Source organism: Mobula birostris, chromosome 30 (assembly GCF_030028105.1).
Source record: "Mobula birostris isolate sMobBir1 chromosome 30, sMobBir1.hap1, whole genome shotgun sequence".
Lineage (NCBI taxonomy): Eukaryota > Metazoa > Chordata > Chondrichthyes > Myliobatiformes > Myliobatidae > Mobula > Mobula birostris.
The window spans coordinates 35,715,390-35,787,478 of record NC_092399.1 but is presented as its reverse complement, the minus strand read 5'-3'; positions in this window follow the sequence as shown (position 1 = coordinate 35,787,478).

Here is a 72,089-nt window from a genome sequence, read left to right as displayed (position 1 = left end):
CCTGAAATGTTTGACACCTCTTATATCACTCAGGTATTCAAGACAAAAAAGTTGATTTCTCAAAGCATACAGTGCTTTATCATTGAATGAAGTATACATTTCAATTTTACTCAAAGGTACTGACTGAAAACCTTATGCAAACATGTGAATATAACTCCCCAAATGATCCTGGGATATTTGACACCTCTTATATCACTCAGGTATACAAGGCAAAAAAGTTGATTTCTCAGTGAAAGCCGTGCTTTGGAACTAAAAGTATATTCTTCAATTTTACTCTAAAGTACTGAATGCAAACCTTATGGAAACATCTTAATATCATTCCGCACATGATCTTCAGATGTTTGACACCTGTTATATCACTCAGGAGTTCAAGAGAAAAAAGTTGATTTCTCAAAGCATACAGTGCTTTAGCATTGAATGAAGTGCACATTTCAATTTTACTCAAAGGTACTGACTGCAAACCTTATGCAAACATCTGAATATAACTCCCCACATGATCCTGGGATGTTTGAACCCTATTATATCACTCAGGTATTCAAGACAAAAAAGTTGATATCTCAGTGAATGCAGTGCTTTGGCACTAAAAGTATATACTTCTATTTTTCTCTGAAGTACTGAATGCAAACCTTATGGAAACATTTTACTATAACTCCAAACATTATCCTCAGATGTTCGAATCCTGTTATATCACTCTGGCATACAAGACAAAAAAGTTGATTTCTCAGTGCATCCAGTGCATTAGCATTGAATGAAGTATACATTTCAATTTTACTCAAAGGTACTGACTGGAAACCTTATGCAAACATCTGAATATCACTCCCCACATGATCCTGGGATATTTGACACCTATTATATCATCAGGTATTCAAGACAAAGAAGTTGATTTCTCAGTGAAAGCAGTGCTTCGGAAGTAATAGAATATACTTCAATTTTACTCTATAGTACTGAATGCAAACCTTATGGAAACATGTTAATATGATTCCCCACATGAACCTGAGTTGTTTGACTCCTATTATATCACTGAGGTATTCAAGACAAAAAAGTTGCTTTCTCAAAGCATACAGTGCTTTAGCATTGAATGAAGTATACATTTCAATTTTACTCAACGGTACTGACTGCAAACCTTATGGAAACATCTGAATATAACTCTCCACATGATCCTGGGATGTTTAAAACCTGTTATATCACTCAGGTATTCAAGACAAAAAAGTGGATTTGTCAGTGAATGCATTGCTTTGGCATAAAAAGTATATACTTCAATTTTACTCTAAAGTACTGAATGCAAACCTTATGCAAACATCTTATTATAACTCCCCACATGATCCTGAGATGTTTGACACCTGTTATATCACTCAGGAATTCAAGACAAAAAAGTTGATTTCTCAAACCATACAGTGCTTTAGTATTGAATGAAGTACACATTTCAATTTTACTCAAAGTTACTGACTGCAAGCCTTATGGAAACATCTGAAAATATATCTCCCCACATGATCCTGGGATGTATTACACCTGTTATATCACTCCGGTATTCAAGACAAAAAAGTTGATTTCTCAAAGCATACAGTCGTTTAGCATTGAATGAAGTATACATTTCAATTTTACTCAACGGTACTGACTGCAAACCTTATGGAAACATCTGAAAATAACTCCCCAGATGATCGTGGGATGTTTGAAACCTATTATATCACTCAGGTATTCAAGTCAAAAAAGTTGATTTCTCAGTGAATGCAGTGCTTTGGCACTAAAAGTATACCCACTCAGGTATACAAGACAAGAAAGTTGATTTCTCAGCGCATCCAGTGTTTTAGCATTGAATGAAGTATACATTTCAATTTAACTCAAAGGTACTGACTGGAAACCTTATGCAAACATCTGCATATAACTCCCCACACGATGCTGGGATGTTTGAAACCTATTATATCACTAAGGTATTCAAGACAAAAAAGTTGATCTCAGTGAATGCAGTGCTTTGGCACTAAAAGCACGTACTTCCATTTTACTCTGAAGTACTGAATGCAAACCTTATGGAAACATTTTTCTGCAACTCCCCACATGATCCTGACTTGTTTGACACCTGTTATATCACTGAGGTATTCAAGACAAAAAAGTTGATTTCTCAAAGCATACAGTGCTTTAGCATTGAATGAAGCATACATTTCAATTTTAGTCAATGGTACTGACTGCAAACCTTATGCAAACATTTTAATATCACTCCCCACATGATCCTGAGATGTTTGACACCTGTTATATCACTCAGGTATTCAAGACAAAAAAGATCATTTCTCAGTGAATGCAGTGGTTTGGAACCAAAAGTATATACTTCAATTGTCATCTAAAGTACTGAATGCAAACCTTATGGAAACATCTTAATATAACTCCCCACATGATCCTGAGATGCTTGACACCTGTTATATCACTCAGGTATTCAAGACAAAAAAGTTGATTTCTCAAAGCATACAGTCGTTTAGCATTGAATGAAGTATACATTGCAATTTTACTCAAAGGTACTTACTGCAAACGTTATGGAAACATCTTAATAGAACTCCCCACATGATCCTGAGATGTTTCGCACCTGTTATATAACTCAGGTATTCAAGATAAAAAGTTGATTTCTCAGTGAATGCAGGCTTTGCACTAAAAGTATATACTTCCAATTTACTCTAAAGTACTGAATGTAAACCTTATGCAAACATCTTAATATAACTCCCCACATGATCTTGAGATGTTTGACACCGGTTATATCACTTAGGTGTTCATGACAAAAAAGTTCATTTCTCAAAGCATACTGTGCTTTAGCATTGAATGAAGTAAACATTTCAATTTTACTCAAAGGTACTGACTGCAAACCTTATGCAAACATGTGAATATAACTCCCCATATGATCCTGAGATGTTTGACACCTGGTATATCACTCAGGAATTCAAGACAAAAAAGTTGATTTCTCAAAGCATACAGTCGTTTAGCATTGAATGAAGTATACATTGCAATTTTACTCAAAGGCACTTTCTGCAAACGCTATGGAAACATCTTAATAGAACTCCCCACATGATCCTGAGATGTTTCGCACCTGTTATATCACTCAGGTATTCAAGACAAAAAGTTGATTTCTCAGTGAATGCAGGCTTTGCACTAAAAGTATATACTTCCAATTTACTCTAAAGTACTGAATGCAAACCATATGTAAACATCTTAATATAACTCCCCACATGATCTTGAGATGTTTGACACCGGTTATATCACTCAGGTGTTCAAGACTAAAAAGTTCATTTCTCAAAGCATACAGTCCTTTAGCATTGAATGAAGTATACATTTCAATTTTACTCAAAGGTACTTACTGCAAACATTATGGAAACATTTTAATAGAACTCCCCACATGATCCTGAAATGTTTGACACCTCTTATATCACTCAGGTATTCAAGACAAAAAAGTTGATTTCTCAAAGCATACAGTGCTTTATCATTGAATGAAGTATACATTTCAATTTTACTCAAAGGTACTGACTGAAAACCTTATGCAAACATGTGAATATAACTCCCCAAATGATCCTGGGATATTTGACACCTCTTATATCACTCAGGTATACAAGGCAAAAAAGTTGATTTCTCAGTGAAAGCCGTGCTTTGGAACTAAAAGTATATTCTTCAATTTTACTCTAAAGTACTGAATGCAAACCTTATGGAAACATCTTAATATCATTCCGCACATGATCTTCAGATGTTTGACACCTGTTATATCACTCAGGAGTTCAAGAGAAAAAAGTTGATTTCTCAAAGCTTACAGTGCTTTAGCATTGAATGAAGTGCACATTTCAATTTTACTCAAAGGTACTGACTGCAAACCTTATGCAAACATCTGAATATAACTCCCCACATGATCCTGGGATGTTTGAACCCTATTATATCACTCAGGTATTCAAGACAAAAAAGTTGATATCTCAGTGAATGCAGTGCTTTGGCACTAAAAGTATATACTTCTATTTTTCTCTGAAGTACTGAATGCAAACCTTATGGAAACATTTTACTATAACTCCAAACATTATCCTCAGATGTTCGAATCCTGTTATATCACTCTGGCATACAAGACAAAAAAGTTGATTTCTCAGTGCATCCAGTGCATTAGCATTGAATGAAGTATACATTTCAATTTTACTCAAAGGTACTGACTGGAAACCTTATGCAAACATCTGAATATCACTCCCCACATGATCCTGGGATATTTGACACCTATTATATCATCAGGTATTCAAGACAAAGAAGTTGATTTCTCAGTGAAAACAGTGCTTCGGAAGTAATAGAATATACTTCAATTTTACTCTATAGTACTGAATGCAAACCTTATGGAAACATGTTAATATGATTCCCCACATGAACCTGAGTTGTTTGACTCCTATTATATCACTGAGGTATTCAAGACAAAAAAGTTGCTTTCTCAAAGCATACAGTGCTTTAGCATTGAATGAAGTATACATTTCAATTTTACTCAACGGTACTGACTGCAAACCTTATGGAAACATCTGAATATAACTCTCCACATGATCCTGGGATGTTTAAAACCTGTTATATCACTCAGGTATTCAAGACAAAAAAGTGGATTTGTCAGTGAATGCATTGCTTTGGCATAAAAAGTATATACTTCAATTTTACTCTAAAGTACTGAATGCAAACCTTATGCAAACATCTTATTATAACTCCCCACATGATCCTGAGATGTTTGACACCTGTTATATCACTCAGGAATTCAAGACAAAAAAGTTGATTTCTCAAACCATACAGTGCTTTAGTATTGAATGAAGTACACATTTCAATTTTACTCAAAGTTACTGACTGCAAGCCTTATGGAAACATCTGAAAATATATCTCCCCACATGAACCTGGGATGTATTACACCTGTTATATCACTCCGGTATTCAAGACAAAAAAGTTGATTTCTCAAAGCATACAGTCGTTTAGCATTGAATGAAGTATACATTTCAATTTTACTCAACGGTACTGACTGCAAACCTTATGGAAACATCTGAAAATAACTCCCCAGATGATCGTGGGATGTTTGAAACCTATTATATCACTCAGGTATTCAAGTCAAAAAAGTTGATTTCTCAGTGAATGCAGTGCTTTGGCACTAAAAGTATACCCACTCAGGTATACAAGACAAGAAAGTTGATTTCTCAGCGCATCCAGTGTTTTAGCATTGAATGAAGTATACATTTCAATTTAACTCAAAGGTACTGACTGGAAACCTTATGCAAACATCTGCATATAACTCCCCACACGATGCTGGGATGTTTGAAACCTATTATATCACTAAGGTATTCAAGACAAAAAAGTTGATCTCAGTGAATGCAGTGCTTTGGCACTAAAAGCACGTACTTCCATTTTACTCTGAAGTACTGAATGCAAACCTTATGGAAACATTTTTCTGCAACTCCCCACATGATCCTGACTTGTTTGACACCTGTTATATCACTGAGGTATTCAAGACAAAAAAGTTGATTTCTCAAAGCATACAGTGCTTTAGCATTGAATGAAGCATACATTTCAATTTTAGTCAATGGTACTGACTGCAAACCTTATGCAAACATTTTAATATCACTCCCCACATGATCCTGAGATGTTTGACACCTGTTATATCACTCAGGTATTCAAGACAAAAAAGATCATTTCTCAGTGAATGCAGTGGTTTGGAACCAAAAGTATATACTTCAATTGTCATCTAAAGTACTGAATGCAAACCTTATGGAAACATCTTAATATAACTCCCCACATGATCCTGAGATGCTTGACACCTGTTATATCACTCAGGTATTCTAGACAAAAAAGTTGATTTCTCAGTGCACACTTTGCTTTAGCATTGAAAGAAGTATACATTTCAATTTTACTTAAAGGTACTGACTGCAAACCGTATGGAAACATCTGAATTTATCTCCCCACATGATCTTGGGATCTTTGAAACCTGTATATCACTCAGGTATTCAAGACAAAAAAGTTGATTTCTCAGTGAATGCAGGCTTTGTACTAAAAGTATATACTTCCAATTTACTCTAAAGTACTGAATGTAAACCTTATGCAAACATCTTAATATAACTCCCCACATGATCTTGAGATGTTTGACACCGGTTATATCACTCAGGTGTTCAAGACAAAAAAGTTCATTTCTCAAAGCATACAGTCCTTTAGCATTGAATGAAGTATACATTTCAATTTTACTCAAAGGTACTTACTGCAAACATTATGGAAACATTTTAATAGAACTCCCCACATGATCCTGAAATGTTTGACACCTCTTATATCACTCAGGCATGCAAGGCAAAAAAGTTGATTTCTCAGTGAAAGCCGTGCTTTGGAACTAAAAGTATATACTTCAATTTTACTCTAAAGTACTGAATGCAAACCTTATGGAAACATCATAATATCATTCCCCACATGATCCTGATATGTTTGACACCTGTTATATCACTCAGGAGTTCAAGAGAAAAAAGTTGATTTCTCAAAGCATACAGTGCTTTAGCATTGAATGAAGTATGCATTTCAATTTTACTCAAAGGTACTTACTGCAAACACTATGGAAACATCTTAATAGAACTCCCCACATAATCCTGAGATGATTGACACCTGTTATATCACTCAGGTATTCAAAACAAAAAAGTTATTTCCTCAGTGAATGCAGTGGTTTGGACTAAAAGTATATACTTTAATTTTAATCTAAAGTACTCAATGCAAACCTTGTGGAAGCATCTTAATACAACTCCCCACATGATCATCGGATGTTTGTAACCTGTATATCTCTAGGGTATTCAAGACAAAAAAGTTGATTTCTCAGTGAATGCAGGCTTTGCACTAGAAGTATATACTTCCATTTTACTCTAAAGCACTGAATGCATACCTTATGGAAACATTTTACTGTAATTCCCCACATGATCCTGAGTTGTTTGACACCTGTTATATCACTCAGGTATTCAAGACAAAAAAGTTGATTTCTCAAAGCATACAGTCGTTTAGCATTGAATGAAGTATGCATTGCAATTTTACTCAAAGGTACTTACTGCAAACGTTATGGAAACATCTTAATAGAACTCCCCACATGATCCTGAGATGTTTCGCACCTGTTATATCACTCAGGTATTCAAGATAAAATGTTGATTTCTCAGTGAATGCAGGCTTTGCACTAAAAGTATATACTTCCAATTTACTCTAAAGTACTGAATGTAAACCTTATGCAAACATCTTAATATAACTCCCCACATGATCTTGAGATGTTTGACACCTCTTATATCACTCAGGTATTCAAGACAAAAAAGTTGATTTCTCAAAGCATGCAGTGCTTTAGCATTGAATGAAGTATACATTTCAATTTTACTCAAAGGTACTTACTGCAAGCATTATGGAAACATTTTAATAGAACTCCCCACATGATCCTGAAATGTTTGACACCTCTTATATCACTCAGGTATTCAAGACAAAAAAGTTGATTTCTCAAAGCATACAGTGCTTTAGCATTGAATGAAGTATACATTTCAATTTTACTCAAAGGTACTGACTGCAAACCTTATGCAAACATGTGAATATAGCTCCCCACAGGATCCTGGGATATTTGACACCTCTTATATCACTCAGGTATACAAGGCAAAAAAGTTGATTTCTCAGTGAAAGCCGTGCTTTGGAACTAAAAGTACATTCTTCAATTTTACTCTAAAGTACTGAATGCAAACCTTATGGAAACATCTTAATATCATTCCCCACATGATCTTGAGATGTTTGACACCTGTTATAACACTCAAGAGTTCAAGAGAAAAAAGTTGATTTCTCAAAGCTTAGAGTGCTTTAGCATTGAATGAAGTGCACATTTCAATTTTACTCAAAGGTACTGACTGCAAACCTTATGCAAACATCTGAATATAACTCCCCACATGATCCTGGGACGTTTGAAACCTATTATATCACTCAGGTATTCAAGACAAAAAAGTTGATATCTCAGTGAAGGCAGTGCTTTGGCACTAAAAGAATATACTTCCATTTTACTCTGAAGTACTGAATGCAAACCTTATGGAAACATTTTACTATAACTCCCCACATGATCCTCAGATGTTCGAATCCTGTTATATCACTCAGGCATACAAGACAAAAAATTTGATTTCTCAGTGCATCCAGTGCTTTAGCATTGAATGAAGTATACATTTCAATTTTACTCAAAGGTACTGACTGCAAACCTTATGGAAACATCTGAATATATCTCCCCACATGATCCTGGGATGTTTGAAACCTGTTATATCACTCAGGTGTTCAAGACAAAAAAGTTGATTTCTCTGTGAATGCATTACTTTGGGAGAAAAAGTATATACTTTAATTTTAGTCTAAGGTATTGAATGCGAACCTTATGGAAACATCTTAATAGAACTCCCCACATCATCCTGAGATGTATGACACCTGTTATATCACTCAGGAATTCATACCAATAAAGTTGATTTCTCAAAGCATACTGTCATTTAGCATTGAATGAAGTATACATTTCAATTTTACTCAAAGGTACTTACTGCAAACACTATGGAAACATCTTAATTGAACTCCCCACATGATCCTGAGATGTTTGGCACCTGTTATATCACTCAGGTATTCAAAACAAAAAAGTTATTTTCTCAGTGAATGCAGTGCTTTGCACTAAAAGTATATACTTTAATTTTAATCTAAAGTACTCAAAGCAAACCTTGTGGAAACATCTTAATACAACTCCCCACATGATCCTGGGATGTTTGAAACCTGTTATATCACTCAGGTGTTCAAGACAAAAAAGTTGATTTCTCTGTGAATGCATTACTTTGGGAGAAAAAGTATATACTTTAATTTTAGTCTAAGGTATTGAATGCGAACCTTATGGAAACATCTTAATAGAACTCCCCACATCATCCTGAGATGTATGACACCTGTTATATCACTCAGGAATTCATACCAATAAAGTTGATTTCTCAAAGCATACTGTCATTTAGCATTGAATGAAGTATACATTTCAATTTTACTCAAAGGTACTTACTGCAAACACTATGGAAACATCTTAATTGAACTCCCCACATGATCCTGAGATGTTTCACACCTGTTATATCACTCAGGTATTCAAGATAAAAAAGTTGATTTCTCAGTGAATGCAGGCTTTGCACTAAAAGTATATACTTCAATTTTACTCTGAAGTACTGCATGCAAACCTTATGCAAACATATTAATATCATTCCTCACATGATCCTGAGATGTTTGACACATGTTATATCACTCAGGTATTCAAGACTAAAAAGTTGATTTCTCAAAGCATACAGTGCTTTAGCATTGAATGAAGTAAACATTTCAATTTTACTCAAAGGTACTGACTGCAAACCTTATGCAAACATGTGAATATAACTCCCCATATGATCCTGAGATGTTTGACACCTGGTATATCACTCAGGAATTCAAGACAAAAAAGTTGATTTCTCAAAGCATACAGTCGTTTAGCATTGAATGAAGTATACATTGCAATTTTACTCAAAGGCACTTTCTGCAAACGCTATGGAAACATCTTAATAGAACTCCCCACATGATCCTGAGATGTTTCGCACCTGTTATATCACTCAGGTATTCAAGACAAAAAGTTGATTTCTCAGTGAATGCAGGCTTTGCACTAAAAGTATATACTTCCAATTTACTCTAAAGTACTGAATGCAAACCGTATGTAAACATCTTAATATAACTCCCCACATGATCTTGAGATGTTTGACACCGGTTATATCACTCAGGTGTTCAAGACTAAAAAGTTCATTTCTCAAAGCATACAGTCCTTTAGCATTGAATGAAGTATACATTTCAATTTTACTCAAAGGTACTTACTGCAAACATTATGGAAACATTTTAATAGAACTCCCCACATGATCCTGAAATGTTTGACACCTCTTATATCACTCAGGTATTCAAGACAAAAAAGTTGATTTCTCAAAGCATACAGTGCTTTATCATTGAATGAAGTATACATTTCAATTTTACTCAAAGGTACTGACTGAAAACCTTATGCAAACATGTGAATATAACTCCCCAAATGATCCTGGGATATTTGACACCTCTTATATCACTCAGGTATACAAGGCAAAAAAGTTGATTTCTCAGTGAAAGCCGTGCTTTGGAACTAAAAGTATATTCTTCAATTTTACTCTAAAGTACTGAATGCAAACCTTATTGAAACATCTTAATATCATTCCGCACATGATCTTCAGATGTTTGACACCTGTTATATCACTCAGGAGTTCAAGAGAAAAAAGTTGATTTCTCAAAGCATACAGTGCTTTAGCATTGAATGAAGTGCACATTTCAATTTTACTCAAAGGTACTGACTGCAAACCTTATGCAAACATCTGAATATAACTCCCCACATGATCCTGGGATGTTTGAACCCTATTATAACACTCAGGTATTCAAGACAAAAAAGTTGATATCTCAGTGAATGCAGTGCTTTGGCACTAAAAGTATATACTTCTATTTTTCTCTGAAGTACTGAATGCAAACCTTATGGAAACATTTTACTATAACTCCAAACATTATCCTCAGATGTTCGAATCCTGTTATATCACTCTGGCATACAAGACAAAAAAGTTGATTTCTCAGTGCATCCAGTGCATTAGCATTGAATGAAGTATACATTTCAATTTTACTCAAAGGTACTTACTGCAAACGTTATGGAAACATCTTAATAGAACTCCCCACATGATCCTGAGATGTTTCGCACCTGTTATATCACTCAGGTATTCAAGATAAAATGTTGATTTCTCAGTGAATGCAGGCTTTGCACTAAAAGTATATACTTCCAATTTACTCTAAAGTACTGAATGTAAACCTCATGCAAACATCTTAATATAACTCCCCACATGATCTTGAGATATTTGACACCTCTTATATCACTCAGGTATTCAAGACAAAAAAGTTGATTTCTCAAAGCATACAGTGCTTTAGCATTGAATGAAGTATAAATTTCAATTTTACTCAAAGGTACTTACTGCAAACATTATGGAAACATTTTAATAGAACTCCCCACATGATCCTGAAATGTTTGACACCTCTTATATCACTCAGGTATTCAAGACAAAAAAGTTGATTTCTCAAAGCATACAGTGCTTTAGCATTGAATGAAGTATACATTTCAATTTTACTCAAAGGTACTGACTGCAAACCTTATGCAAACATGTGAATATAGCTCCCCACAGGATCCTGGGATATTTGACACCTCTTATATCACTCAGGTATACAAGGCAAAAAAGTTGATTTCTCAGTGAAAGCCGTGCTTTGGAACTAAAAGTACATTCTTCAATTTTACTCTAAAGTACTGAATGCAAACCTTATGGAAACATCTTAATATCATTCCCCACATGATCTTGAGATGTTTGACACCTGTTATAACACTCAAGAGTTCAAGAGAAAAAAGTTGATTTCTCAAAGCATAGAGTGCTTTAGCATTGAATGAAGTGCACATTTCAATTTTACTCAAAGGTACTGACTTCAAACCTTATGCAAACATCTGAATATAACTCCCCACATGATCCTGGGACGTTTGAAACCTATTATATCACTCAGGTATTCAAGACAAAAAAGTTGATATCTCAGTGAAGGCAGTGCTTTGGCACTAAAAGAATATACTTCCATTTTACTCTGAAGTACTGAATGCAAACCTTATGGAAACATTTTACTATAACTCCCCACATGATCCTCAGATGTTCGAATCCTGTTATATCACTCAGGCATACAAGACAAAAAATTTGATTTCTCAGTGCATCCAGTGCTTTAGCATTGAATGAAGTATACATTTCAATTTTACTCAAAGGTACTGACTGCAAACCTTATGGAAACATCTGAATATATCTCCCCACATGATCCTGGGATGTTTGAAACCTGTTATATCACTCAGGTGTTCAAGACAAAAAAGTTGATTTCTCTGTGAATGCATTACTTTGGGAGAAAAAGTATATACTTTAATTTTAGTCTAAGGTATTGAATGCGAACCTTATGGAAACATCTTAATAGAACTCCCCACATCATCCTGAGATGTATGACACCTGTTATATCACTCAGGAATTCATACCAATAAAGTTGATTTCTCAAAGCATACTGTCATTTAGCATTGAATGAAGTATACATTTCAATTTTACTCAAAGGTACTTACTGCAAACACTATGGAAACATCTTAATTGAACTCCCCACATGATCCTGAGATGTTTGGCACCTGTTATATCACTCAGGTATTCAAAACAAAAAAGTTATTTTCTCAGTGAATGCAGTGCTTTGCACTAAAAGTATATACTTTAATTTTAATCTAAAGTACTCAAAGCAAACCTTGTGGAAACATCTTAATACAACTCCCCACATGATCCTGGGATGTTTGAAACCTGTTATATCACTCAGGTGTTCAAGACAAAAAAGTTGATTTCTCTGTGAATGCATTACTTTGGGAGAAAAAGTATATACTTTAATTTTAGTCTAAGGTATTGAATGCGAACCTTATGGAAACATCTTAATAGAACTCCCCACATCATCCTGAGATGTATGACTCCTGTTATATCACTCAGGAATTCATACCAATAAAGTTGATTTCTCAAAGCATACTGTCATTTAGCATTGAATGAAGTATACATTTCAATTTTACTCAAAGGTACTTACTGCAAACACTATGGAAACATCTTAATTGAACTCCCCACATGATCCTGAGATGTTTGGCACCTGTTATATCACTCAGGTGTTCAAGACAAAAAAGTTGATTTCTCAGTGAATGCAGGCTTTGCACTAGAAGTATATACTTCCATTTTACTCTAAAGTACTGAATGCATACCTTATGGAAACATTTTACTGTAACTCCCCACATGATCCTGAGGTGTTTAACACCTGTTATATCACTCAGGTATTCAAGACAAAAAAGTTGATTTCTCAAAGCATACAGTTCTTTAGCATTGAATGAAGCATACATTTCAATTTTACTCAATGGTACTGACTGCAAACCTTATGCAAACATTTTAATATCACTCCCCACATGATCCTGAGATGTTTGACACCTATTATATCATTCAGGTATTCAAGACAAAGAAGTTGATTTCTCAGTGAATGCAAGCTTTGCACTAGAAGTATATACTTCAATTTTACTCTAAAGTACTGAATGCAAACCTTATGGAAACATCTTAATATCATTTCCCACATGAACCTGAGATGTTTGACTCCTATTATATCACTGAGGTATTCAAGACAAAAAAGTTGCTTTCTCAAAGCATACAGTGCTTTAGCATTGAATGAAGTATACATTTCAATTTTACTCAAAGGTACTTACTGCAAACCTTATGCAAACATGTGAATATAACTCCCCACATGATCCTGGGATATTTGACACCTCTTATATCACTCAGGTATACAAGGCAAAAAAGTTGATTTCTCAGTGAATGCAGTGCTTTGGCACTAAAAGTATACCCACTCAGGTATACAAGACAAAAAAGTTGATTTCTCAGCGCATCGAGTGCTTTAGCATTGAATGAAGTATACATTTCAATTTTACTCAATGGTACTGACTGCAAACCTTATGCAAACATTTTAATGTCACTCCCCACATGATCCTGACTTGTTTGACACTTGTTATATCACTTAGGTATTCAAGACAAAAAAGTTGATTTCTCAAAGCATACAGTGCTTTAGCATTGAATGAAGCATACATTTCAATTTTACTCAATGGTACTGACTGCAAACCTTATGCAAACATTTTAATATCACTCCCCACATGATCCTGACTTGTTTGACACCTGTTATATCACTCAGGTATTCAAGACAAAAAAGTTGATTTCTCAAAGCACACAGTCGTTTAGCATTGAATGAAGTTTACATTTCAATTTTACTCAAAGGTACTTACTGCAAACCTTATGCAAACATGTGAATATAACTCCCCACATGATCCTGGGATATTTGACATCTCTTATATCACTCAGGTATACAAGGCAAAAAAGTTGATTTCTCAGTGAATGCAGGCTTTGCACTAAAAGTATATAATTCCAATTTACTCTAAAGTACTGAATGCAAACCTTATGCAAACATCTTAATATAACTCCCCACATGATCTTGAGATGTTTGACTCCGGTTATATCACTCAGGTGTTCAAGACAAAAAAGTTCTCTTCTCAAAGTATACAGTCCTTTGGCATTGAATGAAGTATACATTTGAATTTTACTCAAAGGTACGTACTGCAAACATTATGGAAACATTTTAATAGAACTCCCCACAGGATCCTGAAATGTTTGACACCTCTTATATCACTCAGGAATACAAGACAAAAAAGTTGATTTCTCAGTGAAAGCAGTGGTTTGCAACTAAATGTATGTACTTCAATTTTACTCTAAATTACTGAATGCAAACCTTATGGAAACATCTTAATATGATACCCCACATGATCCTGAGATGTTTGACACCTGTTATATCACTCAGCTATTCAAGACAACAAAGTTGATTTCTCAAAGCATACAGTCGTTTATCATTGAATGAAGTATACATTTCAATTTTACTCAAAGGTACTTGCAGCACACACTATGGAAACATCTTAATAGAACTCCCCACATAATGCTGAGATGTTTGACACCTGTCATATCACTCAGGTATTCAAAACAAAAAAGTTATTTTCTCAGTGAATGCAGTGCTTTGCACTAAAAGTATATACTTTAATTTTACTCTAAAGTACTCAATGCAAACCTTATGGAAACATCTTAATACACCTCCCCACATGATCATCAGATGTTTGTAACCTGTATATCACTCAGGTATTCAAGACAAAAAAGTTGATTTCTCAGTGAATACAGGCTTTGCACTAAAAGTATATACTTCCATTTTACTCTGAAGTACTGAATGCAAACCTTATGGAAACATCTGAAAATAACTCCCCACATGATCCTGGGATGTTTAAAACCTATTATATCACTCATGTATTCAAGACAAAAAATGTAGATCTCAGTGAATGAGTGCTTTGGCAATAAAAGCACGTACTTCCATTTTACTCTGAAGTACTGAATGGTAAACTTATGGAAACATTGTATTGTAACTCCCCACATGATCCTGACTTGTTTGACACCTGTCATATCACTCAGGTATTCAAGACAAAAAAGTTGATTTCGCAAAGCATGCAGTCGTTTAGCATTGAATGAAGTATACATTTCAATTTTACTCAAAGGTACTTACTGCAAACACTATGGAAACATCTTAATAGAACTCCCCACATGATCCTGAGATGTTTCACACCTGTTATATCACTCAGGTATTCAAGACAAAAAGTTGATTTCTCAGTGAATGCAGGCTTTGCACTAAAAGTATACCCACTCAGGTATACAAGACAAAAAAGTTGATTTCTCAGCGCATCGAGTGCTTTAGCATTGAATGAAGCATACATTTCAATTTTACTCAATGGTACTGACTGCAAACCTTATGCAAACATTTTAATATCACTCCCCACATGATCTTGACTTGTTTGACACCTGTTATATCACTTAGGTATTCAAGACAAAAAAGTTGATTTCTCAAAGCACACAGTCGTTTAGCATTGAATGAAGTTTACATTTCAATTTTACTCAAAGGTACTTACTGCAAACCTTATGCAAACATGTGAATATAACTCCCCACATGATCCTGGGATATTTGACACCTCTTATATCACTCAGGTATACAAGGCAAAAAAGTTGATTTCTCAGTGAATGCAGGCTTTGCACTAAAAGTATATAATTCCAATTTACTCTAAAGTACTGAATGCAAACCTTATGCAAACATCTTAATATAACTCCCCACATGATCTTGAGATGTTTGACTCCGGTTATATCACTCAGGTGTTCAAGACAAAAAAGTTCTCTTCTCAAAGTATACAGTCCTTTGGCATTGAATGAAGTATACATTTCAATTTTACTCAAAGGTACTTACTGCAAACATTATGGAAACATTTTAATAGAACTCCCCACAGGATCCTGAAATGTTTGACACCTCTTATATCACTCAGGAATACAAGACAAAAAAGTTGATTTCTCAGTGAAAGCAGTGGTTTGCAACTAAATGTATGTACTTCAATTTTACTCTAAATTACTGAATGCAAACCTTATGGAAACATCTTAATATGATACCCCACATGATCCTGAGATGTTTGACACCTGTTATATCACTCAGCTATTCAAGACAACAAAGTTGATTTCTCAAAGCATACAGTCGTTTATCATTGAATGAAGTATACATTTCAATTTTACTCAAAGGTACTTGCAGCACACACTATGGAAACATCTTAATAGAACTCCCCACATAATGCTGAGATGTTTGACACCTGTCATATCACTCAGGTATTCAAAACAAAAAAGTTATTTTCTCAGTGAATGCAGTGCTTTGCACTAAAAGTATATACTTTAATTTTACTCTAAAGTAATCAATGCAAACCTTATGGAAACATCTTAATACACCTCCCCACATGATCATCAGATGTTTGTAACCTGTATATCACTCAGGTATTCAAGACAAAAAAGTTGATTTCTCAGTGAATACAGGCTTTGCACTAAAAGTATATACTTCCATTTTACTCTGAAGTACTGAATGCAAACCTTATGGAAACATCTGAAAATAACTCCCCACATGATCCTGGGATGTTTAAAACCTATTATATCACTCATGTATTCAAGACAAAAAATGTAGATCTCAGTGAATGAGTGCTTTGGCAATAAAAGCACGTACTTCCATTTTACTCTGAAGTACTGAATGGAAACCTTATGGAAACATTGTATTGTAACTCCCCACATGATCCTGACTTGTTTGACACCTGTCATATCACTCAGGTATTCAAGACAAAAAAGTTGATTTCGCAAAGCATGCAGTCGTTTAGCATTGAATGAAGTATACATTTCAATTTTACTCAAAGGTACTTACTGCAAACACTATGGAAACATCTTAATAGAACTCCCCACATGATCCTGAGATGTTTCACACCTGTTATATCACTCAGGTATTCAAGACAAAAAGTTGATTTCTCAGTGAATGCAGGCTTTGCACTAAAAGTATATACTTCCATTTTACTCTAAAGTACTGAATGCAAATCTTATGGAAACATCTTAATGTAACTCACCAAATGATCTTGAGATGTTTGACACCGGTTATATCACTCAGGTATTCAAGACAAAAAAGTTGATTTCTCAAAGCATGCAGTCTTTTAGCATTGAATGAAGTATACATTTCAATTTTACTCAAAGGTACTTACTGGAAACATTATGGAAACATTTTAATAGAACTCCCCACATGATCCTGAGATGTTTCACACCTCTTATATCACTGAGGTATACAAGGCAAAAAAGTTGATTTCTCAGTGAAAGCCGGGCTTTGGAACTAAAAGTATATACTTCAATTTTACTCTAAAGTACTGAATGCAAACCTTATGGAAACATCTTAATATCATTCCCCACATGATGTTGAGATGTTTGACACCTGTTATATCACTCAGGAGTTCAAGAGAAAAAAGTTGATTTCTCAAAGCATGGAGTGCTTTAGCATTGAATGAAGTACACATTTCAATTTTACTCAAAGGTACTGACTGCAAACCTTATGGAAACCTCTGAAAATATATCTCCCCATATGATCCTGGGATGTATGACACCTGTTATATCACTCAGGTATTCAAGACAAAAACGTTGATTTCTCAAAGCATGCAGTCGTTTAGCATTGAATGAAGTATACATTGCAATTTTACTCAAAGGTACTTACTGCAAACACTATGGAAACATCTTAACAGAACTCCCCACATGATCCTGAGATGTTTCGCACCTGTTATATCACTCAGGTATTCAAGACAAAAAAGTTGATTTCTCAAAGCATACAGTCCTTTAGCATTGAATGAAGTACACATTTCAATTTTACTCAAAGGTACTTACTGCAAACCTTATGCAAACATCTGAAAATAACTCCCCACATGATCCTGGGATGTTTGAAATCTATTATATCACTCAGGTATTCAAGTCAAAAATGTTGATTTCTCAGTGAATGCAGTGCTTTGGCACTAAAAGTATACCCACTCAGGTATACAAGACAAAAAAGTTGATTTCTCAGCGCATCGAGTGCTTTAGCATTGAATGAAGCATACATTTCAATTTTACTCAATGGTACTGACTGCAAACCTTATGCAAACATTTTAATGTCACTCCCCACATGATCCTGAGATGTTTGACACCTATTATATCATTCAGGTATTCAAGAAAAAGAAGTTGATTTCTCAGTGAAAGCAGTGCTTTGGAACTAATAGAATATACTTCCATTTTACTCTAAAGTACTGAATGCAAACCTTATGGAAACATCTTAATATCATTCCCCACATGAACCTGAGATGTTTGACTCCTGTTATATCACTGAGGTATTCAAGACAAAAAAGTTGCTTTCTCAAAGCATACAGTGCTTTAGCATTGAATGAAGTATACATTTCAATTTTACTCAACGTTACTGACTGCAAACCTTATGGAAACATCTGAATATAACTCCCCACATGATCCTGGGATGTTTAAAACCTGTTATATCACTCAGGTATTCAAGACAAAACAGGTGATTTCTCAGTGAATGCATTGCTTTGGCACAAAAAATATATACTTCAATTTTACTCTAAAGTACTGAATGCAAACCTTATGCAAACATCTTATTATAACTCCCCACATGATCCTGAGATGTTTGACACCTGTTATATCACTCAGGAATTCAAGACAAAAAAGTTGATTTCTCAAACCATACAGTGCTTTAGCATTGAATGAAGTATACAGTGCAATTTTACTCAAAGGTACTTACTGCAAAAACTATGGAAACATCTTAATAGAACTCCCCACATGATCCTGAGATGTTTCGCACCTGTTATATCACTCAGGTATTCAAGACAAAAAGTTGATTTCTCAGTGAATGCAGGCTTTGTACTAAAAGTATATACTTCCAATTTACTCTACAGTACTGAATGCAAAGCTGATGCAAACATGTTAATATAACTCCCCACGTGATCTTGAGATGTTTGACACCGGTTATATCACTCAGGTGTTCAAGACAAAAAAGTTCATTTCTCATAGCATACAGTCCTTTAGCATTGAATGAAGTATACATTTCAATTTTACTCAAAGGTACTTGCAGCACACACTATGGAAACATCTTAATAGAACTCCCCACATAATGCTGAGATGTCTGACACCTGTCATATCACTCAGGTATTCAAAACAAAAAAGTTATTTTCTCAGTGAATGCAGTGCTTTGCACTAAAAGTATATAATTTAATTTTACTCTAAAGTACTCAATGCAAACCTTATGGAAACATCTTAATACACCTCCCCACATGATCGTCAGATGTTTGCAACCTGTATATCACTCAGGCATTCAAGACAAAAAAGTTGATTTCTCAGTGAATGCAGGCTTTGCACTAAAATTATATACTTCCATTTTACTCTGAAGTACTGAATGCAAACCTTATGGAAACTTCTTAATATAACTCCCCACATCATCTTGAGATGTTTGACACCTGTTATATCACTCAGGTATTCAAGACAAAAAAGTTGATTTCTCAAAGCACACAGTCGTTTAGCATTGAATGAAGTTTACATTTCAATTTTACTCAAAGGTACTTACTGCAAACCTTATGCAAACATGTGAATATAACTCCCCACATGATCCTGGGATATTTGACACCTCTTATATCACTCAGGTATACAAGGCAAAAAAGTTGATTTCTCAGTGAATGCAGGCTTTGCACTAAAAGTATATAATTCCAATTTACTCTAAAGTACTGAATGCAAACCTTATGCAAACATCTTAATATAACTCCCCACATGATCTTGAGATGTTTCACTCCGGTTATATCACTCAGGTGTTCAAGACAAAAAAGTTCTCTTCTCAAAGTATACAGTCCCTTGGCATTGAATGAAGTATACATTTCAATTTTACTCAAAGGTACTTACTGCAAACATTATGGAAACATTTTAATAGAACTCCCCACAGGATCCTGAAATGTTTGACACCTCTTATATCACTCAGGAATACAAGACAAAAAAGTTGATTTCTCAGTGAAAGCAGTGGTTTGCAACTAAATGTATGTACTTCAATTTTACTCTAAATTACTGAATGCAAACCTTATGGAAACATCTTAATATGATACCCCACATGATCCTGAGATGTTTGACACCTGTTATATCACTCAGCTATTCAAGACAACAAAGTTGATTTCTCAAAGCATACAGTCGTTTATCATTGAATGAAGTATACATTTCAATTTTACTCAAAGGTACTTGCAGCACACACTATGGAAACATCTTAATAGAACTCCCCACATAATGCTGAGATGTTTGACACCTGTCATATCACTCAGGTATTCAAAACAAAAAAGTTATTTTCTCAGTGAATGCAGTGCTTTGCACTAAAAGTATATACTTTAATTTTACTCTAAAGTACTCAATGCAAACCTTATGGAAACATCTTAATACACCTCCCCACATGATCATCAGATGTTTGTAACCTGTATATCACTCAGGTATTCAAGACAAAAAAGTTGATTTCTCAGTGAATACAGGCTTTGCACTAAAAGTATATACTTCCATTTTACTCTGAAGTACTGAATGCAAACCTTATGGAAACATCTGAAAATAACTCCCCACATGATCCTGGGATGTTTAAAACCTATTATATCACTCATGTATTCAAGACAAAAAATGTAGATCTCAGTGAATGAGTGCTTTGGCAATAAAAGCACGTACTTCCATTTTACTCTGAAGTACTGAATGGAAACCTTATGGAAACATTGTATTGTAACTCCCCACATGATCCTGACTTGTTTGACACCTGTCATATCACTCAGGTATTCAAGACAAAAAAGTTGATTTCGCAAAGCATGCAGTCGTTTAGCATTGAATGAAGTATACATTTCAATTTTACTCAAAGGTACTTACTGCAAACACTATGGAAACATCTTAATAGAACTCCCCATATGATCCTGAGATGTTTCACACCTGTTATATCACTCAGGTATTCAAGACAAAAAGTTGATTTCTCAGTGAATGCAGGCTTTGCACTAAAAGTATATACTTCCATTTTACTCTAAAGTACTGAATGCAAATCTTATGGAAACATCTTAATGTAACTCACCAAATGATCTTGAGATGTTTGACACCGGTTATATCACTCAGGTATTCAAGACAAAAAAGTTGATTTCTCAAAGCATGCAGTCTTTTAGCATTGAATGAAGTATACATTTCAATTTTACTCAAAGGTACTTACTGCAAACATTATGGAAACATTTTAATAGAACTCCCCACATGATCCTGAGATGTTTCACACCTCTTATATCACTGAGGTATACAAGGCAAAAAAGTTGATTTCTCAGTGAAAGCCGGGCTTTGGAACTAAAAGTATATACTTCAATTTTACTCTAAAGTACTGAATGCAAACCTTATGGAAACATCTTAATATCATTCCCCACATGATGTTGAGATGTTTGACACCTGTTATATCACTCAGGAGTTCAAGAGAAAAAAGTTGATTTCTCAAAGCATGGAGTGCTTTAGCATTGAATGAAGTACACATTTCAATTTTACTCAAAGGTACTGACTGCAAACCTTATGGAAACCTCTGAAAATATATCTCCCCATATGATCCTGGGATGTATGACACCTGTTATATCACTCAGGTATTCAAGACAAAAACGTTGATTTCTCAAAGCATGCAGTCGTTTAGCATTGAATGAAGTATACATTGCAATTTTACTCAAAGGTACTTACTGCAAACACTATGGAAACATCTTAACAGAACTCCCCACATGATCCTGAGATGTTTCGCACCTGTTATATCACTCAGGTATTCAAGACAAAAAAGTTGATTTCTCAAAGCATACAGTCCTTTAGCATTGAATGAAGTACACATTTCAATTTTACTCAAAGGTACTTACTGCAAACCTTATGCAAACATCTGAAAATAACTCCCCACATGATCCTGGGATGTTTGAAATCTATTATATCACTCAGGTATTCAAGTCAAAAATGTTGATTTCTCAGTGAATGCAGTGCTTTGGCACTAAAAGTATACCCACTCAGGTATACAAGACAAAAAAGTTGATTTCTCAGCGCATCGAGTGCTTTAGCATTGAATGAAGCATACATTTCAATTTTACTCAATGGTACTGACTGCAAACCTTATGCAAACATTTTAATGTCACTCCCCACATGATCCTGAGATGTTTGACACCTATTATATCATTCAGGTATTCAAGAAAAAGAAGTTGATTTCTCAGTGAAAGCAGTGCTTTGGAACTAATAGAATATACTTCCATTTTACTCTAAAGTACTGAATGCAAACCTTATGGAAACATCTGAATATCATTCCCCACATGAACCTGAGATGTTTGACTCCTGTTATATCACTGAGGTATTCAAGACAAAAAAGTTGCTTTCTCAAAGCATACAGTGCTTTAGCATTGAATGAAGTATACATTTCAATTTTACTCAACGGTACTGACTGCAAACCTTATGGAAACATCTGAATATAACTCCCCACATGATCCTGGGGTGTTTAAAACCTGTTATATCACTCAGGTATTCAAGACAAAACAGGTGATTTCTCAGTGAATGTATTGCTTTGGCACAAAAAATATATACTTCAATTTTACTCTAAAGTACTGAATGCAAACCTTATGCAAACATCTTATTATAACTCCCCACATGATCCTGAGATGTTTGACACCTGTTATATCACTCAGGAATTCAAGACAAAAAAGTTGATTTCTCAAACCATACAGTGCTTTAGCATTGAATGAAGTATACAGTGCAATTTTACTCAAAGGTACTTACTGCAAAAACTATGGAAACATCTTAATAGAACTCCCCACATGATCCTGAGATGTTTCGCACCTGTTATATCACTCAGGTATTCAAGACAAAAAGTTGATTTCTCAGTGAATGCAGGCTTTGTACTAAAAGTATATACTTCCAATTTACTCTACAGTACTGAATGCAAAGCTGATGCAAACATGTTAATATAACTCCCCACGTGATCTTGAGATGTTTGACACCGGTTATATCACTCAGGTGTTCAAGACAAAAAAGTTCATTTCTCATAGCATACAGTCCTTTAGCATTGAATGAAGTATACATTTCAATTTTACTCAAAGGTACTTGCAGCACACACTATGGAAACATCTTAATAGAACTCCCCACATAATGCTGAGATGTCTGACACCTGTCATATCACTCAGGTATTCAAAACAAAAAAGTTATTTTCTCAGTGAATGCAGTGCTTTGCACTAAAAGTATATAATTTAATTTTACTCTAAAGTACTCAATGCAAACCTTATGGAAACATCTTAATACACCTCCCCACATGATCGTCAGATGTTTGCAACCTGTATATCACTCAGGCATTCAAGACAAAAAAGTTGATTTCTCAGTGAATGCAGGCTTTGCACTAAAATTATATACTTCCATTTTACTCTGAAGTACTGAATGCAAACCTTATGGAAACTTCTTAATATAACTCCCCACATCATCTTGAGATGTTTGACACCTGTTATATCACTCAGGTATTCAAGACAAAAAAGTTGATTTCTCAAAGCACACAGTCGTTTAGCATTGAATGAAGTTTACATTTCAATTTTACTCAAAGGTACTTACTGCAAACCTTATGCAAACATGTGAATATAACTCCCCACATGATCCTGGGATATTTGACACCTCTTATATCACTCAGGTATACAAGGCAAAAAAGTTGATTTCTCAGTGAATGCAGGCTTTGCACTAAAAGTATATAATTCCAATTTACTCTAAAGTACTGAATGCAAACCTTATGCAAACATCTTAATATAACTCCCCACATGATCTTGAGATGTTTGACTCCGGTTATATCACTCAGGTGTTCAAGACAAAAAGGTTCTCTTCTCAAAGTATACAGTCCTTTGGCATTGAATGAAGTATACATTTCAATTTTACTCAAAGGTACTTACTGCAAACATTATGGAAACATTTTAATAGAACTCCCCACAGGATCCTGAAATGTTTGACACCTCTTATATCACTCAGGAATACAAGACAAAAAAGTTGATTTCTCAGTGAAAGCAGTGGTTTGCAACTAAATGTATGTACTTCAATTTTACTCTAAATTACTGAATGCAAACCTTATGGAAACATCTTAATATGATACCCCACATGATCCTGAGATGTTTGACACCTGTTATATCACTCAGCTATTCAAGACAACAAAGTTGATTTCTCAAAGCATACAGTCGTTTATCATTGAATGAAGTATACATTTCAATTTTACTCAAAGGTACTTGCAGCACACACTATGGAAACATCTTAATAGAACTCCCCACATAATGCTGAGATGTTTGACACCTGTCATATCACTCAGGTATTCAAAACAAAAAAGTTATTTTCTCAGTGAATGCAGTGCTTTGCACTAAAAGTATATACTTTAATTTTACTCTAAAGTACTCAATGCAAACCTTATGGAAACATCTTAATACACCTCCCCACATGATCATCAGATGTTTGTAACCTGTATATCACTCAGGTATTCAAGACAAAAAAGTTGATTTCTCAGTGAATACAGGCTTTGCACTAAAAGTATATACTTCCATTTTACTCTGAAGTACTGAATGCAAACCTTATGGAAACATCTGAAAATAACTCCCCACATGATCCTGGGATGTTTAAAACCTATTATATCACTCATGTATTCAAGACAAAAAATGTAGATCTCAGTGAATGAGTGCTTTGGCAATAAAAGCACGTACTTCCATTTTACTCTGAAGTACTGAATGGAAACCTTATGGAAACATTGTATTGTAACTCCCCACATGATCCTGACTTGTTTGACACCTGTCATATCACTCAGGTATTCAAGACAAAAAAGTTGATTTCTCAAAGCATGCAGTCTTTTAGCATTGAATGAAGTATACATTTCAATTTTACTCAAAGGTACTTACTGCAAACATTATGGAAACATTTTAATAGAACTCCCCACATGATCCTGAGATGTTTCACACCTCTTATATCACTGAGGTATACAAGGCAAAAAAGTTGATTTCTCAGTGAAAGCCGGGCTTTGGAACTAAAAGTATATACTTCAATTTTACTCTAAAGTACTGAATGCAAACCTTATGGAAACATCTTAATATCATTCCCCACATGATGTTGAGATGTTTGACACCTGTTATATCACTCAGGAGTTCAAGAGAAAAAAGTTGATTTCTCAAAGCATGGAGTGCTTTAGCATTGAATGAAGTACACATTTCAATTTTACTCAAAGGTACTGACTGCAAACCTTATGGAAACCTCTGAAAATATATCTCCCCATATGATCCTGGGATGTATGACACCTGTTATATCACTCAGGTATTCAAGACAAAAACGTTGATTTCTCAAAGCATGCAGTCGTTTAGCATTGAATGAAGTATACATTGCAATTTTACTCAAAGGTACTTACTGCAAACACTATGGAAACATCTTAACAGAACTCCCCACATGATCCTGAGATGTTTCGCACCTGTTATATCACTCAGGTATTCAAGACAAAAAAGTTGATTTCTCAAAGCATACAGTCCTTTAGCATTGAATGAAGTACACATTTCAATTTTACTCAAAGGTACTTACTGCAAACCTTATGCAAACATCTGAAAATAACTCCCCACATGATCCTGGGATGTTTGAAATCTATTATATCACTCAGGTATTCAAGTCAAAAATGTTGATTTCTCAGTGAATGCAGTGCTTTGGCACTAAAAGTATACCCACTCAGGTATACAAGACAAAAAAGTTGATTTCTCAGCGCATCGAGTGCTTTAGCATTGAATGAAGCATACATTTCAATTTTACTCAATGGTACTGACTGCAAACCTTATGCAAACATTTTAATGTCACTCCCCACATGATCCTGAGATGTTTGACACCTATTATATCATTCAGGTATTCAAGAAAAAGAAGTTGATTTCTCAGTGAAAGCAGTGCTTTGGAACTAATAGAATATACTTCCATTTTACTCTAAAGTACTGAATGCAAACCTTATGGAAACATCTGAATATCATTCCCCACATGAACCTGAGATGTTTGACTCCTGTTATATCACTGAGGTATTCAAGACAAAAAAGTTGCTTTCTCAAAGCATACAGTGCTTTAGCATTGAATGAAGTATACATTTCAATTTTACTCAACGGTACTGACTGCAAACCTTATGGAAACATCTGAATATAACTCCCCACATGATCCTGGGATGTTTAAAACCTGTTATATCACTCAGGTATTCAAGACAAAACAGGTGATTTCTCAGTGAATGCATTGCTTTGGCACAAAAAATATATACTTCAATTTTACTCTAAAGTACTGAATGCAAACCTTATGCAAACATCTTATTATAACTCCCCACATGATCCTGAGATGTTTGACACCTGTTATATCACTCAGGAATTCAAGACAAAAAAGTTGATTTCTCAAACCATACAGTGCTTTAGCATTGAATGAAGTATACAGTGCAATTTTACTCAAAGGTACTTACTGCAAAAACTATGGAAACATCTTAATAGAACTCCCCACATGATCCTGAGATGTTTCGCACCTGTTATATCACTCAGGTATTCAAGACAAAAAGTTGATTTCTCAGTGAATGCAGGCTTTGTACTAAAAGTATATACTTCCAATTTACTCTAAAGTACTGAATGCAAAGCTGATGCAAACATGTTAATATAACTCCCCACGTGATCTTGAGATGTTTGACACCGGTTATATCACTGAGGTGTTCAAGACAAAAAAGTTCATTTCTCAAAGCATACAGTCCTTTAGCATTGAATGAAGTATACATTTCAATTTTACTCAAAGGTACTTACTGCAAACATAATGGAAACATTTTAATAGAACCCCCCACATGATCTTGAGATGTTTGACACCTGTTATATCACTCAGGAGTTCAAGAGAAAAAAGTTGATTTCTCAAAGCATACAGTGCTTTAGCATTGAATGAAGTGTACATTTCAATTTTACACAAAGGTACTCACTGCAAACACTATGGAAACATCATAATATAACTCCCCACATGATCCTGAGATGTTTGACCCCTGTTATATCACTCAGGTATTCTAGACAAAAAAGTTGATTTCTCAGTGCACACATTGCTTTAGCATTGAAAGAAGTATACATTTCAATTTTACTCAAAGGTACTGACTGCAAACCTTATGCAAACATCTGAATATATCTCCCCACATGATCCTCAGGTGTATGACACCTGTTATATCACTCAGGTATTCAAGAGAAAAAGTTGATTTCTCAAAGCATACAGTCATTTTGCATTGAATGAAGTATACATTTCAATTTTTCTTGAAGGTACTTACTGCAAACACTATGGAAATATCTGAATAGAACTCCCCACATGCTCCTCAGATGTTTCACACCTGTTATATCACTCAGGTGTTCAAGATAAAAAAGTTGATTTCTCAGTGAATGCAGGCTTTGCACTAAAAGTATATACTTCCAATTTAATCTAAAGTACTGAATGCAAACCTTGTGGAAACATCTTAATACAACTCCCCACGTGATCGTTGGATGTTTGTAACCTGCATATCTCTCAGGTATTCAAGACAAAAAAGTTGATTTCTCAGTGAATGCAGGCTTTGCGCTAGAAGTATATACTTCCATTTTACTCTAAAGTACTGAATGCATACCTTATGGAAACATTTTACTGTAACTCCACACATGATCCTGAGTTGTTTGACACCTGTTATATCACTTAGGTATTCAAGACAAAAAAGTTGATTTCTCAAAGCATACAGTGCTTTAGCTTTGAATAAAGCATACATTTCAATTTTACTCAATGGTACTGACTGCAAACCTTATGCAAACATTTTAATGTCACTCCCACATGATCCTGAGATGTTTGACACCTATTATATCATTCAGGTATTCAAGACAAAGAAGTTGATTTCTCAGTGAAAGCAGTGCTTTGGAACTAATAGAATATACTCCATTTTACTCTAAAGTACTGAATGCAAACCTTATGGAAACATCTTAATATCATTCCCCACATGAACCTGAGATGTTTGACTCCTGTTATATCACTGAGGTATTCAAGACAAAAAAGTTGCTTTCTCAAAGCATACAGTGCTTTAGCATTGAATGAAGTATACATTTCAATTTTACTCAACGGTACTGACTGCAAGCCTTATGGAAACATCTGAATATAACTCCCCACATGATCCTGGGATGTTTAAAACCTGTTATATCACTCAGATATTCAAGACAAAACAGGTGATTTCTCAGTGAATGCAGTGCTTTGGCACTAAAAGTATATACTTCAATTTTACTCTAAAGTACTGAATGCAAACCTTATGCAAACATCTTATTATAACTCCCCACATGATCCTGAGATGTTTCGCACCTGTTATATCACTCAGGTATTCAAGACAGAAAATTGATTTCTCAGTGAATGCAGGCTTTGCCCTAAAAGTATATACTTCCAATTTACTCTAAAGTACTGAATGCAAACCTTATGCAAACATCTTAATATAACTCCCCACATGATCTTGAGATGTTTGACACCGGTTATATCACTCAGGTGTTCAAGACAAAAAAGTTCATTTCTCAAGGATACAGTCGTTTAGCATTGAATGAAGTATACATTTCAATTTTACTCAAAGGTACTTGCAGCAAACACTATGGAAACATCTTAATAGAACTCCCCACATGATCCTGAGATGTTTCGCACCTGTTATATCACTCAGGTATTCAAGACAGAAAATTGATTCAGGAGTTCGCACCTGTTATATCACTCAGGTATTCAAGACAGAAACTCATTCAGGAGTTCAAGAGAAAAAAGTTGATGTCTCAAAGCATACAGTGCTTTAGCATTGAATGAAGTACACAGTTCAATTTTACTCAAAGGTACTTACTGCAAACCTTATGCAAACATCTAAAAATAACTCCCCACATGATCCTGGGATGTTTGAAACCTAATATATCACTCAGGTATTCAAGTCAAAAATGTTGATTTCTCAGTGAATGCAGTGCTTTGGCACTAAAAGTATACCCTCTCAGGTACACAAGACAAAAAAGTTGATTTCTCAGCGCATCCAGTGCTTTAGCATTGAATGAAGCATACATTTCAATTTTACTCAAAGGAGCTGACTGGAAACCTTATGCAAACATCTGCATATAACTCCCCACATGATCCTGGGATGTTTGAAAACTATTATATCACTCAGGTATTCAAGACAAAAAAGTTGATCTCAGTGAATGCAGTGCCTTGGCACTAAAAGCACGTACTTCCATTTTACTCTGAAGTACTGAATGTAAACCTTATGGAAACATTTTACTGTAACTCCCCACATGATCCTGACTTGTTTGACACCTGTTATATCACTCAGGTATTCAAGACAAAAAAGTTGATTTCTCAAAGCATACAGTGCTTTAGCATTGAATGAAGCAGACATTTGAATTTTACTCAATGGTACTGACTGCAAACCTTATGCAAACATTTGTAATATCACTCCCCACATGATCCTGAGATGTTTGACACCTGTTATATCACTCCGGTATTCAAGACAAAAAAGTTCATTTCTCAGTGAATGCAGTGCTTTGGAACCAAAAGAATAAACTTCAATTTTACTCTAAAGTACTGGATGCAAACCTTATGGAAACATCTGAATATAACTCCCCACATGATCTTGAGATTTTTGACACCTGTTATATCACTCAGGAGTTCAAGAGAAAAAAGTTGATTTCTCAGTGAAAGCCGTGCTTTGGAACTAAAAGTATATACTTCAATTTTACACTAAAGTACTGAATGCAAACCTTATGGAAACATCTTAATATCGTTCCCCACATGATCTTGAGATGTTTAACTCCTATTATATCACTGAGGTATTCAAGACAAAAAAGTTGCTTTCTCAAAGCATACAGTGCTTTAGCATTGAATGAAGTACACATTTCAATTTTACTCAAAGGTACTGACTGGAAACCGTATGCAAGCATCTGAATATAACTCCCCACATGATCCTGGGATATTTCACACCTCTTATACAACTCAGGTATACAAGGCAAAAAAGTTGATTTCTCAGTGAAAGCCATGCTTTGGAACTAAAAGTATATACTTCAATTTTACTCTAAAGTACTGAATGCAAACCTTATGGAAACATCTTAATATCATTCCCCACATGATCTTGAGATGTTTGACACCTGTTATATCACTCAGGTATTCAAGACAAAAAAGTTGATTTCTCAAAGCATACAGTGCTTTAGCATTGAATGAAGCATACATTTCAATTTTACTCAATGGTACTGACTGCAAACCTTATGCAAACATTTTAATATCACTCCCCACATGATCCTGAGATGTTTGACACCTATTATATCATTCAGGTATTCAAGACAAAGAAGTTGATTTCTCAGTGAAAGCAGTGCTTTGGAACTAATAGAATATACTTCAATTTTACTCTAAAGTACTGAATGCAAACCTTATGCAAACATCTTAATATAATTCCCCACATGATCCTGACTTGTTTGACACTTGTTATATCACTTAGGTATTCAAGACAAAAAAGTTGATTTCTCAAAGCATACAGTGCTTTAGCATTGAATGAAGTACACATTTCAATTTTACTCAAAGGTACTTACTGCAAACATTATGGAAATATTTGAATAGAACTCCCCACATGATCCTGAAATGTTTGACACCTCTTATATCACTCAGGAATACAAGACAAAAAAGTTGATTTCTCAGTGAAAGCAGTGGTTTGCAACTAAATGTATGTACTTCAATTTTACTCTAAATTACTGAATGCAAACCTTATGGAAACATCTTAATATCTACCCCACATGATCCTGAGCTGTTTGACACCTGTTATATCACTCAGCTATTCAAGACAAAAAAGTTGATTTCTCAAAGCATACAGTCGTTTAGCATTGAATGAAGTATAAATTTCAATTTTACTCAAAGGTACTTGCAGCACACACTATTGCAACATCTTAATAGAACTCCCCACATAATGCTGAGATGTTTGACACCTGTCATATCACTCAGGTATTCAAAACAAAAAAGTTATTTTCTCAGTGAATGCAGAGCTTTGCACTAAAAGTATACACTTTAATTTTACTCTAAAGTACTCAATGCAAACCTTGTGGAAACATCTTAATACAACTCCCCACGTGATCGTTGGATGTTTGTAACCTGCATATCTCTCAGGTATTCAAGACAAAAAAGTTGATTTCTCAGTGAATGCAGGCTTTGCGCTAGAAGTATATACTTCCATTTTACTCTAAAGTACTGAATGCATACCTTATGGAAACATTTTACTGTAACTCCACACATGATCCTGAGTTGTTTGACACCTGTTATATCACTTAGGTATTCAAGACAAAAAAGTTGATTTCTCAAAGCATACAGTGCTTTAGCTTTGAATAAAGCATACATTTCAATTTTACTCAATGGTACTGACTGCAAACCTTATGCAAACATTTTAATGTCACTCCCACATGATCCTGAGATGTTTGACACCTATTATATCATTCAGGTATTCAAGACAAAGAAGTTGATTTCTCAGTGAAAGCAGTGCTTTGGAACTAATAGAATATACTCCATTTTACTCTAAAGTACTGAATGCAAACCTTATGGAAACATCTTAATATCATTCCCCACATGAACCTGAGATGTTTGACTCCTGTTATATCACTGAGGTATTCAAGACAAAAAAGTTGCTTTCTCAAAGCATACAGTGCTTTAGCATTGAATGAAGTATACATTTCAATTTTACTCAACGGTACTGACTGCAAGCCTTATGGAAACATCTGAATATAACTCCCCACATGATCCTGGGATGTTTAAAACCTGTTATATCACTCAGATATTCAAGACAAAACAGGTGATTTCTCAGTGAATGCAGTGCTTTGGCACTAAAAGTATATACTTCAATTTTACTCTAAAGTACTGAATGCAAACCTTATGCAAACATCTTATTATAACTCCCCACATGATCCTGAGATGTTTCGCACCTGTTATATCACTCAGGTATTCAAGACAGAAAATTGATTTCTCAGTGAATGCAGGCTTTGCCCTAAAAGTATATACTTCCAATTTACTCTAAAGTACTGAATGCAAACCTTATGCAAACATCTTAATATAACTCCCCACATGATCTTGAGATGTTTGACACCGGTTATATCACTCAGGTGTTCAAGACAAAAAAGTTCATTTCTCAAGGATACAGTCGTTTAGCATTGAATGAAGTATACATTTCAATTTTACTCAAAGGTACTTGCAGCAAACACTATGGAAACATCTTAATAGAACTCCCCACATGATCCTGAGATGTTTCGCACCTGTTATATCACTCAGGTATTCAAGACAGAAAATTGATTCAGGAGTTCGCACCTGTTATATCACTCAGGTATTCAAGACAGAAACTCATTCAGGAGTTCAAGAGAAAAAAGTTGATGTCTCAAAGCATACAGTGCTTTAGCATTGAATGAAGTACACAGTTCAATTTTACTCAAAGGTACTTACTGCAAACCTTATGCAAACATCTAAAAATAACTCCCCACATGATCCTGGGATGTTTGAAACCTAATATATCACTCAGGTATTCAAGTCAAAAATGTTGATTTCTCAGTGAATGCAGTGCTTTGGCACTAAAAGTATACCCTCTCAGGTACACAAGACAAAAAAGTTGATTTCTCAGCGCATCCAGTGCTTTAGCATTGAATGAAGCATACATTTCAATTTTACTCAAAGGAGCTGACTGGAAACCTTATGCAAACATCTGCATATAACTCCCCACATGATCCTGGGATGTTTGAAAACTATTATATCACTCAGGTATTCAAGACAAAAAAGTTGATCTCAGTGAATGCAGTGCCTTGGCACTAAAAGCACGTACTTCCATTTTACTCTGAAGTACTGAATGTAAACCTTATGGAAACATTTTACTGTAACTCCCCACATGATCCTGACTTGTTTGACACCTGTTATATCACTCAGGTATTCAAGACAAAAAAGTTGATTTCTCAAAGCATACAGTGCTTTAGCATTGAATGAAGCAGACATTTGAATTTTACTCAATGGTACTGACTGCAAACCTTATGCAAACATTTGTAATATCACTCCCCACATGATCCTGAGATGTTTGACACCTGTTATATCACTCCGGTATTCAAGACAAAAAAGTTCATTTCTCAGTGAATGCAGTGCTTTGGAACCAAAAGAATAAACTTCAATTTTACTCTAAAGTACTGGATGCAAACCTTATGGAAACATCTGAATATAACTCCCCACATGATCTTGAGATTTTTGACACCTGTTATATCACTCAGGAGTTCAAGAGAAAAAAGTTGATTTCTCAGTGAAAGCCGTGCTTTGGAACTAAAAGTATATACTTCAATTTTACACTAAAGTACTGAATGCAAACCTTATGGAAACATCTTAATATCGTTCCCCACATGATCTTGAGATGTTTAACTCCTATTATATCACTGAGGTATTCAAGACAAAAAAGTTGCTTTCTCAAAGCATACAGTGCTTTAGCATTGAATGAAGTACACATTTCAATTTTACTCAAAGGTACTGACTGGAAACCGTATGCAAGCATCTGAATATAACTCCCCACATGATCCTGGGATATTTCACACCTCTTATACAACTCAGGTATACAAGGCAAAAAAGTTGATTTCTCAGTGAAAGCCATGCTTTGGAACTAAAAGTATATACTTCAATTTTACTCTAAAGTACTGAATGCAAACCTTATGGAAACATCTTAATATCATTCCCCACATGATCTTGAGATGTTTGACACCTGTTATATCACTCAGGTATTCAAGACAAAAAAGTTGATTTCTCAAAGCATACAGTGCTTTAGCATTGAATGAAGCATACATTTCAATTTTACTCAATGGTACTGACTGCAAACCTTATGCAAACATTTTAATATCACTCCCCACATGATCCTGAGATGTTTGACACCTATTATATCATTCAGGTATTCAAGACAAAGAAGTTGATTTCTCAGTGAAAGCAGTGCTTTGGAACTAATAGAATATACTTCAATTTTACTCTAAAGTACTGAATGCAAACCTTATGCAAACATCTTAATATAATTCCCCACATGATCCTGACTTGTTTGACACTTGTTATATCACTTAGGTATTCAAGACAAAAAAGTTGATTTCTCAAAGCATACAGTGCTTTAGCATTGAATGAAGTACACATTTCAATTTTACTCAAAGATACTGACTGCAAACCTTACGGAAACATCTGAAAATATATCTCCCCACATGATCGTGGGATGTATGACACCTGTTATTTCACTCAGGTATTCAAGACAAAAAAGTTGATTTCTCAAAGCATACAGTCGTTTAGCATTGAATGAAGTATACGTTGTAATTTTATTCAAAGGTACTTACTGCAAACTCTATGGAAACATCTTAATAGAACTCCCCACATGATCCTGAGATGTTTCGCACCTGTTATATCACTCAGGTATTCAAGACAGAAAATTGATTTCTCAGTGAATGCAGGCTTTGCCCTAAAAGTATATACTTCCAATTTACTCTAAAGTACTGAATGCAAACCTTATGCAAACATCTTAATATAACTCCCCACATGATCTTGAGATGTTTGACACCGGTTATATCACTCAGGTGTTCAAGACAAAAAAGTTCATTTCTCAAGGATACAGTCGTTTAGCATTGAATGAAGTATACATTTCAATTTTACTCAAAGGTACTTGCAGCACACACTATGGAAACATCTTAATAGAACTCCCCACATAATGCTGAGATGTTTGACACCTGTCATATCACTCAGGTATTCAAAACAAAAAAGTTATTTTCTCAGTGAATGCAGTGCTTTGCACTAAAAGTATATACTTTAATTTTACTCTAAAGTACTCAATGCAAACCTTATGGAAACATCTTAATACATCTCCCCACATGATCGTCAAATGTTTGTAACCTGTATATCACTCAGGTATTCAAGTCAAAAAAGTTGGAAACTTTATGGAAACTTTTTAATAGAACTCCCCACATGATCCTGAAATGTTTGACACCTCTTATATCACTCAGGAATACAAGACAAAAAAGTTGATTTCTCAGTGAAAGCAGTGGTTTGCAACTAAATGTATGTACTTCAATTTTACTCTAAATTACTGAATGCAAACTTTATGGAAACATCTTAATATCATACCCCACATGATCCTGAGATGTTTGACACCTGTTATATCACTCAGTTATTCAAGACAAAAATGTTGATTTCTCAAAGCATACAGTCGTTTAGCATTGAATGAAGTATACATTTCAATTTTACTCAAAGGTACTTACTGCAAACCTTATGCAAACATCTGAAAATAACTCCCCACATGATCCTGGGATGTTTGAAATCTATTATATCACTCAGGTATTCAAGTCAAAAATGTTGATTTCTCAGTGAATGCAGTGCTTTGGCATTAAAAGTATACCCACTCAGGTATACAAGACAAAAAAGTTGATTTCTCAGCACATCCAGTGCTTTAGCATTGAAAGAAGTATACATTTCAATTTTACTGAAAGGTACTGACTGGAAACCTTATGCAAACATCTGCATATAACTCCCCACATGATCCTGGGATGTTTGAAACCTATTATATCAGTGAGGTATTCAAGACAAAAAAGTTGATCTGAGTGAATGCAGTGCTTTGGCACTAAAAGCACGTACTTCCATTTTACTCTGAAGTACTGAATGCAAATCTTATGGAAACATTTTACTGTAACTCCCCATATGATCCTGACTTGTTTGACACCTGTTATATCACTCAGGTATTCAAGACAAAAAAGTTGATTTCTCAAAGCATACAGTGCTTTAGCATTGAATGAAGCATACATTTCAATTTTACTCAATGGTACTGACTGCAAACCTTATGCAAACATTTTAATATCACTCCCCACATGATCCCGAGATGTTTGACACCTGTTACATCACTCAGGAATTCAAGACAAAAAAGTTCATTTCTCAGTGAATGCAGTGCTTTGGAACCAAAAGTATATACTTCAATTGTAATCTAAAGTACTGAATGCAAACCTTATGGAAACATCTTAATATAACTCCCCACATGATCCTGAGATGCTTGACACCTGTTATATCACTCAGGTATTCAAGACAAAAAAGTTGATTTCTCAGTGCACACATTGCTTTAGCATTGAAAGAAGTATACATTTCAATTTTACTCAAAGGTACTGACTGGAAACCGTATGCAAACATCTGAATATAACTCCCCACATGATCCTGGGAAGCTTGAAACCTATTATATAACTGAGGTATTCAAGACAAAAAAGTTGATTTCTCAGTGAATGCAGTGCTTTGGTACTAAAAGTGTATACTTTCATTTTACTCTGAAGTACTGAATGCAAACCTTATGGAAACATTTTACTATAACTCCCCACATGATCCTCAGATGTTCGAATCCTGTTATATCACTCAGGTATACAAGACAAAAAAGTTGATTTCTCAGTGCATCCAGTGCTTTAGAATTGAATGAAGTATACATTTCAACTTTACTCAAAGGTACTGACTGGAAACCTTATGCAAACATCTGAATATAACTCCCCACATGATCCTGAGTTGTTTGACACCTGTTATATCACTCTGGTATTTTAGACAAAAAAGTTGATTTCTCAAAGCATTCAGTGTTTTAGCATTGAATGAAGTAATATTTCAATTTTACGCAATGGTACTGACTGCAAACCTGATGCAAACAACTTAATATAATTCCGCACATGATCCTGAGGTGTTTGACACCTGTTATATCACTCAGGTATTCAAGACAAACAAGTTGATTTCTCAAAGCATACAGTCCTTTAGCATTGAAAGAAGTACACATCTCAATTTTACTCAAAGGTACTGACTGAAACCTAATGCAAACATCTGAATATAACTCCCCACATGATCCTGGGATGTTTGAAACCTACTATATCACTCAGGTTTTCAAGACAAAAAAGTTGATTTCTCAGTGAATGCAGGCTTTGCACTAAAAGTATATACTTCAATTTTACTCTGAAGTACTGCATGCAAACCTGATGCAAACATCTTAATATCATTCCCCACATGATCCTGAGATGTTTGACACATGTTATATCACTCAGGCATTCAAGACAAAAAAGTTGATTTCTCAAAGCATACAGTGCTTTAGCATTGAATGAAGTATACATTTCAATTTTACTCAAAGGTACTGACTGCAAACCTTATGCAAATATGTGAATATAACTCCCCACATGATCCTGGGATATTTGACACCTCTTATATCACTCAGGTATACAAGGCAAAAAAGTTGATTTCTCAGTGAAAGCCGTGCTTTGGAACTAAAAGTATATACTTCAATTTTACTCTAAAGTACTGAATGGAAAACTTATGTAAACATTTTACTATAACTCCCCACATGATCCTCAGATGTTCGAATCCTGTTATATCACTCAGGTATACAAGACAAAAAAGTTGATTTCTCAGTGCATCCAGTGCTTTAGCATTGAATGAAGAATACATTTCAATTTTACTCAAAGGTACTGACTGGAAACCTTATGCAAACATCAGAATATAACTCCCCACATGATCCTGAGGTGTATGACACCTGTTATATCACTCAGGTATTCAAGACAAAAAAGTTGATTTCTCAAAGCATACAGTCATTTTGCATTGAATGAAGTACAGATTTCTATTTTACTCAAAGGTACTGACTGCAAACCTTATGGAAACATCTGAATATATCTCCCCACATGATCCTAGGATGTTTTATACCTGTTATATCACTCAGGTATACAAGGCAAAAAAGTTGATTTCTCAGTGAAAGCCGTGCTTTGGAACTAAAAGTATATACTTCAATTTTACTCTAAAGTATTGAATGCAAAACTTATGGAAACATCTTAATATCATTCCCCACATGATCCTGAGATGTTTGACACCTGTTATATCACTCAGGTATTCAAGACAAAAAAGTTGATTTCTCAAAGCATACAGTGCTTTAGCATTGAATGAAGCATACATTTCAAATTTACTCAATGGTACAGACTGCAAACCTTATGCAAACATTTTAATATCAATCCCCACATGATCCTGAGATGTTTGACACCTGTTATATCACTCAGGTATTCCAGACAAAAAAGTTGATTTCTCAAAGCATGCAGTCTTTTTACATTGAATGAAGCATACATTTCAATTTTACTCAATGGTACTTACTGCAAACATTCTGGAAACATTTTAATAGAACTCCCCACATGATTCTGAGATGTTTGACACCTCTTATATCACTCAGGAATACAAGACAAAAAAGTTGATTTCTCAGTGAAAGCAGGGCTTTGCAACTAAAAGTATGTACTTCAATTTTACTCTGAATTACTGAATGCAAACCTTATGGAAACATCTTAATATCATTCCCCACATGATTCTGAGATGTTTGACACCTGTTATATCACTGAGGTATTCAAGACAAAAAAGTTGATTTCTCAGTGCACACATTGCTTTAGCATTGAATGAAGTATACATTTCAATTTTACTCAAAGGTACTGACTGCAAACCGTATGGAAACATAGAATATATCTCCCCACATGATCTTGGGATCTTTGAAACCTGTTATATCACTCAGGTGTTCAAGACAAAAAAGTTGATTTCTCAGTGAATGCATTGCTTTGGCAAAAAAAGTATATACTTCAATTTTACTGTAACGTATTCAATGCAAACCTTATGGAAACATCTTAATATCATCCCGACATGATCCTGAGATGTTTGACACCTGTTATATCACTCGGGTATTCAAGACAAAAAAGTTGATTTCTCAAAGCATACAGTGCTTTAGCATTGAATGAAGCATACATTTCAAATTTACTCAATGGTACAGACTGCAAACCTTATGCAAACATTTTAATATCAATCCCCACATGATCCTGAGATGTTTGACACCTGTTATATCACTCAGGTATTCCAGACAAAAAAGTTGATTTCTCAAAGCATGCAGTCTTTTTACATTGAATGAAGCATACATTTCAATTTTACTCAATGGTACTTACTGCAAACATTCTGGAAACATTTTAATAGAACTCCCCACATGATTCTGAGATGTTTGACACCTCTTATATCACTCAGGAATACAAGACAAAAAAGTTGATTTCTCAGTGAAAGCAGGGCTTTGCAACTAAAAGTATGTACTTCAATTTTACTCTGAATTACTGAATGCAAACCTTATGGAAACATCTTAATATCATTCCCCACATGATTCTGAGATGTTTGACACCTGTTATATCACTGAGGTATTCAAGACAAAAAAGTTGATTTCTCAGTGCACACATTGCTTTAGCATTGAATGAAGTATACATTTCAAATTTACTCAATGGTACAGACTGCAAACCTTATGCAAACATTTTAATATCAATCCCCACATGATCCTGAGATGTTTGACACCTGTTATATCACTCAGGTATTCCAGACAAAAAAGTTGATTTCTCAAAGCATGCAGTCTTTTTACATTGAATGAAGCATACATTTCAATTTTACTCAATGGTACTTACTGCAAACATTCTGGAAACATTTTAATAGAACTCCCCACATGATTCTGAGATGTTTGACACCTCTTATATCACTCAGGAATACAAGACAAAAAAGTTGATTTCTCAGTGAAAGCAGGGCTTTGCAACTAAAAGTATGTACTTCAATTTTACTCTGAATTACTGAATGCAAACCTTATGGAAACATCTTAATATCATTCCCCACATGATTCTGAGATGTTTGACACCTGTTATATCACTGAGGTATTCAAGACAAAAAAGTTGATTTCTCAGTGCACACATTGCTTTAGCATTGAATGAAGTATACATTTCAATTTTACTCAAAGGTACTGACTGCAAACCGTATGGAAACATAGAATATATCTCCCCACATGATCTTGGGATCTTTGAAACCTGTTATATCACTCAGGTGTTCAAGACAAAAAAGTTGATTTCTCAGTGAATGCATTGCTTTGGCAAAAAAAGTATATACTTCAATTTTACTGTAACGTATTCAATGCAAACCTTATGGAAACATCTTAATATCATCCCGACATGATCCTGAGATGTTTGACACCTGTTATATCACTCGGGTATTCAAGACAAAAAAGTTGATTTCTCAAAGCATACAGTGCTTTAGCATTGAATGAAGTGCACATTTCAATTTTACTCAATGGTACTGACTGCAAACCTTATGCAAACATTTTAATATCACTCCCCACATGATCCTGAGATGTCTGAAACCTATTATATCACTCAGGTATTCAAGACAAAAAAGTTGATTTCTCAGTGAATGCAGTGCTTTGGCACTAAAAGTATATACTTCCATTTTACTCTGAAGTACTGAATGGAAACCTTATGTAAACATTTTACTATAACTCCCCACATGATCCTCAGATGTTCGAATCCTGTTATATCACTCAGGTATACAAGACAAAAAAGTTGATTTCTCAGTGTATCCAGTGCTTTAGCATTGAATGAAGTATACATTTCAATTTTACTCAAAGGTACTGACTGGAAACCTTATGCAAACATCTGAATATAACTCCCCACATAATCCTGAGGTGTATGACACCTGTTATATCACTCAGGTATTCAAGACAAAAAAGTTGATTTCTCAAAGCATACAGTCATTTTGCATAGAATGAAGTACAAATTTCTATTTTACTCAAAGGTACCGACTGCAAACCTTATGGAAATATGTGAATATATCTCCCCACATGATCCTAGGATGTTTTAAACCTGTTATATCACTCAGGTGTTCAAGACAAAAAAGTTGATTTCTCAAAGCATGCAGTCGTTTAGCATTGAATGAAGTATACATTTCAATTTTACTCAAAGGTACTTACTGCAAACACTATGGAAACATCTTAATAGAACTCCTCACATGATCGTGAGAAGTTTCACACCTGTTATATCACTCAGGTATTCAAGACAAACAGTTGATTTCTCAGTGAATGCAGGCTTTGCAATAACAGTATATACTTCCATTTTACTCTAAAGTACTGAATGCAAATCTTATGGAAACATCTTAATATCATTCCCCACATGATTCTGAGATGTTTGACACCTGTTATATCACTGAGGTATTCAAGACAAAAAAGTTGATTTCTCAAAGCATACAGTGATTTAGCATTGAATGAAGTATACATTTCAATTTTACTCAAAGGTGCTTACTGCAAACCTTATGCAAACATGTGAATATAACTCCCCACATGATCCTGGGATATTTGACACCTCTTATATCACTCAGGTATACAACGCAAAAAAGTTGATTTCTCAGTAAAAGCCGTGCTTTGGAACTAAAAGTATATACTTCAATTTTACTCTAAAGTACTGAATGCAAACCTTATGGAAACATCTTAATATCTCCCCACACGACCCTGAGATGTTTGACACCTGTTATATCACTCAGGTATTCAAGACAAAAAAGTTGATTTCTCATAGCATACAGTGCTTTAGCATTGAATGAAGTGCACATTTCAATTTTACTCAAAGGTACTGACTGCAAACTTTATGCAAACATCTGAATATAACTCCCCACATGATCCTGGGATGTTTGAAACCTATTATATCACTCAGGTATTCAAGACAAAAAAGTTGATTTCTCAGTGAATGCAGTGCTTTGGCACTAAAAGTATATACTTCCATTTTACTCTGAAGTACTGAATGGAAACCTTATGGAAACATCTTAATGTAACTCACCAAATGATCTTGAGATGTTTGACACCGGTTATATAACTTAGGTACTCAAGACAAAAAAGTTGATTTCTCAAAGCATGCAGTCTTTTAGCATTGAATGAAGTATACATTTCAATTTTACTCAAAGGTACTTACTGCAAACATTATGGAAACATTTTAATAGAACTCCCCACATGATCCTGAGATGTTTGACAGATCTTATATCACTCAGGAATACAAGACAAAAAAGTTGATTTGTCAGTGAAAGCAGTGCTTTGCAACTAAAAGTATGTACTTCAATTTTACTCTAAATTACTGCATGCAAACATTATGGAAACATCTTAATATCATTCCCCACATGATTCTGAGATGTTTGACACCTATTATATCACTGAGGTATTCAAGAGAAAAAAGTTGATTTCTCAAAGCATACAGTGCTTTAGCATTGAATGAAGTATACATTTCAATTTTACTCAAAGGTACTGACTGCAAACCTTATGCAAACATGTGAATATAAGTCCCCACATGATCCTGGGATATTTGACACCTCTTATATCACTCAGGTATACAAGGCAAAAAAGTTGATTTCTCAGTGAAAGCCGTGCTTTGGCACTAAAAGTATACCGACTGAGGTATACAAGACAAAAAAGTTGATTTCTCAGCGCATCCAGTGCTTTAGCATTGAATGAAGTATACATTTCAATTTTACTCAAAGGTACTGACTGGAAACCTTATGCAAACATCTGCATATATCTCCCCACATGATCCTGGGATGTATGAAACCTATTATATCAATCAGGTATACAAGGCAAAAAAGTTGATGTCTCAGTGAAAGCCGTGCTTTGGAACTAAAAGTATATACTTCAATTTTACTCTGAAGTACAGAATGCAAACCTTATGGAAACATCTTAATATCATTCCCCACATGATCCTCAGATGTTCGAATCCTGTTATATCACTCAGGTATACAAGACAAAAAAGTTGATTTCTCAGTGCACCCAGTGCTTTAGCATTGAATTAAGTATACATTTCAATTTTACTCGAAGGTACTGACTGGAAACTTATGCAAACATCTGAATATATCTCCCCACATGATCCTGGGAAATTTGAAACCTATTATATAACTGACGTATTCAAGACAAAAAAGTTGATCTCTCAGTGAATGAAGTGCGTTGGCACTAAAAGTATATACTTCCATTTTACTCTGCAGTACTGAATGCAAACCTTATGGAAACATTTTACTGTAACTCCCAACATGATCCTGAGTTGTTTGACACCTGTTATATAACTCAGGTATTCAAGAGAAAAAGTTCATTTCTCAGTGAATGCAGGCTTTGCACTAAAAGTATATACTTCCATTTTACTCTAAAGTACTGAATGCAAATCTTATGGAAACATCTTAATGTAACTCACCAAATGATCTTGAGATGTTTGACACCGGTTATATCACTCAGGTATTCAAGACAAAAAAGTTGATTTCTCAAAGCATGCAGTCTTTTAGCATTGAATGAAGTATACATTTCAATTTTACTCAAAGGTACTTACTGCAAACATTATGGAAACATTTTAATAGAACTCCCCACATGATCCTGAGATGTTTGACAGATCTTATATCACTCAGGAATACAAGACAAAAAAGTTGATTTGTCAGTGAAAGCAGTGCTTTGCAACTAAAAGTATGTACTTCAATTTTACTCTAAATTACTGCATGCAAACATTATGGAAACATCTTAATATCATTCCCCACATGATTCTGAGATGTTTGACACCTGTTATATCACTGAGGTATTCAAGACAAAAAAGTTGATTTCTCAAAGCATACAGTGCTTTAGCATTGAATGAAGTATACATTTCAATTTTACTCAAAGGTACATGCTGGAAACACTATGGAAACATCTTCATAGAACTCCCCACATAATCCTGAGATGTTTGACACCTGTCATATCACTCAGGTATTCAAAACAAAAAAGTTATTTTCTCAGTGAATGCAGGGCTTAGCACTAAAAGTATATACTTTAATTTTACTCCAAAGTACTGAATGCAAACCTTATGGAAACATCTTAATACACCTCACCACATGATCGTCAGATGTTTGTAACCTGTATATCACTCAGGTATTCAAGACAAAAAAGTTGATTTCTCAGTGAATGCAGTGCTTTGGCTAAAAGTATACCCACTCAGGCATACAAGACAAAAAAGTTGATTTCTCAGCACATCCAGTGCTTTAGCATTGAATGAAGTATACATTTCAATTTTACTCAAAGGTACTGACTGGAAACTTTTTGCAAACATCTGCATATAACTCCCAACATTATCCTGGGATATTTGAAACCTATTATATCACTCAGGTATTCAAGACAAAAAAGTTGATCTCAGTGAATGCAGTGCTTTGGCACTAAAAGTATGTACTTCCATTTCACTCTGAAGTACTGAATGCAAACCTTATGGAAACATTTCACTGTAACTCCCCACATGATCCTGAGTTGTTTGACACCTGTTATATCACTCAAGTATTCAAGACAAAATAGTTGATTTCTCAAAGCATAAAGTGCTTTAGCTTTGAATGAAGCATACATTTCAATTTTACTCAATGGTACTGACTGCAAACCTCATGCAAACATTTTAATATCACTCCCCACATGATCCTGAGATGTTTGACAACTGTTATATCACTCAGGCATTCAAGACAAAAAAGTTCATTTCTCAGTGAATGCAGTGCTTTGGAACCACAAGTATATACTTCAATTGTAATGTAAAGTACTGAATGCAAACCTTATGGAAACATCTTAATATAACTCCGCACATGATCCTGAGATGCTTGACACCTGTTATATCACTCATGCATTCTGGACAAAAAAGTTGATTTCTCAGTGCACACATTGCTTTAGCATTGAAAGAAGTATACATTTCAATTTTACTCAAAGGTACTGACTGCAAACCGTATGGAAACATCTGAATATGTCTCCCCACATGGTCTTTGGATCTTTGAAAATTGTTATATCACTCAGGTGTTCAAGACAAAAAAGTTGATTTCTCAGTGAATGAATTGCTTTGGCAGAAAAAGTATATAATTCAATTTTACTCTAAAGTATTGAATTTAAACCTTATGGAAACATCTTAATATAACTCCCCACATGATCCTGAGGTGTATGACATCTGTTATATCACTCAGGCATTCAAGACAAAAAAGTTGATTTCTCAAAGCATACAGTTGTCTTGCATTGAATGAAGTATACATTTCAATTTTACTCAAAGGTACTTACTGCAAACACTATGGAAACATCTTAATAGAACTCCCCACATGATCCTGAGATGTTTCACACCTGTTATATCACTCAGGTATACAAGGCAAAAAAGTTGATTTCTCAGTGAAAGCAGTGCTTTGGAAGTAAAAGTAAATACTTCCATTTTACTCTGAAGTACTGAATGCAAACCTTATGGAAACAGTTTACTGTAACTCCCCACATGATCCTGAGTTGTTTGACACCTGTTATATCACTCAGGTATTCAAGACAAAAAAGTTGATTTCTCAAAACATACGGTGCTTTAGCATAGAATGAAGTATATATTTCAATTTTACGCAATGGTACTGACTGAAAACCTTATGCAAACATCTTAATATAACTCCCCACATGATCCTGAGATGTTTGACACCTGTTATATCACTCAGGTATTCAAGACGAAAAAGTTGGTTTCTCAAAGCATACAGTCGTTTAGCATTGAATGAAGTATACATTTCAATTTTACTCAAAGGTACTTACTGCAAACATTATGGAAACATTTTAATAGTACTCCCCACATGATCCTGAGATGTTTAACACCATTTATATCACTCAGGAATACAAGACAAAAAAGTTGATTTCTCAAAGCATACAGTCCTTTAGCATTGAAAGAAGTACAGATCTCAATTTTACTCAAAAGTACTGACTGGAAACCTTATGCAAACATCTGAATGTAACTCCCCACATGATCCTGGGATGTTTGAAACCTACTATATCACTCAGGTATTCAAGACAAAAAAGTTGATTCTTCAGTGAATGCAGTGCTTTGGCACTAAAAGTGTATATTTCCAATTTACTCTGAAGTACTGAATGAAAACCTCATGGAAACATTTTACTATAACTCCCCACATGATCCGGAGATGCTTGACACCTGTTATATCACTCATGCATTCTAGACAAAAAAGTTGATTTCTCAGTGCCCACATTGCTTTAGCATTGAAAGAAGTATACATTTCAATTTTACTCAAAGGTACTGACTGCAAACCTTATGCAAACATGTGAATATAACTCCCCACATGATCCTGGGATGTTTGATACCTGTTATATCACTCAGGTATACAAGGCAAAAAAGTTGATTTCTCAGTGAAAGCAGTGCTTTGGAACTAAAAGTATATACTTCAATTTTACTCTAAAGTACTGAATGCAAACCTTATGGAAACATATTAATATCATTCCCCACATGATCCTGAGATGATTGGCACTGGTTATATCACTCAGGTATTCAAGACAAAAAAGTTGATTTCTCCAAGCATGCAGTCGTTTAGTATTGAATGAAGTATACATTTCAATTTTACTCAAAGGTACTTACTGCAAACACTATGGAAACTTCTTAATAGAACTCCCCACATAATCCTGAGATGTTTGACACCTGTTATATCACTCAGGTATTCAAAACAAAAAAGTTATTTTCTCAGTGAATGCAGGGCTTAGCACTAAAAGTATATACTTTAATTTTACTCCAAAGTACTGAATGCAAACCTTATGGAAACATCTTAATACACCTCCCCACATGATCGTCAGATGTTTGTAACCTGTATATCACTCAGGTATTCAAGACAAAAAAGTTGATTTCTCAGTGAATGCAGTGCTTTGGCTAAAAGTATACCCACTCAGGCATACAAGACAAAAAAGTTGATTTCTCAGCGCATCCAGTGCTTTAGCATTGAATGAAGTATACATTTCAATTTTACTCAAAGGTACTGACTGGAAACTTTTTGCAAACATCTGCATATAACTCCCAACATTATCCTGGGATATTTGAAACCTATTATATCACTCAGGTATTCAAGACAAAAAAGTTGATCTCAGTGAATGCAGTGCTTTGGCACTAAAAGTATGTACTTCCATTTCACTCTGAAGTACTGAATGCAAACCTTATGGAAACATTTCACTGTAACTCCCCACATGATCCTGAGTTGTTTGACACCTGTTATATCACTCAAGTATTCAAGACAAAATAGTTGATTTCTCAAAGCATAAAGTGCTTTAGCTTTGAATGAAGCATACATTTCAATTTTACTCAATGGTACTGACTGCAAACCTCATGCAAACATTTTAATATCACTCCCCACATGATCCTGAGATGTTTGACAACTGTTATATCACTCAGGCATTCAAGACAAAAAAGTTCATTTCTCAGTGAATGCAGTGCTTTGGAACCACAAGTATATACTTCAATTGTAATGTAAAGTACTGAATGCAAACCTTATGGAAACATCTTAATATAACTCCGCACATGATCCTGAGATGCTTGACACCTGTTATATCACTCATGCATTCTGGACAAAAAAGTTGATTTCTCAGTGCACACATTGCTTTAGCATTGAAAGAAGTATACATTTCAATTTTACTCAAAGGTACTGACTGCAAACCGTATGGAAACATCTGAATATGTCTCCCCACATGGTCTTTGGATCTTTGAAAATTGTTATATCACTCAGGTGTTCAAGACAAAAAAGTTGATTTCTCAGTGAATGAATTGCTTTGGCAGAAAAAGTATATAATTCAATTTTACTCTAAAGTATTGAATTTAAACCTTATGGAAACATCTTAATATAACTCCCCACATGATCCTGAGGTGTATGACATCTGTTATATCACTCAGGCATTCAAGACAAAAAAGTTGATTTCTCAAAGCATACAGTCGTCTTGCATTGAATGAAGTATACATTTCAATTTTACTCAAAGGTACTTACTGCAAACACTATGGAAACATCTTAATAGAACTCCCCACATGATCCTGAGATGTTTCACACCTGTTATATCACTCAGGTATACAAGGCAAAAAAGTTGATTTCTCAGTGAAAGCAGTGCTTTGGAAGTAAAAGTAAATACTTCCATTTTACTCTGAAGTACTGAATGCAAACCTTATGGAAACAGTTTACTGTAACTCCCCACATGATCCTGAGTTGTTTGACACCTGTTATATCACTCAGGTATTCAAGACAAAAAAGTTGATTTCTCAAAGCATACGGTGCTTTAGCATAGAATGAAGTATATATTTCAATTTTACGCAATGGTACTGACTGAAAACCTTATGCAAACATCTTAATATAACTCCCCACATGATCCTGAGATGTTTGACACCTGTTATATCACTCAGGTATTCAAGACGAAAAAGTTGGTTTCTCAAAGCATACAGTCGTTTAGCATTGAATGAAGTATACATTTCAATTTTACTCAAAGGTACTTACTGCAAACATTATGGAAACATTTTAATAGTACTCCCCACATGATCCTGAGATGTTTAACACCATTTATATCACTCAGGAATACAAGACAAAAAAGTTGATTTCTCAAAGCATACAGTCCTTTAGCATTGAAAGAAGTACAGATCTCAATTTTACTCAAAAGTACTGACTGGAAACCTTATGCAAACATCTGAATGTAACTCCCCACATGATCCTGGGATGTTTGAAACCTACTATATCACTCAGGTATTCAAGACAAAAAAGTTGATTCTTCAGTGAATGCAGTGCTTTGGCACTAAAAGTGTATATTTCCAATTTACTCTGAAGTACTGAATGAAAACCTCATGGAAACATTTTACTATAACTCCCCACATGATCCGGAGATGCTTGACACCTGTTATATCACTCATGCATTCTAGACAAAAAAGTTGATTTCTCAGTGCCCACATTGCTTTAGCATTGAAAGAAGTATACATTTCAATTTTACTCAAAGGTACTGACTGCAAACCTTATGCAAACATGTGAATATAACTCCCCACATGATCCTGGGATGTTTGATACCTGTTATATCACTCAGGTATACAAGGCAAAAAAGTTGATTTCTCAGTGAAAGCAGTGCTTTGGAACTAAAAGTATATACTTCAATTTTACTCTAAAGTACTGAATGCAAACCTTATGGAAACATATTAATATCATTCCCCACATGATCCTGAGATGATTGGCACTGGTTATATCACTCAGGTATTCAAGACAAAAAAGTTGATTTCTCCAAGCATGCAGTCGTTTAGTATTGAATGAAGTATACATTTCAATTTTACTCAAAGGTACTTACTGCAAACACTATGGAAACATCTTAATAGAACTCCCCACATGATCCTGAGATGTTTCACACCTGTTATATCACTCAGGTATACAAGGCAAAAAAGTTGATTTCTCAGAGAAAGCAGTGCTTTGGAAGTAAAAGTAAATACTTCCATTTTACTCTGAAGTACTGAATGCAAACCTTATGGAAACAGTTTACTGTAACTCCCCACATGATCCTGAGTTGTTTGACACCTGTTATATCACTCAGGTATTCAAGACAAAAAAGTTGATTTCTCAAAGCATACGGTGCTTTAGCATAGAATGAAGTATATATTTCAATTTTACGCAATGGTACTGACTGAAAACCTTATGCAAACATCTTAATATAACTCCCCACATGATCCTGAGATGTTTGACACCTGTTATATCACTCAGGTATTCAAGACGAAAAAGTTGGTTTCTCAAAGCATACAGTCGTTTAGCATTGAATGAAGTATACATTTCAATTTTACTCAAAGGTACTTACTGCAAACATTATGGAAACATTTTAATAGTACTCCCCACATGATCCTGAGATGTTTGACACCATTTATATCACTCAGGAATACAAGACAAAAAAGTTGATTTCTCAAAGCATACAGTCCTTTAGCATTGAAAGAAGTACAGATCTCAATTTTACTCAAAAGTACTGACTGGAAACCTTATGCAAACATCTGAATGTAACTCCCCACATGATCCTGGGATGTTTGAAACCTACTATATCACTCAGGTATTCAAGACAAAAAAGTTGATTCTTCAGTGAATGCAGTGCTTTGGCACTAAAAGTGTATATTTCCAATTTACTCTGAAGTACTGAATGAAAACCTCATGGAAACATTTTACTATAACTCCCCACATGATCCGGAGATGCTTGACACCTGTTATATCACTCATGCATTCTAGACAAAAAAGTTGATTTCTCAGTGCCCACATTGCTTTAGCATTGAAAGAAGTATACATTTCAATTTTACTCAAAGGTACTGACTGCAAACCTTATGCAAACATGTGAATATAACTCCCCACATGATCCTGGGATGTTTGATACCTGTTATATCACTCAGGTATACAAGGCAAAAAAGTTGATTTCTCAGTGAAAGCAGTGCTTTGGAACTAAAAGTATATACTTCAATTTTACTCTAAAGTACTGAATGCAAACCTTATGGAAACATATTAATATCATTCCCCACATGATCCTGAGATGATTGGCACTGGTTATATCACTCAGGTATTCAAGACAAAAAAGTTGATTTCTCCAAGCATGCAGTCGTTTAGTATTGAATGAAGTATACATTTCAATTTTACTCAAAGGTACTTACTGCAAACACTATGGAAACTTCTTAATAGAACTCCCCACATAATCCTGAGATGTTTGACACCTGTTATATCACTCAGGTATTCAAAACAAAAAAGTTATTTTCTCAGTGAATGCAGTGTTTTGCACTAAAAGTATATACTTTAATTTTACTCTAAAGTACTCAATGCAAACCTTGTGGAAACATCTTAATACAACTCCCCACATGATCATCAGATGTTTGTAACCTGTATATCTCTCAGGTATTCAAGACAAAAAAGTTGATTTCTCAGTGAATGCAGGCTTTGCACTGAAAGTATATACTTCCAATTTACTCTAAAGTACTGAATGCAAACCTTATGGAAACATCTTAATATAACTCCCCACATGATCCTGAGATGCTTGACACCTGTTATATCACTCATGCATTCTAGACAAAAAAGTTGATTTCTCAGTGCCCACATTGCTTTAGCATTGAAAGAAGTATACATTTCAATTTTACTCAAAGGTACTGACTGCAAACCTTATGCAAACATGTGAATATAACTCCCCACATGATCCTGGGATGTTTGATACCTGTTATATCACTCAGGTATACAAGGCAAAAAAGTTGATTTCTCAGTGAAAGCAGTGCTTTGGAACTAAAAGTATATACTTCAATTTTACTCTAAAGTACTGAATGCAAACCTTATGGAAACATATTAATATCATTCCCCACATGATCCTGAGATGATTGGCACTGGTTATATCACTCAGGTATTCAAGACAAAAAAGTTGATTTCTCCAAGCATGCAGTCGTTTAGTATTGAATGAAGTATACATTTCAATTTTACTCAAAGGTACTTACTGCAAACACTATGGAAACTTCTTAATAGAACTCCCCACATAATCCTGAGATGTTTGACACCTGTTATATCACTCAGGTATTCAAAACAAAAAAGTTATTTTCTCAGTGAATGCAGTGTTTTGCACTAAAAGTATATACTTTAATTTTACTCTAAAGTACTCAATGCAAACCTTGTGGAAACATCTTAATACAACTCCCCACATGATCATCAGATGTTTGTAACCTGTATATCTCTCAGGTATTCAAGACAAAAAAGTTGATTTCTCAGTGAATGCAGGCTTTGCACTGAAAGTATATACTTCCAATTTACTCTAAAGTACTGAATGCAAACCTTATGGAAACATCTTAATATAACTCCCCACATGATCCTGAGATGCTTGACGCCTGTTATATCACTCAGGTATTCAAGTCAAAAAAGTTGATTTCTCAAAGCATACAGTCGTTTCGCATTGAATGAAGTATACATTGCAATTTTACTCAAAGGTACTTACTGTAAACACTATGGAAACATCTTAATAGAACTCCCCACATGTTCCTGAGATGTTTCGCACCTGTTATATCACTCAGGTATTCAAGACAAAAAGTTGATTTCTCAGTGAATGCAGGCTTTGCACTAAAAGTATATACTTCCAATTTACTCTAAAGTACTGAATGCAAACCTTATGGAAACATCTTAATATAACTCCCCACATGATGTTGAGATGTTTGACACCTGTTATATCAGTCAGGAGTTCAAGAGAAAAAAGTTGATTTCTCAAAGCATACAGTGCTTTAGCTTTGAATGAAGTACACATTTCAATTTTACTCAAAGGTACTGACTGCAAACCTTATGCAAACATCTGAATGTAACTCCCCACATGATCCTGGGATGTTTGAAACCTATTATATCATTCAGGTATTCAAGACAAAAAAGTTGATCTCAGTGAATGCAGTGCTTTGGCACTGAAAGTATGTACTTCCATTATACTCTGAAGTACTGAATGCAAACCTTATGGAAACATTTTACTGTAACTGCCCACATGATCCTGAGTTGTTTGACACCTGTTATATCACTCAGGTATTGAAGACAAAAAAGTTGATTTCTCAGTGCCCACATTGCTTTAGCATTGAAAGAAGTATACATTTCAATTTTACTCAAAGGTACTGACTGCAAACCTTATGCAAACATGTGAATATAACTCCCCACATGATCCTGGGATGTTTGATACCTGTTATATCACTCAGGTATACAAGGCAAAAAAGTTGATTTCTCAGTGAAAGCAGTGCTTTGGAACTAAAAGTATATACTTCAATTTTACTCTAAAGTACTGAATGCAAACCTTATGGAAACATATTAATATCATTCCCCACATGATCCTGAGATGATTGGCACTGGTTATATCACTCAGGTATTCAAGACAAAAAAGTTGATTTCTCCAAGCATGCAGTCGTTTAGTATTGAATGAAGTATACATTTCAATTTTACTCAAAGGTACTTACTGCAAACACTATGGAAACATCTTAATAGAACTCCCCACATGATCCTGAGATGTTTCACACCTGTTATATCACTCAGGTATACAAGGCAAAAAAGTTGATTTCTCAGTGAAAGCAGTGCTTTGGAAGTAAAAGTAAATACTTCCATTTTACTCTGAAGTACTGAATGCAAACCTTATGGAAACAGTTTACTGTAACTCCCCACATGATCCTGAGTTGTTTGACACCTGTTATATCACTCAGGTATTCAAGACAAAAAAGTTGATTTCTCAAAGCATACGGTGCTTTAGCATAGAATGAAGTATATATTTCAATTTTACGCAATGGTACTGACTGAAAACCTTATGCAAACATCTTAATATAACTCCCCACATGATCCTGAGATGTTTGACACCTGTTATATCACTCAGGTATTCAAGACGAAAAAGTTGGTTTCTCAAAGCATACAGTCGTTTAGCATTGAATGAAGTATACATTTCAATTTTACTCAAAGGTACTTACTGCAAACATTATGGAAACATTTTAATAGTACTCCCCACATGATCCTGAGATGTTTGACACCATTTATATCACTCAGGAATACAAGACAAAAAAGTTGATTTCTCAAAGCATACAGTCCTTTAGCATTGAAAGAAGTACAGATCTCAATTTTACTCAAAAGTACTGACTGGAAACCTTATGCAAACATCTGAATGTAACTCCCCACATGATCCTGGGATGTTTGAAACCTACTATATCACTCAGGTATTCAAGACAAAAAAGTTGATTCTTCAGTGAATGCAGTGCTTTGGCACTAAAAGTGTATATTTCCAATTTACTCTGAAGTACTGAATGAAAACCTCATGGAAACATTTTACTATAACTCCCCACATGATCCGGAGATGCTTGACACCTGTTATATCACTCATGCATTCTAGACAAAAAAGTTGATTTCTCAGTGCCCACATTGCTTTAGCATTGAAAGAAGTATACATTTCAATTTTACTCAAAGGTACTGACTGCAAACCTTATGCAAACATGTGAATATAACTCCCCACATGATCCTGGGATGTTTGATACCTGTTATATCACTCAGGTATACAAGGCAAAAAAGTTGATTTCTCAGTGAAAGCAGTGCTTTGGAACTAAAAGTATATACTTCAATTTTACTCTAAAGTACTGAATGCAGACCTTATGGAAACATATTAATATCATTCCCCACATGATCCTGAGATGATTGGCACTGGTTATATCACTCAGGTATTCAAGACAAAAAAGTTGATTTCTCCAAGCATGCAGTCGTTTAGTATTGAATGAAGTATACATTTCAATTTTACTCAAAGGTACTTACTGCAAACACTATGGAAACTTCTTAATAGAACTCCCCACATAATCCTGAGATGTTTGACACCTGTTATATCACTCAGGTATTCAAAACAAAAAAGTTATTTTCTCAGTGAATGCAGTGTTTTGCACTAAAAGTATATACTTTAATTTTACTCTAAAGTACTCAATGCAAACCTTGTGGAAACATCTTAATACAACTCCCCACATGATCATCAGATGTTTGTAACCTGTATATCTCTCAGGTATTCAAGACAAAAAAGTTGATTTCTCAGTGAATGCAGGCTTTGCACTGAAAGTATATACTTCCAATTTACTCTAAAGTACTGAATGCAAACCTTATGGAAACATCTTAATATAACTCCCCACATGATCCTGAGATGCTTGACACCTGTTATATCACTCATGCATTCTAGACAAAAAAGTTGATTTCTCAGTGCCCACATTGCTTTAGCATTGAAAGAAGTATACATTTCAATTTTACTCAAAGGTACTGACTGCAAACCTTATGCAAACATGTGAATATAACTCCCCACATGATCCTGGGATGTTTGATACCTGTTATATCACTCAGGTATACAAGGCAAAAAAGTTGATTTCTCAGTGAAAGCAGTGCTTTGGAACTAAAAGTATATACTTCAATTTTACTCTAAAGTACTGAATGCAAACCTTATGGAAACATATTAATATCATTCCCCACATGATCCTGAGATGATTGGCACTGGTTATATCACTCAGGTATTCAAGACAAAAAAGTTGATTTCTCCAAGCATGCAGTCGTTTAGTATTGAATGAAGTATACATTTCAATTTTACTCAAAGGTACTTACTGCAAACACTATGGAAACTTCTTAATAGAACTCCCCACATAATCCTGAGATGTTTGACACCTGTTATATCACTCAGGTATTCAAAACAAAAAAGTTATTTTCTCAGTGAATGCAGTGTTTTGCACTAAAAGTATATACTTTAATTTACTCTAAAGTACTCAATGCAAACCTTGTGGAAACATCTTAATACAACTCCCCACATGATCATCAGATGTTTGTAACCTGTATATCTCTCAGGTATTCAAGACAAAAAAGTTGATTTCTCAGTGAATGCAGGCTTTGCACTGAAAGTATATACTTCCAATTTACTCTAAAGTACTGAATGCAAACCTTATGGAAACATCTTAATATAACTCCCCACATGATCCTGAGATGCTTGACGCCTGTTATATCACTCAGGTATTCAAGTCAAAAAAGTTGATTTCTCAAAGCATACAGTCGTTTCGCATTGAATGAAGTATACATTGCAATTTTACTCAAAGGTACTTACTGTAAACACTATGGAAACATCTTAATAGAACTCCCCACATGTTCCTGAGATGTTTCGCACCTGTTATATCACTCAGGTATTCAAGACAAAAAGTTGATTTCTCAGTGAATGCAGGCTTTGCACTAAAAGGATATACTTCCAATTTACTCTAAAGTACTGAATGCAAACCTTATGGAAACATCTTAATATAACTCCCCACATGATGTTGAGATGTTTGACACCTGTTATATCAGTCAGGAGTTCAAGAGAAAAAAGTTGATTTCTCAAAGCATACAGTGCTTTAGCTTTGAATGAAGTACACATTTCAATTTTACTCAAAGGTACTGACTGCAAACCTTATGCAAACATCTGAATGTAACTCCCCACATGATCCTGGGATGTTTGAAACCTATTATATCATTCAGGTATTCAAGACAAAAAAGTTGATCTCAGTGAATGCAGTGCTTTGGCACTGAAAGTATGTACTTCCATTATACTCTGAAGTACTGAATGCAAACCTTATGGAAACATTTTACTGTAACTGCCCACATGATCCTGAGTTGTTTGACACCTGTTATATCACTCAGGTATTGAAGACAAAAAAGTTGATTTCTCAGTGCCCACATTGCTTTAGCATTGAAAGAAGTATACATTTCAATTTTACTCAAAGGTACTGACTGCAAACCTTATGCAAACATGTGAATATAACTCCCCACATGATCCTGGGATGTTTGATACCTGTTATATCACTCAGGTATACAAGGCAAAAAAGTTGATTTCTCAGTGAAAGCAGTGCTTTGGAACTAAAAGTATATACTTCAATTTTACTCTAAAGTACTGAATGCAAACCTTATGGAAACATATTAATATCATTCCCCACATGATCCTGAGATGATTGGCACTGGTTATATCACTCAGGTATTCAAGACAAAAAAGTTGATTTCTCCAAGCATGCAGTCGTTTAGTATTGAATGAAGTATACATTTCAATTTTACTCAAAGGTACTTACTGCAAACACTATGGAAACATCTTAATAGAACTCCCCACATGATCCTGAGATGTTTCACACCTGTTATATCACTCAGGTATACAAGGCAAAAAAGTTGATTTCTCAGTGAAAGCAGTGCTTTGGAAGTAAAAGTAAATACTTCCATTTTACTCTGAAGTACTGAATGCAAACCTTATGGAAACAGTTTACTGTAACTCCCCACATGATCCTGAGTTGTTTGACACCTGTTATATCACTCAGGTATTCAAGACAAAAAAGTTGATTTCTCAAAGCATACGGTGCTTTAGCATAGAATGAAGTATATATTTCAATTTTACGCAATGGTACTGACTGAAAACCTTATGCAAACATCTTAATATAACTCCCCACATGATCCTGAGATGTTTGACACCTGTTATATCACTCAGGAATACAAGACAAAAAAGTTGATTTCTCAAAGCATACAGTCCTTTAGCATTGAAAGAAGTACAGATCTCAATTTTACTCAAAAGTACTGACTGGAAACCTTATGCAAACATCTGAATGTAACTCCCCACATGATCCTGGGATGTTTGAAACCTACTATATCACTCAGGTATTCAAGACAAAAAAGTTGATTCTTCAGTGAATGCAGTGCTTTGGCACTAAAAGTGTATATTTCCAATTTACTCTGAAGTACTGAATGAAAACCTCATGGAAACATTTTACTATAACTCCCCACATGATCCGGAGATGCTTGACACCTGTTATATCACTCATGCATTCTAGACAAAAAAGTTGATTTCTCAGTGCCCACATTGCTTTAGCATTGAAAGAAGTATACATTTCAATTTTACTCAAAGGTACTGACTGCAAACCTTATGCAAACATGTGAATATAACTCCCCACATGATCCTGGGATGTTTGATACCTGTTATATCACTCAGGTATACAAGGCAAAAAAGTTGATTTCTCAGTGAAAGCAGTGCTTTGGAACTAAAAGTATATACTTCAATTTTACTCTAAAGTACTGAATGCAAACCTTATGGAAACATATTAATATCATTCCCCACATGATCCTGAGATGATTGGCACTGGTTATATCACTCAGGTATTCAAGACAAAAAAGTTGATTTCTCCAAGCATGCAGTCGTTTAGTATTGAATGAAGTATACATTTCAATTTTACTCAAAGGTACTTACTGCAAACACTATGGAAACATCTTAATAGAACTCCCCACATGATCCTGAGATGTTTCACACCTGTTATATCACTCAGGTATACAAGGCAAAAAAGTTGATTTCTCAGTGAAAGCAGTGCTTTGGAAGTAAAAGTAAATACTTCCATTTTACTCTGAAGTACTGAATGCAAACCTTATGGAAACAGTTTACTGTAACTCCCCACATGATCCTGAGTTGTTTGACACCTGTTATATCACTCAGGTATTCAAGACAAAAAAGTTGATTTCTCAAAGCATACGGTGCTTTAGCATAGAATGAAGTATATATTTCAATTTTACGCAATGGTACTGACTGAAAACCTTATGCAAACATCTTAATATAACTCCCCACATGATCCTGAGATGTTTGACACCTGTTATATCACTCAGGAATACAAGACAAAAAAGTTGATTTCTCAAAGCATACAGTCCTTTAGCATTGAAAGAAGTACAGATCTCAATTTTACTCAAAAGTACTGACTGGAAACCTTATGCAAACATCTGAATGTAACTCCCCACATGATCCTGAGATGTTTCACACCTGTTATATCACTCAGGTATTCAAAACAAAAAAGTTATTTTCTCAGTGAATGCAGTGTTTTGCACTAAAAGTATATACTTTAATTTTACTCTAAAGTACTCAATGCAAACCTTGTGGAAACATCTTAATACAACTCCCCACATGATCATCAGATGTTTGTAACCTGTATATCTCTCAGGTATTCAAGACAAAAAAGTTGATTTCTCAGTGAATGCAGGCTTTGCACTGAAAGTATATACTTCCAATTTACTCTAAAGTACTGAATGCAAACCTTATGGAAACATCTTAATATAACTCCCCACATGATCCTGAGATGCTTGACACCTGTTATATCACTCATGCATTCTAGACAAAAAAGTTGATTTCTCAGTGCCCACATTGCTTTAGCATTGAAAGAAGTATACATTTCAATTTTACTCAAAGGTACTGACTGCAAACCTTATGCAAACATGTGAATATAACTCCCCACATGATCCTGGGATGTTTGATACCTGTTATATCACTCAGGTATACAAGGCAAAAAAGTTGATTTCTCAGTGAAAGCAGTGCTTTGGAACTAAAAGTATATACTTCAATTTTACTCTAAAGTACTGAATGCAAACCTTATGGAAACATATTAATATCATTCCCCAGATGATCCTGAGATGATTGGCACTGGTTATATCACTCAGGTATTCAAGACAAAAAAGTTGATTTCTCCAAGCATGCAGTCATTTAGTATTGAATGAAGTATACATTTCAATTTTACTCAAAGGTACTTACTGCAAACACTATGGAAACTTCTTAATAGAACTCCCCACATAATCCTGAGATGTTTGACACCTGTTATATCACTCAGGTATTCAAAACAAAAAAGTTATTTTCTCAGTGAATGCAGTGTTTTGCACTAAAAGTATATACTTTAATTTTACTCTAAAGTACTCAATGCAAACCTTGTGGAAACATCTTAATACAACTCCCCACATGATCATCAGATGTTTGTAACCTGTATATCTCTCAGGTATTCAAGACAAAAAAGTTGATTTCTCAGTGAATGCAGGCTTTGCACTGAAAGTATATACTTCCAATTTACTCTAAAGTACTGAATGCAAACCTTATGGAAACATCTTAATATAACTCCCCACATGATCCTGAGATGCTTGACGCCTGTTATATCACTCAGGTATTCAAGTCAAAAAAGTTGATTTCTCAAAGCATACAGTCGTTTCGCATTGAATGAAGTATACATTGCAATTTTACTCAAAGGTACTTACTGTAAACACTATGGAAACATCTTAATAGAACTCCCCACATGTTCCTGAGATGTTTCGCACCTGTTATATCACTCAGGTATTCAAGACAAAAAGTTGATTTCTCAGTGAATGCAGGCTTTGCACTAAAAGTATATACTTCCAATTTACTCTAAAGTACTGAATGCAAACCTTATGGAAACATCTTAATATAACTCCCCACATGATGTTGAGATGTTTGACACCTGTTATATCAGTCAGGAGTTCAAGAGAAAAAAGTTGATTTCTCAAAGCATACAGTGCTTTAGCTTTGAATGAAGTACACATTTCAATTTTACTCAAAGGTACTGACTGCAAACCTTATGCAAACATCTGAATGTAACTCCCCACATGATCCTGGGATGTTTGAAACCTATTATATCATTCAGGTATTCAAGACAAAAAAGTTGATCTCAGTGAATGCAGTGCTTTGGCACTGAAAGTATGTACTTCCATTATACTCTGAAGTACTGAATGCAAACCTTATGGAAACATTTTACTGTAACTGCCCACATGATCCTGAGTTGTTTGACACCTGTTATATCACTCAGGTATTGAAGACAAAAAAGTTGATTTCTCAAAGCGTACAGTGCTTTAGCATTGAATGAAGCATACATTTCAAATTTACTCAATGGTACTGACTGCAAACCTTATGCAAACGTTTTAATATCACTCCCCACATGATCCTGAGATGTTTGACACCTATTATATCATTCAGGTACTCAAGACAAAAAGGTTGATTTCTCAGTGAAAGCAGTGCTTTGGAACTAATAGAATATACTTCAATTTTACTCTAAAGTACTGAATGCAAACCTTATGGAAACATCTTAATATCATTCCCCACATGAACCTGAGATGTTTGACTCCTATTATATCACTGAGTTCTTCAAGACAAAAAAGTTGATTTCTCAAAGCATACAGTGCTTTAGCATTGAATGAAGTACACATTTCAATTTTACTCAAAGGTACTGACTGCAAACCTTATGGAAACATCTGAATATATCTCCCCACATGATCCTGGGATGTTTGAAACCTGTTATATGATTCAGGAGTTCAAGACAAAAAAGTTGATTTCACAGTGAATTTATTGCTTTGGCACAAAAATTATATACTTCAATTTTACTCTAAAGTACTGAATGCAAACCTTATGCAAACATCTTAATATAACTCCCCACATGATCCTGAGATGCTTGATACCTGTTATATCACTCAGGTATTCAAGTCAAAAAAGTTGATTTCTCAAAGCATACAGTCGTTTAGCATTGAATGAAGTATACATTGCAATTTTACTCAAAGGTACTTACTGCAAACACTATGGAAACATCTTAATAGAACTCCCCACATGTTCCTGAGATGTTTCGCACCTGTTATATCACTCAGGTATTCAAGACAAAAAGTTGATTTCTCAGTGAATGCAGGCTTTGCACTAAAAGTATATACTTCCAATTTACTCTAAAGTACTGAATGCAAACCTTATGGAAACATCTTAATATAACTCCCCACATGATCTTGAGATGTTTGACACCGGTTATATCACTCAGGTGTTCAAGACAAAAAAGTTGATTTCTCAAAGCATACAGTCTTTTAGCATTGAAGGAAGTATACATTTCAATTTTACTCAAAGGTACTTACTGCAAACATTATGGAAACATTTTAATAGAACTCCCCTCATGATCCTGAGATGTTTGACACCTCTTATATCACTCAGGAATACAAGACAAAAAAGTTGATTTCCCAGTGAAAGCAGTGGTTTGCAACTAAATGTATGTACTTCAATTTTACTCCAAATTACTGAATGCAAACCTTATGGAAACATCTTAATATCATTCCCCAGATGATCCTGAGATGTTTGACACCTGTTATATCACTGAGGTATTCAAGACAAAAAAGTTGATTTCTCAAAGCTTGCTCATTCTATAGGAATGTTGCTCGCTAGGCTAGCCTAGTTAACAGACACCACCCAACGTCCCAGTTCTTTGCATCGCCTCGGGACAATCAAACACACGTGTGCGAGTCATTTAATTACTTCACCTAAAGAGTCGCTTTGCTCGGGGATTAAGGGAGACACCTTATCAGCAGAGCTGGCGAAAACAATAGCCTTCTCCCATCTGGTCAATATCATACTCATCTTTTCAAAATGGTTTTTTTCTCTTATCGGGAGACCCTAGCTTCATTGATTTCCGCGCTAACACCGACTAGGTTTGTTAGCATATCAAAAGCCTGTGACCGTCTCAGTTCGCATCGGCCATAATCAATAACATCCTCCCTCCTGGGCAGCCGGTAAACCTCTTTCATGATTCCACCAACTGTTTCCTCCAGCACCGCAAAATGTCCACCTTGGGGGCCAGGTTAAAAACCTCATCCCCATAACTCTTTTGCACCACCCCCCCATTCCTCATCTGCGGGTACTGTACTTGGTTTCCCTTTCTTCCTTAGCACTTCCTCTTCCACACAATAGCCTACTAGTTCCCTTGTTAAGTCTGTGTCAGAGAGAACTGTCTCTGCCAAAACCATCAGCCCCTCGTCTCCCTCCTGTGCCTGCACAAATTCTTTCCTGGCTAATGCTAAGTCTGTCTCAGCTCCCTCACTACCTCTTGTCTCACTACACTCCTTCTTTTCACTTTCTACCCCCTTCTCCTACAAGGTTGGCAGAAACGTTTCAGCTAAATTTACTACCGCAGTCCCGTGATGAACCTGTGAGTCTATGGGCGGGGCCTGAATGCTGGCCGGCTGACCTGTCAATCTCACTGCTTTGAACACGATTCCCCCGGCGAGGTTATTACCGAGCAAGACTTCCACGCCTTTCATCGGTAATTCGGACCTCACCCCGATCGTGACTAGTCCAGAGACCAGGTTGCTTTGTAAGTGTACCTGGTGCAAAGGGACTGTCTCTGTCCCTTCTCCAATACCTTTGACCTTGACCTCCCCAGCCTGGGTCTCTGAGCTAAATTCTAATACACTCTTCAGTCTTAGTGACTGACACGCTCCCATGTCTCTCCAGATCTGCACTGGAACTGGTTTTAACCCCTCCTTCACCGACACCAATCCGGCCGAGATAAACCTCTCGCGCCCTTCCTGAACTTTGGCAGACCTGTCCTGTCCTAGCGGTTCGTTTACCAGCTCGATACAGCCAGTCAAAATCGCTGTTTTTCCTTTTCCCGTCTCCTTCTTTGGGGCAAAGCACCTGGATGCAAAGTGTCCGACTTTCCCGCAGTTATAATAGACGACCCCAGGAGACTTCCTACCAGACTGCTCCCGGTTTACCTTATCCTTCTCACTAGTCCCCGGCTTACTTTCTGACTTTCCTGGCGGACCCTCCCTGCCATCCTGACTACCCTTCTGGTAGCCTTTACTCGGGGCAAACTTCATTTTATGCGTCAACGCATACTCATCCGCTAACTTAGCAGTTGCGGCTAACGTGGCCGCCTCTTTCTCATCTAGGTAGGGTCTCATACCCTCAGGGACACAACCTTTAAACTGCTCAATCAGGATCAGCTGTAGCAGTCTGTCATAATCCCCCTCTACCCCCTTCGAGGCGCACCAACGCTCACAATATGTCTGCATCTCACGGGCAAACTCTAAATACGTGCGGTCCCACTGCTTCCTCGCATTCCGGAACCTCTGCCGGTATGCCTCCGGGACCAACTCATAAATCCTGAGGATGGTCTCTTTCACCACCTCATACCTCTGGATATCTTCCGTAGACAAAGCTGAGTAAGCTTGTTGGGCTTTCCCTTTCAGTACACTCTGATGCAAAACAGCCCACTTATCCCTCGGCCAGTCCTGACTTGTAGCAACTTTTTCGAAATGGAGAAAGTACCGATCCACGTCAGTATCATCAAATGAGGGAACCAGCCTAACCTCCTGGGTCACCCGGAACCCTCCACCTTGGTTCGGCACAGGCCCCTGCTCTGCCCTTATCTTTAACTTCTCCAGCTCGAATTCCCTTTCCCTCTGTTTCTCCAACTGCCTCTCTTCTCGCTCCAACTGCTTCTCTCTCTCTTGCCTTTCTAACTCTCTCTCCTTCTCTTCTCGCTCCAACTGTCTGTCCCTCTCTTTCTCTTCTCGCTCCAACTGCCTTACCCGGAACTTGTGCTCGAGTCTCAGTTTTTCAAGCTGCACCTGTACCGTGTCTCCAGCAGGTTTTTCAATAGACACCACTTCCAGCTCGCCTTGGGGAAACACACCTTTAGATACATAGTGCTCTACGATAGCTCTGTGTATCTCCTCTCTCCTCATTGTCGACTTCCCCTTAGCAAGATTCAACCATTTGGCCACAGCTACCAATTCCGATTTCCTGGCATCCTCTAATGCCTCCAAGGTCGGCGCCTTTATAATTTCCTCAGCCTCCATTTCTGCTGTTTGTCTTTTCTTTCTTTCGGGAATTTTGACCCAATCAATTTACTCCGTCCCAAATTTAGCATTCAAAATCGCAGACGAGAACCCCACTTATGTTATGTACCCCGTAACTGGGTTGCCAAACCAGCAGATATGGATCATTCAGTTGGAGTCTGGATTACTAGAACTAAGAAAGTTTTATTAAAGAAACAAACAACACAGTACTCTAATCAAAAGGATAATAAATGCAACAGTTCAGCAATGATAAACATACATGTACACAGAATTAAGATAACAGGATCAATCAAGCTCTATCGTTGTCTAGGGGTAAATGACCAGTTTCAAAGTGACGCAAAGTTCAGTTCAATTTAGTTCAGTTCAGTTCGCAGTAATCGCTGCCGTGGCGATGGACAGTGGGGGGAAGGAGAGAGAGAGCAAAACGAATGAATATTCAAGGCTTCCACACAGACCTTCGCAGTCAGCTTTCGGGCGAGTCCTTTGTGATGTCATCTGAGGTCACCGACCGTGACCTCTCCGTTTCCAGATACGATCGTTTCCCTGCGGTGAACCTGGCACCCAGGCAAGGGTGGACACACACCAGGTTTACCATCAGCTTCCTGACCACATACTTTTGTCCAGATATATTGGTGTTAGACCAGCTATACTCTGATTTGTGCCTCTCTCTGCCTGAGAGGGCACAGTCCTGATGAGGTGCCTAAGGCCCCACAGCACTCTCCCATCTGTAGATCCGCGGCATCCAGCCAAGGCAGAGGAATTTCACAAACAAGTTAGCATCATGTTGAGCCAAAACAGTGAACAGAGAGTTGTTGGTCACAGTCCCCATCCGCAAAAAGCCAACCAGGCAGGGTCACCATCTGTGAACTCGGACTGTGGCACCAAGGCTGATAGCAGAGACCACGATGTTGTTCACTGTGGCAATGATGGGAGAGTGCTGGGACTGGACCACAGGAAGAGCCAGCAGTCTGAGAATTAATGAGGCGGTTTAGGCCCAAAGTCCTGACTAACTGACTAATTCTGGCATTTTGTTTTCACTGACAGTATTCTGAGAACTCAGTTCCAGTCTGGTGGGGAGAATTATTCAATCAGGGAAGAGAGGGAGCAAGCTGTTCATTGTTTTGTGGTCATGGTGATATGTAACACAAGGGTCTCATAGATACCACTGGGCGAGGCTATACTATCCCAGTGGAGCTTGTCTGCTGATCCACAACAGCATTTCAGGCAGGTGGTTGGGAATGCTCACACAAACCTGTTCTCAAGTGTTGTTACAATCGTCACAAGCTGGGGTAATGAAACAGTCACGCCGAGTACAATTCCAACCAAAGGCTGAAGTCTCTTCCTTCAGGAGTGAAGGGCTCATCAGGTGGCGATAAGGCCCTACAGTCATGGCCTCTTCCTCTGTATTGGTTCCCTTCCTGTTTACCCTGTATTCCTCAAACTCTAGATACAACACTGAGTCATGTCATCTGCAGAAATTCTTTGATGACTCAGTAATAGTTGGGTGTATAAGAAGGGTCAGAGTTGCCTCTACTTTAGGAGACTGAGGTGCTTTGGAGTATGCAAGCCTCTCCTTCACATGTTCTACTAGCTGTTGTTACCAATACAGTCTTCTATGTGGTGGTGCGCTGGGATAATGGGATCAACATGGGTGATGCCAGCAGGCTCAATAAACTGATTAGAAAGCCTGGCTCTGTTACAGGAGTCAAACTGGACACACTGGAGCCTGTGGTAGAACAAAGGACCCCACGGAAAATCGTGGCAATTCTGCACAATGTTTGTCACCCTCTGCATGCCACCTTGGCTGAACAGAGGAGCACTTTTAGTCGTAGACTAAGACAACTGTACTGCTCCAAAGAGAGCTATCTGAGGTCATTCTTACCCTCGGCCATTAGGCTGTATAGCGAGTCAACCTATCGCCGAGGAAGTGGTGACCCGTCTTGTATGTGGTAACTTATTTTATTTTTTTATCCGTTTTACTTCACTAATATTTATATCTGTGCACTTGTAATGCTACTATGACACTAATTTCCTTTGATATCAATAAAGTATCTATTTATCTATCTAACAATGTGTTGAATTTCTAAGCAAAACCACGGGGATTTTTCATGAGGCCATTAATAACAAGGAAAGCCCAATGAAAATCAATGCTGCTCACCCCCCCTTGCCCCCCCCCAGGGTTTCACACAAGCCAGCTGTCCTGTCACCTGCTTTTTCATCAGCCAAAACATCCTTTACAATCTTTACAATTCAGCTGTGAAATCCACTCAGTCCTGCTGAAGGGTCTCGGCCTGAAATGTCACGGATTTTCCACGGATGCTACCTGGCCTCCTGGGTTCCTCCAGCATTTTGTATGTCTCGATGTTCCTCACTGACTAGGAAGCTGTGGAACGTGTGTTCAGTGTCTGCCATCACCTGCAACAGACTCAGTTGTGAAGCGCGTGAGGACCTGAGCAGACTGTTAGTGAAGTCTGGACCCTGCAAGAACACATTCTTCAGTGATACACTTTTGAACTGTGTGCTTCCATCAAAGATCATTCATATTTGTGCCGGTTTCTGAGGGTGGTAAACACCGAAGTTCGCCAATCCCAGTTTTCTTTGTTGGGATCTAGTGGAGGAGGTAGCTCAGTATGATTGTTCCTGAAGTCTTTCCATGAACTCCACATAATAGTTTTTCATTTCTGGTTCCCTTTGCAATGTGTGACTGAGGGACATAAATCAACAGAGCCTGCTTTCTGCTGTTTGGTGCGGGTTGTCGTGGAGAGTGAAGAGAAAGGGGAACTACAGAAGCATGAGGGTGGAGCTCGCCAAGGTTGATTGGAAGGGGATACTTGCAGGGTTGATGGCAGAGTTGCAGGGGCTGGAGTTTTTTTGGGAGTAATTTGGAAAGCACAGGATAGATACATCCCAAAGATGAATGTATTCTAAAGGGAGGATGAGACAACCATGGCTGACAAGGCAAGTCAAAGACGGCATAAAAGCAAGCGAGGGCATAAAATATAACAGAAATTATTGAGAAGTTAGGAGATTGGGAAGCTTTTAAAAACCAACAGAATGCAACTAAAATAAGTAAAAAGGATAAGAAATTACCTGACAGAGAGGAGGAAAAGATTGGGAATAAAGGGGACCTTTTCTGCTTGGCTGCTGATGACTAGTAATGTTCCACCAGGATTGGTGTTGGGACCACTTATTTTCACGTCAGTGATGGCTTTGTGGCCGAGTTTGCAGACAATACAAAGATAGGCGGAGGGGCAGATAGTGTGGAGGAAGCAGGGGGTCTGCAGAAGGACATAGACAGATTAGAGCAATTGATAAAAAATAACAGATAGACTATAATATCTGTTATAGATATTATATCTGTTATAGATATTATATCTGTTATAGGGAAGTGCACAGTTATCAACGTCGTTAGAAGAAATGAAGACAAAGACTATTTTTTAAACAGAGAGCCAATTCAGAAATCAGAGGCAGAAAGGGACTTGGGAGTTCTTGTGCAGGATTACCTGAATGCTGACTTGCAGGTTGAGTCAGTGGTAAGGAAGGCAAATGCAATGTTAGAATTTATCTCGAGAGGACTAGCATATAAAAGAAATGATGTAATGCTGAAGCTTTCTAAGGAATTGGTCAGAATGACTGGAGTATTGTGAGCAGTTTTGAGCCCCTTATCTAGGTAAGTTTATGTTGGTAATAGGGAGAGTCCAGAAGAGTTTCACAAGAATGATCCCAGGAATAAAATGATTAATGTATGAGGAGTATTTGATAGCTCTGAGCCTGTACTAGCTGGAGTTTAGAAGAATGAGGGGGCATCTCATTGAAACTTATTGAATATTGAAAGGCCTAACTAGAGTGGATGTGGAGATAGTGTTTCCTAACAGGGAAGTCTAGGATCAGAGGGCACAGCCTCAGGGTAGAAGAATGAGATAGGAGGAATTTATTTAGCCAGAATCTTTGGAATTGCCACAGACGCCTGTGGAGGTTGATAGGTTCTTGATAAGTCAGGGCATCAAAGGCTACGGGGAGAGGACAGGAGGATGGGGATGAGAGGGATAGTAAATCAGCCATGGTGGAATAGTAGAGCAGACTCAATTGTACAAATGGCCGAATTCTCCTCCTGTGTCTAATGGTCTAATGTAAAGTCTTACATTTCAGCAGTGACAGTGGGAAGTGAGAAACTGAAGAGAACAGGGATAAGGAGGTTCAGGAGCAGAGGGATCTGGAGGCAAGTTTCCATTCAGAAGATGGGCTGAGAAAGTGGTTGAATAGCAAATGATGTCCTGGGCTTCGTAATGAGTGGATCAGCAGAGAGTCACCACACTCCAGCTCCATCGTTTCACAGAGTCCTAGTGTAGAGAGCGAACTGTGAGGGCCCTTTGTTCAATACAGGGCCTGCCCCCACACAGTCTGTGTGCAGTTCCGTCTACAATATGGACGTAAAGGCTTGAGAGAGGGTGCAGAAGAAGTAAAGGAATCTAGTTACTTGGTTACAAAGGGAGGAGGGTTTGAGGAGAGAGGGCTGGTTGAGGAATAAGCTTGGGGCAGATGTGGAGAGGGCAAGTATCCGGAGAGATGTGGTTCAGGGGAGGGTGGGTGCCAAGCTGCATGAGGTAGTGGAAATGGTGGGATGGGCGGGGAATAAGGTGGAATGGACTGAGGGGAATGGTTGGAGAGAGCTGTTTTGGGGGATGGTAGGGAAGCTGTGTATGAAGAGGAGAGAGAGGAGTGGTGGGCTTAGGGAGAGGTAATGGGGGTGCCATTGACACCACTGGAACCCTCCTTTCTTCATGTCCCTCCAGCAAGGTATCCCAGGGGAAACCAGGATCTCAAGAGCCTGGAGCGCAGGGCCAGGCCAAACTGCCTGAGTCCCGGGCCCCCAACGGAGTGCGAGGAATTCCGGGAGCAACTGGGTAACAGGGACCCCTGCTGCGTTCACCAGCAACTTTGATATATGTGCCCTGTAAGTATTTCTGCTGCCTGGGCAAGCCCTCGTCAGAAAAAAGGGGTAGAACTGGGCAGGGAATGGGCACAGAAACCAGCACAGCCCACAGTCGGGCAGCTCCCTTGTGTCTGACCTCCTCCACCGTCCTTTGAGGGACAGGGCACTGAGGGTGCTGCTGCTGCAAAGAATTCCCACCTCTCTTAATTCACACGGAGCCCTGGTAACTTTTCGGAAGGTTCACAGTGGTTTATTTTCTGCCCTTTCTCCTCTGTACAGTAAGCCCACATTGGCATTAACTGACAGTTAATGAGCCACAGGCACTTGACACGAAATGAACCCAGACTTTATCCGGATGGGAAGTAGTTGATGGGATCATGCAATGGAATCCTTACACTCCACCTGCTGAAGTCCAGGCCATAGTGTTAACAGGTCGTTCAACTTGTGTAAGAGCCGAGATAAAACACTCTCTCATTTGGACCATCCACTTGTTTAACCCAATATTACTGCTGAGCTATGAAAATAGCTGGTCTACTTTATGCATCATCTCTATAAGTTTGAGAGAAGTTTATTATACTGCATTCAAAGTTCCTGAATTGCTGTAAGTAGCTGCATGGACACCATCTGCCAGACAGTGGCAGTGCTGAGCAGTTATTAGTGTCTCATTCACGAGCCCAAACAGAAACAAACCCTTCAGGATTTAAAGCAGAAACCGCTGGGCATTTGCAGTGAGTCATGTGCCAAAAGTAGCTCTAAAAGAAAAAAAATACTCCCATAAAATTGATGGGGAGAGGAGCATCAGTGGAAAGAAAAACCGAGTTAACATTTCATTGTAATCACTTGTTCTGATGTCATTGACCCGAAACATTGTTTTTTCCACTGCAGATGCTGCCTGACCTGTGAATTATTTACAGCATTTCCTATTTAACTTCAGATTTGCTCATCTGCAGTTCTTTGTTTTGTGTTACCACATCCCCATGACAGCAGTACCACTGCTAAATACCCCACCAGCACCAACTATGGGTGAGAGGTCAGTGTCAATAGATCAGGGGTCAGAGGCGAGGAATACTGCCATGAGTGACTCAGTCCCCAATGCCCTGGACTCTTCCTATTGTCTACAAGGCACAAGTCAGGAGTGTGATGGAAATCTCTCCACTTGAATGAGGGTAACTCCAAGACTCTCAGCAGTATTTGGGACAAAGGTATTCATTCAGAGTGGTCAGTCCCTTTGCTCCTGCAGTGTGGACCCACCAGGCACGTGGCCACCAGGCTTCATTGCCAGCACCCCAGACCTGATACCCTCTGCCATCAGGGATATGAAAACAGCACCACTTCTGATCTCTCCCCATCACTCATCATCTCCGTTGCATGAATCATCACTGCTGGTTTGATTTCACACACTCCCTCCTCTGTGGCCCTGCAGGAGAATATTACCAAGAGGGTTGAAGAGATTCATGGAGGAAGTTCACCCCTCCTTCTCCAGGGCAATTTGGGATGGGCAGTTGTTTCTGGCCCTGATGGCATCCACATCCCTCAGAATGAAAATATGTAAAAAGTGTATTATAACTATATGTCACAGGGAACAGTTGTTAGTGGGCTGGGTTAATTTCCGACACTCACTGTAAGGATGAGGTGAATTAGAATCTGTGTGACCTCTCCGCACTGGGCAAGACTCCATTGTGACTGCTTCCATTTACTTTGACAGGGGCGAAATGCAGGAGATCAACGTATCACTGAGGTGTGCCTGAAAATGATGCAAGGTCAGTACATTACTGAGCAGTGGCATGTACAAACACTGGGTCTCACTGAGGATTAGTTTGTGTTGTCATTGAAGTAACCATCCTGGCAACACTGAACATCAAACAGTCCACTGTACAAGATAGCATCTGGGAACAACCCAAGTCTAATAGTAAAGCAGAACCGTGCCACACTGATCTCGAGGGGCTGAGAACAGAAACAACTAGACACCAACACAAAATCTGCAGATGCTGGAAATCCAGAGGAACACACTCAAAATTTCTCAGTTTCTCTGAGGTGAGGAGCGACCAATCAGCAAGAGGCAGTGCATAAAGAAAACTACCTTTCAGAAAGGTCTGTGTTCAAGATTTAAACAGCAGAGCTTTGTGTGTCTCTCTGAGTTGGACAGTCCATGTCAATGTTGTGTAAAAAGAGCTAGTTTTCAATGAGAATGGTGACCGAGATTTGAAAGGCAGAGCTTCGCGCCAGTTTCTCTGAGTTGAGGAGCGACTAATCAGCAAGATGGATTCGTTAGAAAGGGCCAGTAAAAATACTTCACATGCAGCGGATCAACATTTCTCGGAGCAGCCATTGTTTTTGAGTGTGTCAGTGTTTAGAGTGGCTTTGGCTCATCAGGCTGAGGTGAGGTCAGGTTTGAGCAGATAAATTGTCCTGTAAGTTACTCTCTCTCTCTGTTCTTACTTGTTCATTCCTCATCTGTTCGGGCATAGTGGTTTAGTGAGAATGGCTCCAGGGGCAATGTTCTGTACTCAGTGTGGGATGTGGGAGGTCTGGGAGACCTCCAGTCTCCTAGATGAACACATTTCACCAGGTGCACCGAGCTGCAGCTACTGACAGAAAGTATTAAGGAGCTGGAGCTGCAGCTCGATGGCCGACTCATACGGGAGAATGAAGAAGTGATAGACAGGAGCTACAAGGAGGTAATCACGCCTAGTTTGCAGGACACAGGTAACTGGGTGTCTGTCAGAAGGAGGGGGGAGGAATGTGCCAGTGCAGAGTACACTTGCGGCTGTTCCCCTCAATAATAAGTATATAGCTTGAGATAACTTCTGAGGGGAAAAACCTGCTGGGGGGGAATCACAGTGACATGGGTCTCCGGCAGTGAGTCTGGTGCTGTGGCTCAGAAGAGCAGAGAGGTGAAGAGATCTGCAGTGTTGATAGGAGATTCCTTCGTCAGTGGAACAGAGATGAGATTCTGTGGGCACAATAGAGACACCCGGATGGTATGTTGCCTCCCTGGCGGCAGGATCAGGGATGTCTCGGATCGGGTCCATGACATTCTCAAGGACAAATGAGAGCAGCCAGAAGTCTTGGTGCAGATTGGCATCAATGACACAGGTAGACAAGGTGAAGAAGTCCTGAATGGAGATTTTAGGGAGCTAGGTAGGAAGTCGAGAATCCAGCATAGTCATCTCTGGATTGCTGCCTGTACACATGCCAGTGAGGGTCAGAATAGGATGGATTGTCAGGTGAATACATGGCTGAGGAACTGGTACACAGGGCAGGGATTCAGATGTAGGGACCTTTGGGATCTCTTCTGGGGAAGGTGTGACCTGAGGGGTTCCAATATCCTTGTGGGCAGATTGGCTGGAGTTGTTTGGGTGGTTTAAAGCTAATTTAGCAGGGGGGAGGAATCCGGAGGGATAGTGCTGAAGATGAGGTAGCTGGTTGACAAACAGAGGAAATGTGCAGTGAGACTCCTAGCAAGGAGAGGCTGATGACAGGGCAAAATTGCAGTCAACAGGATGAGCTGCAATGTAAAAGGCGTACAGATTTGATAAGGGTGAATAGTGGACAGAAGGTGTTACTTG